This window comes from Amborella trichopoda, chromosome 7 (genome assembly GCF_054954075.1).
Source record: "Amborella trichopoda isolate Santa Cruz 75 chromosome 7, AtrichopodaSantaCruz75HAP2 v2.0, whole genome shotgun sequence".
Classification (NCBI taxonomy): Eukaryota; Viridiplantae; Streptophyta; class Magnoliopsida; order Amborellales; family Amborellaceae; genus Amborella; species Amborella trichopoda.
Window position 1 is genome coordinate 36322572 of NC_142342.1, and position 62581 is coordinate 36385152.

Consider the following 62581-nt stretch of genomic DNA (forward strand, 5'->3'; position numbering starts at 1 on the left):
AACCTCAGTAATGAAATTTAAAATTCCAAAAGTACTGACGAGCTAACAGATCTATAAACCCTTGAAAATCTTGAAAATGGACGATCCAGATAATGTATTAAAAAATAAATTACTTTTAGGATGAGAAATCCTTTTTTTTTTCATGTCCATAAATCTAAGATTGGGATGATCAATTTGAAAGTTTTCCAGCATAAGAACAACCTTCACTAGTGGGTTTTTTAGGTGCACCTTAACTGTACACTATACGGTTGAGACCTAAGATAAACTTTTTCCGTTGTTCAATGAACAGTTAAAATTAGCTCATTTCCAAAATTCCAGATTGAATCAAATGACGGACATTGCAGTCCGAAAAATCCAAACATGTTATCAAACGAGGGATTTGCCAACACCAGGTCTCTCAAAACCGAGGAAGACCCCAAGTGTTCCAACTCCTGTGGTTTTCCAATCTGCCTTAATTTTGTACTTTACAAAAATTCCCCAACTTGCCGATATGATGTTTTGAATGAAGCCTTCATTTTTTCTACAATTGATTTTCAATTCATTCTGTTTGTTTATCGTCGAGACAATAATTTACAGATCTTGCTTTTAAAATTTCTCAAATCATTGAGCTAAAGGAAGGGAAAAAGAAAACAAAAAGAAAAAAGAAAACCTCAGTCTTGAGCCTGTAGCATGAACCTATGGTTGCTTGGGCTTTTCCCTTTTCACCCTCTTTATCTAGTGCCGAGTCACGATTTATCGGTTCTTCAAGTGACAAAATATTGATTAGATGTGTTGCAGTCACAGCTTCCTTTTGGGTATCCTCCTAAAGAAAGAAAATATATATATATCAATATCAATATATTCTCCATGACTAAGTAAACAATATATATATATATATATATATATATATAGGGATTGTATACAATGAGACCATTTACCTTTGATACTAGGTGGTCACAATTCCTTACACCCATTTGATATGAAATTTGATAGCTTGGATGTGTCACAAAGTTCGAGAAAATTTCCTTTGAAGTTTGAGCTTGGTCAATGGAATACTTGCAGATACTCAATTTCACATCCAATGGTCATGATTATTGTGACCACCTTGTATCAAAGGCAAGTGTATAAAGATCAATCATCATCATCTCAAATGCATATCCCCAAGAAACACCATTAGATGGGCCTTAAAATAAGGCCCAAGCATGGTAAATGGTGTGCAAGGTGCAAGAGACCCTTTCTTCCAGGTTTCAGCTTTGGAATGGAAATTATGGAATATGGTAAAACGAATTTTATCTGATTCATATTGTTTCCAATTAACACAACCCACATGAGCTCAAAAGGGTCTCCTCTTCCAAATCTTCTCTGACTCCCAAAAGTTTTGCATTGTTCTTCAGTATTCAGATTCCAAACAATCACCTCCATAAGGTGGAATCAAAGAAATTATTTCAGGCACAAGAGAATTCTATAAACATGCAGCTCAAGGAAAGGTTCTATCTGAAGAAAAATGAATAATGAAAGGAAACACAGAAAATTAAACCAAATAGGGCCGACCAGTGCCAAGAAGAAAAGATAACAAAAGATGAGAGAGATTAGAAAGAGGCCAATCAAAGCTTCCAAGACAACAGAGGCAGAAGGGAGCAGGATAGGGTCCAAAAGGGTAACTGATATTTGGAAACATGAAAAGAAGAGCCTAAAATGGACAATCAGATAGATTTTCCATTGAAATCAGAATATCACTAGAAATATATATTCACTAAAAGAAATCCTAGAAATACATAGGAAGTTGGATAAAATAAGACTATATCTGTGGAGAATATTGAGTGAAGGACAGGAAGGCACACCGAACATGGTGAAAGGAAGAAAGGAGAATGGTTCACATCCACAAATAGAACCTGGAGATAACACAAAGCTCGAATCAATATGTGTTTCAAGATAGAAGATGATGCCCAAGATCCACCACAGACAGCATACTGATAGAAAATGCACTTGATATCTAATGCACGATATTTCTAGGTTTCACTCAACTGTAGTACCATGTAATTTAGAGACAAAAATGAAAGGCATACATGCTTCATGACCCATTTTGATGAGAGATCTCCACTATAAAAAAGGGAAAAAATTTATTTAGAGCCGAGGCACTAAACAATCAAATTAGAGCCCACCTCAAAAATTTCACTAGAAGAGGTTGTTTTGATGCCCAAATATCCTCAAATTGATCATGTCGATATCAAGATGCATGCACTTGAGAAAAAAATTGATTTCAAGTTTTGGAAATAGTGCATCTTGTAACACATTTTTGGACCGTCAATTTTCAAGATTTTTAAGTTTTCATAGATCTGCTCGATCTACAATATTTTTTAAGCTTTAAATTTCATAATTAAAGATGAAAATATATTTTGAGGCTATCACAAAGATTTCCAATATTGAAACCATATTTCTCGCACCATTTGAAGGTGGGCTTTACTTTGATTGTTTAGAGCCTCAGCTCTATACAAACCGCACCCATAAAAAAGTATACAAAATTGATAACTTTGACATAAAAGACAACAACGACTACAACAAGACCTTCGCCATGTTCAAATCCACGGTGGTTTTCTAGGTGTCCAGTCACCATTGATTCAAAGGGTTCTCTACCTCAGCCTTTGCCCAAAATTGGACTGCTGTTTCTTCCATACAGCCACAAGCGTTTACCTCAGGCAGCCTTGTGGAGACCTCCTACACTCGGACATCTTAAGCTCAACTTTGATGGTTGCTCCCTCGGAAATCCTGGGTCATCTGGAGTAGGTGCTATCGTCAAGGACCACCTTGGTACAACGGTGGCCTCTATCTCGAAACCTCTAGGTCATGCTGATTCTTTGGAAGCTGTAACAGTTGCACTGTTGGAAGGACTCAAGCTAGTTCAATCCCTAACCTTCCTCTCTATTAGTATTGAGGGGGATTCAAAGAACGTCATCTCATGGGTGCAGATGCCCTCTTCCACCCCACCTCCCTGGTTCCTGGCTCAGTATTTCGATGAGATCTGCATATCTCTTGGAGGCATATCTGGAGAGAAGGAAACCAGGAAACCAACACCTCACTAAAGCAGCGGCATCTTTGGCAGAAAACTAGCATGACTTTTTGGATCGGCGTCTTTTTTTGGGTTGCTCTTCGATTGTAACTCCCAAAAAGAAGGATTCTGTTTCTTTCTCTTTCTTTCTCCCTAGTGCATCAGCTTGTGGTTTGCCTAGCTTCTTGTACTCACATTCTTTAATTCAAGGTTAACTTTCTCAAAAGAATAACGCCCCAATATCAGGATCCCCAAAAAAATAGGTTGGAGTTGAATTTTAGAAAATGGTGAAAAGCGTTAACTTGTGGGTTAGCATTTTTCCGTGAAAATTCTGCACGTATTCAGTTTCTTCCCTCGCGCTAAGAAATTTCCCTCTCTTCCTTCATATTAATTTTTTCCTTCGTGTAACTGGAAGCATGTCTTCTGTTACTGGTGCCCGATGCTGGAGAACCTGCAATGGCCTAAGAGCCAATAATTTGTGATTGAAGAACTCCTCGAATGTTAATCACTCAACTGGATTACGATGTAAAAGGCTTTCTACACATATCAATGCAATCAGGATGTAGTTCCCTAATAACATCTGGTGGAAACTGAAATCAGTAGACTTCAATATGTTCTGAAAAAGCAGAAATTGATTATTTCCATCAAATGGTGGTTTCCTTGTCAACACTCGACAGCCATATATAGCGAAGAACCACACACTGTTTCTGCCAGTCCTTGAGGATGCAGATGCCTGGCGAAACCAAAATCTCCAATCTTTAGCATTGGGTTTTCATTATTTGATGACAACAAAAGATTCTGTGGTTTTAAATCTCTACGGATGAGATTGTTTGCACGAAGAACTTGTAATTCTAAAGCTAAATGCCTCATAAAGTGCCGAGCCTTGTCCTCTGCAACTCTTCCATGGCGTTGAATGTATGCAGCAAGATCACCCCCAATACAATACTCCATTACAAGGAATATTTTGTATTCAAGCACAATTGTTTCATGAAGTCGAATTATGTTAGGGTGATGGATTTGTCTGAGTATTGAAATCTCCTTAAGAAGGTTCTCGCTCAGTTTGTTAGCAAACGTTTTCCTGTCAATCTCCTTTACTGCCACCAACCATCCCTTGTATCTATGCCTCGCAAGCCACACCTCAGAGAACGACCCCTTACTTATCTTTGGCCCAAGTATATAATCCCCAATCAACCTGCACTTTCTCTCTTTTTGATCCATTGCCTCTCGCCCCAAAACTCCGAAAAACTTAATTTCAAAGAATTCAAGCTTTAAGGCCATTTTCTCTATGAGGAAAACAAAAAAAACCCAATTTCATGAAAGAGAAGAAAAAAAACAGATTATGACCCCACAGGAAGAACTCGAGTCAAGTTAAGATTGGTATTTACAGGAAGACTCAATTGCAGAGGTGGGAATGGGGGTGAAGAAAAGACCCATGCCACGACCCAATTCCTGAAAAGTGAAACAGAGACGCTTTGGAAGTGGACTTTGAGGAGAAGCATATCTTAGAGGAAAAGTGATTATAATGAGAGTTAGAGAGATAGAGAGAGAGAGAGAGGAAAGGAGTCCTTATACACATCAAACTCTCTGATACATATCAGGAAAAGTCTAAAATACAGGTAGATAGTCAAACATGCACACAAAAAAACATATCAAGATAATATATAATTTAGATATATAAAAAAATCCCATGCCTTTATTTGGATTTTCAAAAATTTGAATATTCTAATTCTGTTTTGTCAAACAGACCCTTAATGTTCCATTGTTATCGTTTAACCAGTCCCCAATATTTACTCTAGTTATATAGACTAGTAAGCAAACTTTTCAAATTTTTTTTCTTTTCTTTCAATTATCATCAGTTAATGTGAAGATGACACCGCGCTTCAAGATGCGTTTCGCCTAATAATCTTATGTATACTTTTGATAACCAAACCACATCGAACACACACACAATTTGCATGTCAAACTGCATGGAGTGAATGCAGACACAGTTAAAAATAGTCAGCTATGCTATACAAATTTTGACGCTCTAAAGGATTGATAATAGAGGAAACGTATAGTTTACCTCATGGATCACTCATCTTGATGTATAAATTATTGCCAAACAATGTCACCCATAAATCTCAGCGCTGGAACACCTCTGATCTCGACATCAACGAGCGGAGCTTGAATTAATTTCAAGCCCATGAGTTCAGGATCGCTTTGGATCATGTCAAGAGCACGCAACTGATCCTGCAATAAATACACGCCCAGAATAGGAAGCTCAGACTGTGATTTTGCTCATACTCAAAAGAAAATAGGATACTATTCACTGATCTAATATACCAAGAGAGAGCATACTATGACGGGAATCTGGGAAGAAAAAAGTCCCTTGGATCATCACCGTCGATTAAAATGACGATGATGGACAGAGAATGCAACCACCAGACCCAGACATGATCCCATTGATGTTCTCTCTCTCTCTCTCTCTCTCTCTCTCTCTCTCTCTCTCTCTCTCTCTCACACACATACACACACACAGTCTTCAACAGCTGATGATAACCAAAGGGACTATGGTTTCCTTATCACACTGGATTTCGGTAAATTTCCTCATGGGGAAACAGGTATTCGACAAGGAATCATCAACAATGAGCTTCAGCTAAAAGGTTGTCGCCAAAGCAAGCTCAGATGTAAGCGTCCATATTTCCAAAGCGCAGTCCAGATTTTATGTCAATGAACAAGTCAAATAGAATGAATAACACAACATAAAAGCACCAGCAGCTGTTCTATGGACAGTAACATTTGAGTCCCAAAAATAGATGTGCATGAAGTAGGGAAAGCAAAGAAGACACTGTCCCTCAATTTATAAGTTTGATCGACCTCATCTACCTTTCTTTTCATAGCACAAAATTTGCAGTCTGATGCAGATGGTGGTAAGACTTGATTAACAATAAGTCTCTTGACGGGAACATTTTCCTTTCGTAAGGAAGCTCTCAACCTCGATGATTCACTGACAGCCATGACCTTGTGTGCACAGAGGAAATGCCTGATATAAGTTTAGGAAACCAGCTAGTACAATCCATTATGCATTCATAGTATAAACGCATGCATCCATTGCTCAATGCTTGATTACAGTATATAATATAAAGGGTGCGGTTTGTACAGAGCCGAGGCTCCAAACAATCAAATTAGAGCCGCCCTTCAAATAGTGTCGAGAAATATGGTTTCAATACTGGAAAGTTTTGTGATAGCCTTAAATTATATTTTCATCTGTAGTTATAAAATTTAATGCTTCAAAAATACTATAGATCGAGCAGATCTATGAAAACTTAAAAATCTTGAAAATTAACGGTCCAAAAATGTGTTACAAGATGCACTATTTCCAAAACTTGAAATCCAATTTTTTCTCGTGTCCAAGCATCTCGATGTCGAGATGATCAATTTGATGATATTTGGGCATCTAAACAACCTCTTCTAGGGAAAGTTTTGAGGTAGGCTCTAATTTGATTGTTTAGAGCCTAGGCTCTATATAAACTTTTCCCTAATATAAAAGAATGTGGAAAATGTAAAACACTATGCATATCTGTTGTAAAACTTTAAATAATGATAAGGGCATATGGAAGTCAAGTGCGCAATTTCCTGTAAGCCAAATGATGTATCCATAAAAAGATAAATCAAATACAATCAGCGAGAAAAAATTAAATCACTCGACATTACTAAACTGCATAAACAAACTTTGGATCAAAGGAGGCCAGACTTAAAACTAAAATAAGTCTTATACCCTAATACAAAGTCTAGAAGACCGATAAAAATTCATAATAATAATCGAAGTCACTTTGTGAATTTCTTTGTTGTTAATAAATTCCTATATAGTGCTCTTATTTTTTGTCTCGTGAATCAATTATTTGGATTTAAGAATTATTGTAGCAACATATTTAGTTTCGTGCGATAGAGAATGATTTATTCTCTTCTGATTTATTTCTCTTTTATGTTTCTATTTCATCATGGCCAATGTTATTAACCCCGGACCTCACCAGCTGGTTCAGACTGGAGACCAGTGCCCTGACCAGTCAGTTCAGAGGTCCCGAACAGGTTGGGCATTCAGACTGGTTGAGCCAGTGTGTACCAGCCAGTCCAAAACGGTTTTGAGCAAGTTTTTTAGCATTTGTTATATTTTCTTGTTTATATTTTTCATGCGGTCTTATAGCTGGTTCCTAATATTTTTTTTTTTTTTTTTTTTTTTTTTTTCTAATTTTTCTAGATGTTCCAGATTTTTCTATTTTTATTTATTTTAAATTTAATTTATTTTTCTAAAATTTTTTCTTTCTTTTGACTAGTCCAACCAAATCAGTGCCCCAGCTGATTTTGACCTCTGATCTTGTCTTAAAAGCATTGATCTCGGCACCTTTGCAAGCTCACTTTTTACTTTGTACTAAATTACTGGATACGTTTTTCAATGCTTCGATCTTATCAGGTATACTTTTAGTATTCTCATTATGTGGTTTCATTCTTTTATGGAAGTCACCATTGAGCCTCAACCTTCTTGTTGACGTGAGTTCGTTACCCCCAGCCTGCTACCAACCACTAATGATACAGTATGGGATTCATGAGTTTTATATAGTATACTTTCAACTTTGATGTTGTTTCAATATTCTATGCGATAAAATCAAGTGGTCTGGAGGTTGGGGGATCATCTGGATTCTTGACCAATTTGTTTTGGCAGCGGCCATTATAATGAAAGTGAATCTAGCTTGAAGTTTTGGAAGAGCAATTCCTAAAATGCTGGAGCTCTTTTTTGCCTAAATTTCAGTGGAAGAGTTCTTAATATTCTGTCACTCATGGTGTTATGGAAAGCTTGTATTTTCTGTGTGATAAGTTAAATTGAAGATTGATGCTACTTCCTCGAATGGAAATTGTCAAGCAACATTTTGGGCCTATTTTCTAACGTAGTTTCAGGGGTTCCTTCACCTGTCAAGTTACTTTTAGGGAAAGCACAATTAGTGGCACGCCCATTGAGCATGGAAACACAACAGACAGCTGTTTACACTCACAAATGGTTTAATATGGCGAATACAGAGTATGATGGTCAGATTGAATCCAAATTTTAGGGCCACTCCTGACGGGCAGTCCAATTGAGATCTTTCTGTTGATTCCAGAAGAAAAAGGAAGGGTGAAGTTTACCGTTGGGATTGTTACAATAACAAACTCTGTTGAGTCTGTATCACGGAAAAGCTCTCGCACCTTCCCCATCCTCTCCCTTAGTTGCTCTAGCTTGTCAGACTGCAGATAGAAACCAATTTTTTGAACATCATGTTTATCATTTGACATCAGACCTAATAAAGGTCAATGGGCTAGACCCTTACCGAACTGTCTTGGACCTCTTCTTTCCCAAAAACAGATTTAATGGCAGATGTCGCTGAAGCAATCTTTTGCTTTAGCTGATAAGGATAAGAAAGATGAAAACATTAGAAATATGTAACATGCAAACATTAGTTGAGAAGTCCCATATCAAGACCTACGTAAATCAGAATTTAGCATTTCCAATGTGCAGAATAACGATTAGAAGAACATGCATATCATGGATATCACCAGTGTTTAAAAGATCGGACCTGTGGGTTGAATCAGTCACCCATCGTTCCTAGTCGAACCAGCCGGTTCATTGAAAAAACTGAAAGCCAAAAAAAAAAAGAAAAAAGACAAGAGAAAACGAAAAATTGCAAAATAATCATTTTCAGTTAATAGAATGAAACGTGATGTTGAAAAACAATGAAAGAACGGATTGGGTATTTCAATCAATAGAATATGTCGAGAAACGATTCAAAAAGATGATTCCTTTTCAACATACTGTAAAACAATGATGAGAAATATTGTTTCAAAAAAATGTTGAAAAATCGATTCTAGTTGTTGAAACCAACTTTGTTTAAATCAATTCAAACTGAAATGCTGAGTTTTTTTAATCCAAAAATGGCTTAGATCCAAAAATTTTGTTCCTAGATATGAAGGGAGCTAGGCGAATATCAATTTGTCAAAAGATAGATGAGAGAAGGTTCAAAAAATGGGGGAGAATCTATGGTTTTTAAGCTCTGTCTCAAAAAACATAAAAGAAAAAAGCTTCTTTGATGACTCCCGATTTCAGAGGGCAGTCAACTACGGCAGTTCCAAATCAAATCGTCAATGTTTTAATCACTGGATATCACTCATCATCAAAGCCTTTTCTCAACTATTTGGGGTCAGCTACACGAATCCTGATCCGCCATTCTGCCCTCTCAAGAGCCACACTAGATATTACCAGTGAACAAAAATTCGGCCGCCCGGCCGCCTAGGCAAGGCGTAGCCTAGGATGTGGGTCTCGGTGGGCATGCCTAAGGCGGGCGCCTAGACAATCTGGGCGCCCACATAGTGCCATCCCTTCAATAAAAATAAAAATCAAATCCATCCAAACAAAAATCAGGCTTGTTATTGCCCCCTTCTCTCTCTCTCTCTCTCTCTCTCTCTCTCTCTCTCTCTCTCTCTCTCTCTCTCTCTCTCTCTGGGGTCCATGTGCTCTCTCTACATATGACAAGAAGAAGAAGAAGAAGATGGACTCCAAGTGTTCGATGCGGCCTCTCTCTCCCTCACACACACACACAAAGATATAAAGGACCCATATGCTCCCTCTTTATGGGCGTGTTTGATAACAAGAAGTTAGGGGGAGGAAGAAGGAAGTTCCCCATTACTGTACAACTCCCGTGTTCGATGCACAAAACTTATACAATAAAGAAGCTCCCCTAGAATTTCCTTACTCCCTTGTCCTTAAGAAAAAAGGTCTCATATAAATCGATGGAACTTAAAATAGGAACTTGGCCCTCGAAGAGGGCTTCTTCTTCAAACCCTATTCTCAAAAGCCCACATAGCCTCGCTACTTATACTTATATTTATATTTATATGGTTAATTTATATTCGTATTATATTATATTATATTATATATTTATATATTTATATATTTATATTGTATTATATATAATGTATACATCAAAGATCAGCATTGAGCCCATACCTCTTTGTCTTAGTTATGGACAACTTAACTAGGCACCTACATGATGAAGTACCAAGTTGCATGTTGTTCGCAAATGACATACTTTTGATCGATAAAACCCAAAACGGCATCAAAACGAAGTTAGAACTTTGGCGGGATGCTCTATAATCCAAAGGTTTTAAAAGCAGTCGGACTAAGACAGAGTATATGGAATGCAAGTTTAGCGATTATAGGAGTAGAGACGATGAAGTAGTTAAAATTGACGGCCAGGAAGTACAAAAAAGGCTGCACTTTCGATATCTTGGTTTGATAATCCAAGAAAATGGAGAGATTGATGAATTTAACTGTGGCACAAATAGGCGATAAGATGAGAGAGAGTAGATTTAAGTGGGCTGACCATGTGTGGCGCCGACCAAGTACAACACCTATTAGGAGGTGCGAGTTAGTTCAAATGGAAGAACTTAAAAGGGCAAGGGATAGGCTCAAAAGGACGTGGTTGGTAGTAGTCCAAAAAGATATGGGAACTTATGGCCTCACTGAGGGTGTAGCCTTTAATAGAGCAAAATGGTCGACCACGATTCATGTAGTCGACCCCAATTATTTGGAAAAAGGCTATGATGATGATGATGATATATAATGTATATTATATATTATATTATGTTATTCATATATGTAATATATCTATTTATGTAGTATAATATATTTATATAATCTATATTTTATTGTATAATATATAATATATTCTATTATATAATACATTTTATTTATGAAATATATAAATAACACTATAGTATAAATATATATTAATAAAATAATTATTATATTGTATTATATATATTATATTTATATTTAAATTAGTAATATATATTTGCATTATATAATATATATATATGCAATATAATTATATAATATATTTTATTATATAATATATTTTATTTATGTAATATATATTTATAATACTATAGTATAAATATATATTAATAAAATAAGTATAAAATATATATTATATTATGTTATATATATTATATTTATATTTAAATTATTAATATGTATATTTGCATTTTATAAAATATATAACTATATATTTTTGAAAATTAATATTAAATAGTATTTATATAAATTACAACTATATATTTTTGGTTATAAAATTTAAATATTGCATCTATAGATTTAATCAAACACAATACCTAAAGTCTCCTAGTACTCCAATAGGTTGTCAAAGTAAGGTACCTAGAACTTCTTTAACATTCCAAAAGGTTATCAAACATAGAGACCCAGACCTTCCTTCCAGATCTTCTTTCTTCTCAGCAAAGAAGAACTTCCAATTTCCAAGGAGTGTTTACCTTCCAATTTTAGAACAGGCCCTACATGTAAGAAGAGGATGACCTCCAAATGTTCGATGCGAGATACCTCTCTCTCATAGACTTTCTCTCTCGCGACATATCCTCCAAGCATTCAAGACCTTTCTCTCACAAATATAGATCCAAAAGAAAAAAAGAGGATGATGTTTAAGAATTTCATGCAAGACCTCACATGCGCATACACACACTCTAAACACATGTACACACACAAACACATACTAAACACACACACACATTCACAAAACATAAACACAAAAAACAACACATGGCCTTCACCCCAACCCCTTCCCTTTGGGCCGCCTTTGTGTCTGGACGCACACCTTGGCGACTAGGCGGCCCAGAGCCTTGGCTGCCTAGGCGGCCGCCTCCACCTTTTTGAACATTGGATGTTACTAATATTTTATAAAAATTAGCACTATTCTGAGCTTCAACGAGCACTATTGTTCTTTGTATGGTCAACAACCAGAACCCCATCTGATGAAGCTCTGGTTAAGCACTCAAGTGTAACACATTGCACAGAACTTGTAAGATGTCATCATGACCTTCAATTCTAACTAAAAGAAAATATGAATTTGAGATGGGTATGGACATTGGAAGAAAAAAACAAAATTGATAATATGAAAGCTGCATCAGTATTGACACAAATATCACATATAGGCTGAAAATACCTTCATTATTTTGCCTATAGATTTATCCAAGAAGTCCGGGAGGGAGAGAAGCCTGAGGGTGTGACCCTAACAGAAAGTTCACAATGTCAATAAAATAAGAAATGTCAGAAACTTTCAAAGGAAAAAATGATATATGACCTTCACTTACTGTTGGTGCAGTATCAAATATGATACGTTTGAACATACTATATTCTGGTGCTTCCACGAACTGCATAACCTGCCAACCAATTTCCAGATGTTTAAGCACAGTATGATTGATCTCTTATATTGAATATAGCATGAAATTAGAAGAATTTAGGCAAACCTTTGAGATTGCAATGGCCTCATCAAGTCCAGGAGGAGGGGTATCTAGCAATTCTCCTAGCTTTAAGTCCCCTAGCTTGAGGCATAGCAGAGATATCACTGTCTTAGCACAAAATGGAGAAAATGCAATGCTGATTCACACACACAAAAATGCATTGGACATTGGTAATTATCACGTGTCAAATAAGGTAGCATGAGTACAATGATTTTGAAGTTCCCATACCCATACATGAGAATCAGATTCCTAAAACTTATAAATTAGTCAAGTAGTCCAAAGTCTTTAAATTTCTGATCAAAAAATTATGAAAACCAGAAGGAAGCTAGGTTGTGTATATATGGATTCATTGTTTTTTGTATATATGAATCATTGTTTACTTGTTTCCCAACCAAAATCATATTTGGCCATACTCTTGCAATGGGCTTTTGCAAAAATGAACATACTCTTGCAATGGGGTTTTGCAAAAATGGCCACATTTCCTTCTCAGATCCAACATTTCACTTCTCAGACAAGGGCTCATCGTTCCAAAGATGACCAGAAATCCACAAGGCCTCTCAGGAATATCACAAATGCATCATCAGCAGGAAAATTATGTTGATTTTCTACCTTTAGGGCCTCCACTCTACAAGTAGGAAACTTGACAAAAATACATGTGAACTTAGACTATCTACTTCCCATATCTCCACTTGTACAATAGAAATGGAAACTAAAGAAATTGGTCACATTCCTCTTACCACACTACTGTAACTTTGAGTTATCAACTGTACAATTCATGGAGCAGCTTAAGAGTAAAAGATCAAAGTATTAGAGTAAAAGATCAAAGTATTCTTTAAACTGGGGCATGATATATATTGTACCTGATCCGCAAGTGCTCCCAGGCCCATACCATCGATAAAATCTTTGACTCCACTCCCCCCGTTTTTCTGACTTGCACTGCGAAATTCTTCACGAGCTTTCTCGGGATTTATCTGTCAAGAAGCAAACTTTTACTTTCAGCAACAGAAATTTTTTGCAAAAAAGGCCACTATAAAGAATTTTAATAGATGTCTATTCTTGCATACCTCAAGAGCAAACAGTGGAGAATCCAGTCCCTCAACAGGAACAAGTGTCCCTCCAGTTAAATCCTAAAACAACAAAAGACTTCTTGAATCATTATCCAATCCAAGTTGAGTCCTTAAATTCTAGACACATAAGGAAAAAGAAAATTGTGGAGAAGAAGAAATTATAATGTGTACCTGGGCAAAAGAATCGCTTAGCGAATGTGCAGGGTCAGTTGATACCACAATGGTAGGAAACCCGTGATTTGCAAATTTAACAGCGAGAGATGCAGCACAACTAGTTTTACCGACACCTCCTTTCCCTCCAAGCATGTAGTATTTGCGCTCAGTCCCCGCTGCCATCTCATCAAATCCTGCCACAGCTTCTGCAGGAGTAGCTATTGATCGGACTGCAATAAGAGAATTGCAGTGTGGGATATATTGTTCCAAGCCAGTGTAACCACTTAACAAGACAAAATAGTGAGATAGACCTTTAGCCAAGAATGAAGATATATGATAGAGATAAGAAAGAATTTCTCTTTGAATTAGCTTAAATGCTTGTTTGTATATGTTCAGAAAATTTTCTTACATCGTAAAGATAAAGAATGACTTTAAAGGTTATTGAGAAGAACATTTTCCATGGATAAAAAAAGAGTAGATCTCCAAGATCCAACTTATGCTAGACACCATCAAGAAGCAGTATGGTACAATCCATTGGGTAATGGAAAACATTATACATTTGGGTCACTACTGTCAAAAGAAATGATGCATGGTGATGGAGAGACAGCTAGACATACCAGAACAGGAGATAATCCCAATGTTGGATCCACAGCCTCCACCACCATCTATTATTTCAACTGAAGATGATGATTTCAAGTGACAGTGCTTTTCCACAGTCCAGAGGATTATAATCAAGTACCCATTTCATTACCTCCCATATTATTTGCCAAGTTTTTTTTTTTTTTGAAGAGAAGGTCAACTGCATTAAAATAATAAAGTTACATTTTTTCTAATCCTAAAGAAGGCAAGCCCACAGATTGGGTGCTCAGACAACAAGAGTTAAAGATAGGGAGAGAGAAGAAGAGATGAAGAAAAAATAGAAAAACCTAAAGAAGAAAAATGGGCAGAGCCTACATATGTATAAAAGATGTTAGAGATAGGGAGAGAGAACAAGTGAAGAAGAAAAAAGAGAAAAACCAAAAGAAGAAAACATGGGCAAAGCTCTAGATATGTATAAAAGATGCGCCCTCGTATCGTGAAACAGAGGGCCTTGAGGTTAGAGACAAGGGCCGCCAGTAGTGGTAGCTGACCGTGATGAAAAGAAGACCTCTCCGAGCTGACAGTAGTGAGGTTTGGACCTCAGCAACCTGATCAAAGAAATTGTGAGAGCATCTGGCCACTGCAAGTTGGTAGAGAAACTGGTGGCTCTGTTTTCTGGTGAGAGAGCTGATGAGAGCACTAGGCAGTATAGTGCAGCGTACCCCACAGTAGTAAACATTGAGAACCATAATGCAAAAGAGAGGTTAATGTGGAGGAATCGAGGATAGGTATGAAAATGAGATTCCCAAGGAGGTTGCATGAGGAGGTGCCGTTGTAGTCGATGACGATGTCCAAGGGACACCAACCGCCCAAAGCGTAATGCCCCTCCCTAGATTGTCTATTCCCATATTTTGAACTTGTGTGTGGATGGGTGGAGGATGAAAAGAGGGAGTATGTGATCCTCCCTAGATTATTTATTCCCCTATCTTGGAGTTGTGTGTGGATGGGTGGAGAATGAAAAGAGAAAGGATGAGAGAGGGAGTATGTGATGTGCTTCTGCAGTGGATTTAGTGGCTGAAGGGGTTGGAGCCGGCTTGGTAATTGAGGTGGAGCTACAGTGAATTTAGTGGAAAAAAGGTTGGAGCTGGCATGGTCAAAGGGGAATTGGAGATAGAGAGATAGATAGAAGAGGGAAATGGGTGCGCGAGAGCACTGCAACTGTGATAGAGTTTTGATAGGAGGTTTAATGGGAGTAGAAATGGAAGAAGGGATTGAGGGGTATACCCAGCCCAATAAGTGGGACACACCCTAGCTTAGACATGAACTCATCGTGAGTATACCCAGCCCAATAAGTGGGACACACTTTCTGCTTTTCATGTTCATATAACCTTGCACTGTAAAAGTCATAAAACAATAGAAAGTACGTCATCCCCGCATTAAAACTAGGAGCAGAGGTCCCTATTTCTAAGTACGAATATTGGAAGTTTAATGCAGAACAATGTTCAAGAGGATGGGAGTGGCTGCCCAGTGACCTAAGCAGCCACTGCATTTTCATTTTGTTTTCTTTTTTTTTTGGGGGGGGGGGGGGGCTTTCAAATTTCCAGCCTATTTACCTATAAACTAAAATTTGTGTTTAAAAAACTAAAACTTCGAAATTGCCCAAAATTTTACATCCATTAGGCATGTAAGTCAAAAATAAAAAGTTGCATAACATAAATTTACATCCATAAGTACTTCAAACATTTCTTCAAAGTTCAGAAGTTAAAGTTCAATACATTTCAAAGTTCCAAAATCCAAACTTCCAAACATTCAAAACAATACATAAATTTTCATCCATTAGCATCATAAATTAGAAACAAAGCCAAACATAGCCAAGAATACGAAACTCTAAAAATAATGTAAAGCCAAACTTCAAAAATAAACACAAGAAAATGATAAAAAACGTAACACAATACTCACAAAAAAATATGAAACCCTGAAAACAAACAATTAAATTTAATAAACTTTTCGAAAACCAATTGAAGTAGGCTTGAAAAAACTCTCTTTTGTAACCTCTTTAGTCCCCCAAAAACCTCTTTAGTCCCCAAAAAACAGCTTTAGTTCCCAAAAAAGTTCTATGTCAAGTGCCTTTCAAGTTAACAAGAAATTGAAGACTTCAAATTCGAATCAATCATTAAAAAACAAAACTTGATTTTGAGCTAAAGATTTTGCTTTTAAGGTACAAGTAGAGTTTTCTAAGGTTTTAGGGTGCCAAAGTGCGTCTCAAATACTATTTCCTGCCTTTTTGAGGAAAAGGGGGGAGGTGGAATTGCCCTCGCCAAAAGGGTCCTGGATGACTAGTCGGCCTCCCAGAGTCAATGTCCCGCACTAGGCCGCATAGGCGCTGTGTGGTGCGGTGAGGCCCAACCAGGTGGCTGGGTGGCCGACTTTTTAAACATAGATGCAGACAGCTTTCGAAAGCATAACTTTCTACATGGATGTCCATTTGGGATGATCTAGAGTAAAATCAAATATCTCTTTGAGTTCCATGACTCTTATCTCTATATATTTTCATAATTCAGATGTTTCTTGAATCGTAGTTGAAATCCTGCTGGAAAAATTTGTAATGAAATTTATTTTCATTACTTGTTATGTTTCTTACTTTCAGTAGAAGTTCTACAAATTGTAGGGCAGAGAACCTAGGCAATCTTCTAGAAGATATTGGGGTCCATAGATTAGAAAGTTAAAGAGTCTCTAAAATTAAGTTTTTTTTTTTTTTTTATTGTTTTGCAAGTTAGTTTCCTTAACCTGATCAAGAGTTTAGAATGATTCTTTTCATGTATTGTAAGGGTCTAATTTCTTAAAACTTTTAAGGAACTAATTACCTAGTTTTGAAAGAATACATAAAATTAGGAAGTTCTAGAAAATGGAGATAGCTTGAGTCCTAAGTCAAATACCGAGGGAATCAAACCTCCATAAATACTAATACATGGCCATAGCCATGTCAATTCAATTTGAGTAACAAAATGTGGATTTCGATTGTGGTGATTTGGTGAAATGCCACCTTTACAAAAAATTCCTCTAACTCTTTTTGTAGAGTGATTGAATCTACAACTCTAGCTTAGAAATGGGAGAGCCTCTTCCTAAATGTTAGGGCGCCTCTTCTTTTGGTAGGGAGACTTCCCAAAACCTTAGCTTGTAGAGTAGAGGTTCTCCCCATGTAAGCTTTGGCCCCTTCTTTCCCCTCTTGTATGGTACATCCCATCTAAGATTCCCAACAAACGTATAGAAGGAGTTCTGTCACCATAGCACTAATGTTGGAATGTGTGAGTTTCACCAGAGTTAGCCACAGCTATCCGACTGAACCTTTCGATGATATCCATCATAGCGGAGGACTCAAAGGCTCGCTTATAGATTCTCTAACTGCCCATCTATATAGCATAGCCTGTCCCTTCTTTAGGATAAGAGTGAGAGTTCCTGACTCATTTGGTTGGCGGGTGCCATCCACCTTAGGTAGATTAGAATAGCTACCCTGACGATATACCTACCCTCTGTAACCTCAAACCTAAGTTCAAACCCTACATTTGTCCTAATTCAGTCCTATAATTTATCTCATCATCTTCCTACCTTACTGGAACTGCTGAATGCCAACAACTTTAACACCTGTCAAAATCCTAAAACTTTACCTTAACCCCATCAAAATCTCCCCCACATGCCAAACCTAAAGTCCTAGACCTTTACATCTCTTATAATCCACTCCTAAAACTTTACCTTAACCCCATCAAAATCTCCCCCACATGCCAAACCTAAAGTCCTAGACCTTTACATCTCTTATAATCCACTCCTATTCAATATAAGACATATACAAAATAATGTGGTACTAGAAAAACCTAAACCCTTTATAACTCATAAATAGCAACCCAGTTAAACTCCTAACATTCCTTTAAACCCTGTCTTTCTAAGCTCAACTCGCATATTACACTCATGTACAAACCAAGTACCACTGATCCTACAACTACATCAATTTTGGTATCAGAGCCAGTGTTCGAAAATTCAGCCGCCCGACTGCCTAGGCAGCCGCCTAGGCACTATCTGGGCGGTGGAATTATGCAGCTTGTCTCTGGGGGCCTGCCTAGGCGAGCAAGGTGCCGCTTAGGCACTACAGTCTGGGCGCCTAGGTGCCACCCAATGACAGTTTGTGAAAGGGTAAAAAAAACCCTCGGTGAGGGTTAAAACAAATGTCATTTTTCCCCCCAAAAAAAGGGGGGGGAGGTATTCTAAACTCCCAAAACAAAAACCGTGGCTTTTAGGATGAGAAAATACCCCCCAAAAACTTTTTTTTTGTAATTTATCAAAAGATCAATAAAGTTTTGATTTTTGCGATTTCTTCCCAAAACTAAGGCAATGGTTCGTGGGTGGATTTATAGCTTCTAGAAGTTGATTTTGAGGAGTTTTGGTGACCCAATAGACGAAGCTTGCACCAACATCGATTTGATTTTGATATTTTTAAAGTATTGTCATATTTGAAAGAGGGTTTTGATTAAATTTTACTACAACATATTATGTTGTGAATTATGCGTTTTTTCATTTACTTTTTTTTTTCTTTTATGATATACTTACATGTTTAGTTGATGACTTGATGTATTTGTTTTTTTCTTTTGCCTTGTTGACTTTGTGTATCGTTTCTAGTCTAGACTTCTAGTTTCCTACCATGATATTTAGGATTTCAAGCATTTTAATGTCTTACAAGTTACAATCTCTTTGAGACTTGTATCTGTAAATCTGTTATCTGATTGTTCTATTACACTTTCGTCTATTTCACGAGGAGTTTGGGGCTCTAAAATTGCCTTAAAAACTCTCAAAGAGTTAAAACCATGTCCTAAGAACTCCCCTAGTTTTTTGTTTGGGACAGGGGGGTTCAATTTTCGTGAGGGCACCCCATCTCTGGGCGAGCGCCTGGGCGACCAGGCACTCAAAACGCCTAGGCACCGGAATCCGCATTTTTTAACATTGATCAGAACAAACCTGGACCAGCCCCTTCACCATATAAAGAACTCTTCCTTCCCATTCTTACTTACATTGAAGTAAAAGTTCCCACCATTCTTAAGGACATAAAACTGAAGGAAGAGGCATTGTAAGGGACAATGCTAAAAAGGGCAGCAAACCAATCGAGTGCTTCATGTATGGAGGACCATGTGTATGTGTGTGTGTGTGTGTGCGTGCGCGTGTGTGACTGGTGGCAAAACGGTGGCATATGCACACCTGCCTTACAAAAAGGAAATGAATTATCCTCGAGGCTTTATTTGCTAAATCTAAACAAACTAAAATGACCTAAAAGAAAATTCTTTGCTTTGTCGTGGACACATCCTTTGATAACCAGACACTGCAAGCTATTTAAAATCAAAATAAAAAAAAACAATCGCATATAATGAAAATATCACTGCCAGCTACTAATCCCAATAACAACTCAAACATTTCAACTCCACAACTCTGATTTCTGAAAAATCAATACTCAGGAGAATACATCAAACTCACTGTTTTATTCACAAGAAGAATATGAAACTAAAACTCTTCCTTAAAGGATATTAAAAAACAAAAAAAAAAACAAAAGGCATCCGTTTACCTGATGCTTCGAGGCCCACATAATAATTTGGACATTAAAAAAAACCAAAAATCCCATATTTCTGTGACATCCAGCTAAAAGTTGCCAACATTTGAACCTAGTTCACCTGAAACTAAGTAATCCCACCAAGTTCAACCCATTCTAACTCCCGACGCATGAAAAAGAAAACAAAAAATAAATAAGGAAACTTGCAAACGAGGACTCCCAAACTATAAAAATGTCACATTAAATTTGAAATAAGAAAGCAAATAAGACTAATCGGGTTGCATAGTTCCTTCACAAACTTAATACTTTAGCCTTCAAACACTTACAAAACAACGGGTTCCCAGGTTCCAATTTTTCTCTCAATATAACTCGTGGAAACTGGCAGTTCATACATACAGTCCCATCCACGTGCTTGAATTAGCTTAGAATTTTCCATATGATTTATGCGATTGCAAAAATTGGGTTCTTCATAAACAATGATTCCTGATACATGGTTCATGAGATTTCCTCTCTACAAAGGAAAATCACAGAGAAGAAGGGGTTTGAGAGGGAGGGAAGGCGTACCTTGCAATGCAATTCTGGTCCTGAAAGGAAGGCAAACGACGCCAAAATAACGAGCATTTCTAGAGAAAGAAGGGTAAGAGACAGTGGACAAGTTGCGGAGAATAGCAGAGACGGCCATGGATTTTGTTGCAGAGGCGGAGACAGAATAGGGGATGGAGGATACCATTAAAGAAGAACCCATTTTCTCCACTCCTGCTACCCGCGCGAATTACGGGGTGCAGGCCAATATATACTTGGAAAAGGTTACTGCAAAATCGTTTCAGCATATAAAGATTTTTTATTTTATTTTTTTTTAAAGTATGCGATAAGACACTTATATTTGGTATAATGATCGAGTAATGATCCTATATATCCCTCTCCCACCCTAGGACGTAAAGTGTACCATTGAGTTAGGCCTTCCCCCCCACGAAGCAAAGCGTACTATTAAGTTAGGTTTTTTATCATAATGAATGTGGAATTTGACTTTTTTATAAAGCTGTATCAAATTTAATGGTGATCTTTTGTGGTCTTACATACGAAAAGATTTTATAAAATCATTTCTCATAATGATCACAATTAATCTTCATGATTAGATGTAAAATTAGATAGTTGTATTTATTATATGAGTAATGATCCTACGAGACCCTCCCACACCCATATGTGTACGACCCCAAAGGATTACCATTAAATTTGCCACATATGTGGCCTTTAAAGGCCTTATGAGTGATTGTAAAATAAAATGATATAGTAGAACATGACTTAGTAGGAGTATGGTCCCTCGTGGACCATACTAAGCAAACGATGGTTTGCTGATACCGATCTGTGCTTAACGATCTAGGCCAGTCGGTTGGAAAAAACCCATGTTACCTGGACATGAAGAACAAACCGATTGAGGTTTTATACGTTAGCCCTTGATAAGGTCGGAGAACATGCCCGAATGAGTGAGCCGAGAGACTGTGTGACCCTTGTGTATGATGATGACCTACTGAGACATGGGCCAGACATCCACCTTTGAGTGAAGCGTATGCATGTGCGAGAGATACCCTTATGTGTCATAGAGCTGTGGTCGCATATGTCGTGGTGACTTGACTCGTCTCTAGGAGAGCACCTGTAATCCACAGACTAGATTACGACCCCTTGATTCATCGACCTGACTTTGGTGACCTGCTAATGAGCTCATTCTTGAACTGTGGGTCATGGGAAATACTGGATCGGTTCGATAAAGCTAGTGTAGTCTATAGTCTACAGTTGAAGGTGGAGTACTCTGTTATTACAGATTGGATTTCTAAAACCATATAGATTATTTTCTCAGCATATTAATTTAATTGTGTTCATTTTTATTATTGAAATGATTTTAGTTTTATTATTTGAATTTTTATGAATCTCTCAATATTTTATTTGTGAGTTTTGGACTTATAAAAATACAGTTATTGTTCTTACAACGTTATAAAAATTCAAATATATATTTTAAATTGTTTTATTCGATTTTAAAAATAATATTTTTTTTCCATTGAGGCCTATAGTGCACATGGGCCCACCATGTGGCATGTGGGTGGGGGCCAAATGTGCCACAAAAGGGAGGCACACCCCACCCTCTTTGGATTCTCTTGTTTGCTTTTAAGATAAGGTTAGTTTGATTTGTGCATGTACTCGAATCTTGGAAGCGACATATTGACCATGGCTTTATCTATTTTGCAGCAAGTTTGTTTTAAAGAGATATGGTTCATTTGAATTGATATGGATCTTATCTTATCTATAGTTGGTAGTATTTATCTACTTGATATTATTTGACATATCCTTATGGAATATGTGACATGGATCGTGCAATTTTTTAGAATGCATGATATTTATTGTATTTAAATATATTGATGAAAAATGGTTTAGAAAAGGGGGATAATGGTTCATGCACCTTCTATAATGTTGATGGGTCATCTATAGAATGGATGGCTCAGATCTCTCACCCCACAAGTCACCATTGATTGACGGTCTATATTCAATCTCATAAGAAGAGACAAGCAAAAAAAACCCTAAGAAACCATAATCTTATTCAAATCCTATAAAAAGAGATTATTTCCGCCAAAAATCTTTACACCTTATCTCTTGAACCTAATTCTCATCTTTCTCTCTTATATCCCAAAAAGGGGCACACATCACTCTCTCATGTTTGATCTCTCTCACATTATGAAAGAACCTGAGGGTTTAGGTTATGGAGTTATTCTCTCATATCTCTCAAATATGGATTTACGGCTAAGCGATTTAGGGTTTAGCAAAAAGAGAATCCACCTCTCTCAAATTAGTTGCTAAAAGAATTCACCTAGGATTTGAGTTTGTGATCAAAAGGTTTCATGTTCCATTGGTGTGGCTTGATCGAAATTTACTTTCTCTGTTCGAGATTGAAGCTAGACCGTTGATCTCGCGTCATCGGATGGTGGTGACTCGGTGTGGGGTGTAATAATCCCGATTGAGGTAATCTCCGACACTCTTCCTTTTTGTTTCTTGTCTTTTATTCTCAAGTATAGTGCATAGTTGTTTCAATGGCATCAAGTTGTTAAGATCTTGGTTTTATTGTTATGTTGATTTTATTTTGAAATTTATCTTATTATAATAAAGACACCACATGTACGTGATCTTTTGCCAAAAGAAAGGGGAGAAAAAAAAAAAGAAATGTATTCCCCGATAAAATATCACATAGGTCTTTCTTTTATGTGGGAGGGTCTCATAAGATCATTACTCTTATTATATTCACCAAGTTCAAAGTTTAAAATAAAATTTTTCAAACTTTGTGACGCACCCAAGCTCTCATATCTTGCATCAAATGGTTGGAAGTAATTGTGACCTCTTTGTACCAATGATAAATAGTCTGATTGTATGGAATCCTTTTATTTTTAATAAGAGTAGGTCATGATTGTTCTTATCCGTCAATTTTTAAATCAGATAGTTGTGAATGTGTTGTTTACTAGTCTTAAAGTTCAAAAACTAAATTTATTGGATTTTGTGTTGTCCCCTAAGCCATACAATTAGATGTCTAATGACTAGTAACAATAATGATCACCTTGTATTAAATATAAAGGGTATACAATCCATATGTTAAAGCCTTACTATGAGAGAATATGTTAAAAGCTTAACCATGTGAGAATATAGAAGCAAAAAATTATATGGGGTTTCAGCTGGGCTGATTTGAGCCTGTGAGAATATGAGGTTCAAATATGCATAGAAGTAAAAAATTATATAAAGCCCAAGTCTTTCTCTCTTCCGAGCCATGTAAGACTAAGAAAAATTCTCATTTATAAAGCCAAAGAAAAGTTTGTCACTATACAATGAAGGACTAAAACTTTCTCTTAATTTATCAAAAAACAAAAACAAAAAACTAACCATGACTCCCCAGATTCGAGGATAGTTATCACTACGCAATTATCACGGTTGATTGAACCGGTGGTTCGACTAATAGGCTAGCGCCTTGGCAAGTTTAGTTGAAAACTTGTTAAAACTAATATGTGATCGATTCTAGATGGCTGGATCAGCCGGTTTTAATTAGTTCGACGAGCTAAATGAAATAAGGGCAAATGTTTAATACATATTTTATTTTTAATCTAATATATCTATTTGTTCTTTTATTTTCTAAAATTTAGTTTGACTAGTAATTGAAACGATTTTGACTGAACTAAACCCCTCACTGGTGTTATCAAATGGATTTTGAATGTAAATATTGAGTAATAATAGGTTCTTGCTGGTTTAGGAGGTAAATAATGAATTATTGAATTTATAGTTTGGCTATAGATTCATATTTATATGGCTTTAAAAATGGTGCAGATGATTATCTATGAAACAAATTAAATGAAGGGTCAAAAAAAAAAAAACCCCCAAGACCAAACTTATTATGCAATTTACCCCCAACTAATCTCTTCCTCTTACTTTTTTCCCCAAAACAATGTTTCCTAGCAAATACCCCCAATCAGCCCAAAAACTAAAACAAAAGGTAGAGCTACCCTTACTTTATCCTTTACTCATGCCTTCTCTCCTCGCATACTTTACCCTATACCCGCGCCTCTCTCTCTCTTTCCTCTTTTCCACGAGACATAATTTTTTACTGCAAGAGGACCCACAGTCCACAGACACACACACGGCCCAAGCTTCGTCCCTCTTTCTTGCGCTCTCTACCGGCCCGAGCTCTCTCCGTCTCCCTCTTCGAAGGATTTTTTGGCCCAAGTCCAACTCTCTCTCTCTCTCTCTTCTACTATCTCCTTGAATCCAGCGCCTGATCTCTCTATGAAATAACTATCAATTTCTTTGGCCCAGCCCAAGCTACTTAAAAACAATGTCACTACCACTTAAAAGCAACACGTAACTCCAGTTCTCCTTATTATTAGCTAACATGTAACACCACCCTAAAGAAAAATAAAAAATTAAAATTGATGGCTACAGCAGTGGATCAAGCCCTCCGACACTGTGTAAGTGTGCTCCGGCAGTGGAACACTCTAGAGTCACAGTGCTCCGCACTGTATATGTGCACTTCAGCAGTCGATCAGGAGCTCCGGCACTGCATAAGTGCGCTCCGGCAATGGAACACTCTGGAGTCACGACGCTCCGACACTGTGTATGTGCGCTCCAGCAGTGGATCAAACGCTCTAGCACTGCGTAAGTGGAACACTGTGAAGTCACAGTGCTTCGACACTATGTAAGTGCGGCCCAGCAGTGGAGCACTCTAGAATCATAGTGCTCCAGTACTGTGTAAGTGCAGTCTGGTAGTGGAGCACTCTAGAATCACGACACTCTGGCACTGTGTAAGTGCGGTCCGGCAGTGGAACACTCTAGAGTGCGCTCTGACAGTCGAACACTATGGAATCACAGCACTTCAGCACTATGTAAGTGCGGTCTGACAATGGAACACTCTGGAGTCCCAGGGCTACAGCAATGTGTAAGTGCAGTCCGGCAATGGATGATGCGCTCCGACATTGTGTATGTGCGCTCCAGCAGTGCATCAAGCTCTCCAACACTGTAATGGTTCGCTTCGGCAATGTGCTCTTAAAGTTAACGTGAAATCTGGCCAAATTGATTTTTGTGTACGGGAAGGGCATTTTCATATAAAAAAATGAACTTTTTCCCTTGGGCGGTATTTGCATAGAAACTTCGTTTTTGGGAAAAAAGTGAGAGAAAAAGTTAAGCTGAGGGTAAGTTGCATAGAAAGTGTAGTCTTGGGGTTATTTCTTAATTTTCTCTAAATGATTAATTGTAGACACCCCATTTTAGAATTGGGAAATTTCATGGTTTTCCTGAACTCATAGGACCACACTATTTCAGTAGACCCCTAAACCATATACCACAACAATCCATGGTCCCATCCTATGATCCACACCTAGTAAATCTTCTAGTTTTAGTAATTATCCATTCTACACCTAGCAAATCCCAGTAGTTATCCATTCTACACCTAACAAATCCCAGTAGTTATCCATTCTACACCTAGCAAATCTACAGCTTTTAGTACTTATACATTCCACACCTAGCAAATCCCCATGTTTTAGTAGCTATCGGTTCTACATCCCTATTAGGTCTCTAAGAAAAATAAAACTGACTATCCTCTTTTAGGAAGGAGTTGGGATGTGGGAGATTAGGGACACCTCTTAAAAAGGTGAGACTTGTAGACCAATGAAAGGGAGAAAGAAAGGTGGGACGTGAGAGGAAATCTAGAAAGAGAGAGATAGAGACATGAGACTAAGGAAAGGGAGAAAGAAAGGTGATACGTGAGAGGAAATCTAGAGAGAGAAAGGGAGAGAGATAGAGACCTAAGACTTGACTTAGACTTAGGAAAACCCTAGTTTCAGCCATCATTAGATAAAGAACTCCCATTCAACCAGGCCAAGGCCTGGTAAAAACCTAAAGAGAGAAAAACAAGAGAACATTGGTTTTGATACGGGCGAGCCCTTGAAGGCTCGGGAGTCCCGAGCCATCTTGCCCGGTTTGGTATGCTTCTCTACTCTTCATTGCTTCTTTTTCTGCTTTTATTTTATTTTAATTATATTAGATTAGTTTTATTTACTTTTATTTCGTGTTTTGTATTCGGATCAATGCTGGCGCTGCCACTGATCTAAGAACAGATCCGCTTGTTTCTGGGCGGATCTTGCCTCATATCAGAATTTGATTTTCCCCACATTCTCTATCACTTTTTTTACTTTTTTTTAAATCAGTTTGTGGTGTTCAGATCTGAAGGATATTTTCTGAAGATCTCTCCGATTTGCACTGTAAACAATTTGACGCCCACCGTGGGGCGTTTAGAGCTAGTTCCATAGCACGAAAAATAAAAAATAAAATAAAATAAAATAAAAATAAAATAAAATAAAACAGCTCTCGATCTCCTTTTAAGGGATGTTTTATATAAAAAGGAAAAAAAAATTTATTTTCCATAAGAAAACCTTGCTTCGATTCCTTCGTTTAATTTTGTATTTCTTTATTTAACTGCTCATAAGTTTGAATATCTCTTTGTGACCCAGTTGCTTTCTAAATAAGGCACGTTAATCTTTTGGTTTATCTTGAGCATCTAAGGGAGTTGGATAAAGGTTTGGGTCTCGTGTGTTTATCTTATGCTTTTGAAAAAGGTCACAAGGTCCACAGTCGTAAGGTGTCCAAGCACGTATGTGCGTAACTGTAGCCTACCATACTGATATTCGTCCGTCTTTGCAACGCATTCCCTATTCTATAAGTTACTGTTTAAGCGAAACTTTTACCTCAGCTAGAAACATTGGCTATTATTCATTATTTTCTTTTCTACTACCTTGTAATTTTCTGGACTTTTTATTGGTCTCTATAAAAAGAAAATGTTCTAAAGGCCTCTTCAGCTTCAAACAGGAAAAAAAAAAATTAGGCCATTTCAAATAAAAAAAAATTGTTTTGCTCTTTTATTTTTGTTATTATTTCAAACAAATAAGAACTTTTAGGGCTTCTTTGGTTCAAAAAAAAAAAGAAAAACAAAGATCCTTGTTGTGAAATTTTCGTTTTTGTAAAGCCATTCTAAACTTTTTTTGTTTAAAATAAAAATTAGGCCTCCTTATTTCAAAAAAAATTGTTTTATTTTCTTTTAAGGCCATTCTATCTCCCAAAAAAAAAAAAAAAAGTGTGTGTGAGGCCATCTTTCTTATAAAAAATAAAAAAATAAAAATAAAAATGCACATTTAGCCATTTTAAAAAAAAATCAGCACTTTTTTTTAGTGTCTATGTGTCAAAAAAAAAAAAATTCACTCTCTCTTGTTCATTTTCCCATCTTCCTTCTTTTTAAAAAAAAAAAAAAAAATCATATATGTTTTCTTTTTAAATAAAATAAAAATTTAAGGGATTTTTCATTTTCAAAAAGAAAATTTTTTTAAAGCTTATCTGGTTTCAAAAAAAAAAATCCCTTTTGTTACATAAGTTTATTTTTGTAAGTCATTTTATTTTCACAAAAAGAGAGAGAGAGAGAGAGAGAGAGAGAGAGAGAATCTTCACTTAAAAATAATAATAATAATTCACCGCTAATGCATATTCTTTTTAAAAAATAAAAATAAAAATATTGTGTCAAAAAAAAATTCTCTTTCATTTCTTTGCTTATGATTCAACTTTTGCCGCTTCTCTCTATTCATCAAAAAAAAAAATTCCAGGGTCACCTGCACTCTCTCTCTAATTGTGCCCTAATCGAGTCACCCTCGACTCGAGGCGCACTTATTTAGGCACAAGCACTTTCATTTGTTGTATACCTTCTTAGGGGTTGCTTACCCCCATATCTGAACTGTGCTTTTGATCAGTCAAAAACCGACCCGAAGCACAAGTGCTCACATTTTTCTTGCATTGTGTGCCTGCTTGCTTGCTATTTTATTTTTGTTTGACACACTCTTGCACACACCAGACTGCAATACTAGGGAAACCAACAAATATTTTCGAAAGCTCCCAAAATCCGTAATAACTGCGTGAGGGGAACCTAGTATTGAGAGCCGACGCGGTTGGGATTCGCGTAACTTTAACTGTGAGTGCCCCTCCGTAATCTTTTGCCTCAAAGCAACTCCACACACAGTAGGACCTGATGAAAATCCTATAACAAGAAGCCAGGACCTACGTGGGGACCTACTTAGCCTAGTCTCATTTCAATAGTTAGGAACCCACTCAGACCGAGCATACCCATAATTTTAGGCAAAAGTTTTAGAGTGTTGTGTTGCTTATCTGAGTTGTTCAATCTTAGCTCTCAATCCGGATCCACTTCTGGTCCAAGCTGAAACCCTCTTGGTCCAAGCCCAAGCTTGTACCCAGCTTAACCAAGTCCAAACCAGGTTCACACCTAGGTCCGAACCTAGGTCCCATTTTGGCTCGAGCCAGGGGCTCGTGCCTAAACCAACTTTGATCTAGTCCGGGTCCACACCCGGTCTGATTTTTAAAACCCTCTTGGTCCAAGCCCAGTCTTGTACCCTGCTTAGCCCAGGTCCAAACCAAGTTCACACCCAAGTTTGAACCTAGTCCCCCCTTTTAGTCCAAGCCAGGCCTCGCGCCTAACCCAACCTTGATCCAGTTCGCGTCCACACTTGATCTGATCTTCAAAACTCTCTTGGTCCAAGCCCAGGGATGTACCCAACTCAGTCTAGGTCCGAACTAGGTTCACACTCAGGTCCGAACCTAGACCCCCTCTTGGTCTGAGCCAAGACTTGTACCCATCTAGTCTAGATCTCAGTCTAAGTTATAGCATAGGTTTAAGCTTAGAGTCGCCTCTAGAGCTAGACTAGGCTTACCCTAGTTCAGGGTGTAAATAAAAGCCCATTGAGTCCAGCGAGTTTCATCCAATCTAATCCTAGCCTAGGTCTTAGTTAGGGTTTCGCCTTTAAGGTCAGACTGGGTCTTTCTTAAGCTGTCGAGTCTAGATCTCACCCTAAGTCTAGATTCTAAAACCTAGTCAAAAGCAGTCACCATATTGGTCACCCAAGGCGACTATGATGATTGCTCCACAGCTGACTCCAAACCTAACCTTCACAAACCTAACGACCAATATGCCGCAATCCCTTAGGATTACGGCTAGAACCCGGGTTCGTCCAGCTTTAGGCATCTGAGTCTTCAATTAGAGGTAGAGTCTCAAGGATCGGCTCCCAATCCTGAGATCTGTTTAACCCAAAAAGCTAGTTCTACCCGAAAAACTTTGAATAGTCAAGGGATTCGACTTGGGGTCATCCTACAAGGGGTCTTAGGCACCCAATGTAGAAATTGAGTGAGGGAAGACGTTCATACTGTATCAAACGCTCATTCCTATAACTCGAACCAAAATCAACCCCGAGGTACGACGACCTCGAAACCAAGACTCACTTAGGTCTAGGGAATTTGAACCAGCCTCAAGCCACCATAGTAGAACTCATGATAACCTGAACGTTGTATGAAACAGAGGTATCGACCTGAACCGACCCCTTAGGCGATGTAGGTATCCAAGCTGCCCTCCAAAGTTTAGTTGACCGAGGTTATACTGTTCATGCTCCAACACACAGGTCGATTTCGAACCAATTAGTGGTATAGGGCAACCCCTAGGAAAACCTAGTCAATCGGTTCTTTAATCGGTCCTTGTAATTCATCCAGTCCAACTGACTGTGCAATTTCCACAGCCGGTGGCGACACCTGTGGGACAATACATCCCTCAAGCACATGTATACCAAGCTCCCCCGATGACTGCAGCTCATCTACCTTAGGTCCATATAGGCCAATACATACCCCAAGCTTTGACTCATCATTCTATACTTGGGAACCCGCCAACCGGTGGGCTATCGTCATGCCGAAAGCCCAATACGAAAGCACCATGAAAATAATGCAATATATGCTTGTAAGAATGGGCATTCAAGAAGTTTACCCCCGAAGGCCTATGTTCATGAGACCCTCGGAGGAATGGAGGACCTTCCCTTCATATTCGTCATCCCTGAATTTTGAAACAAGTTCAACGGGAAGAGTGATCCAGATACCCATGTTAACGCATACCTCCTCTCCGTTTGACCTTGCGAGATAGTCCAAATCAACTGAAGGCCATATTTTCGCAAACGTTGTCCGACGAGGCTCTGAACTGGCATCGAAGAGTGATGAGTACTCAACCGTACATCACTCCAGATGAAATGTTCAACCTATTCGTCTCCCACTACCGTGGATCGATACCAAGGCCTCTATCCCTAGGCTAACTTAGCGCAACAAAGCAAAACTCGAGAGATTCCTAGGAGGATTTTATCAATTGATTCTGTGAGGTGGAAATGTGTGTCATCGAATGCCCACTCACAGATCCTACCAAGATATCCATGGCCCTAGAAAATGCTGCTCTCGAATACAGGACCTTCTTCAGCCAAGGTCTTATCCCCTACCCTTTCGAGTCCATGATTGAGCAGGTAGCACGTCACGAAATTTCCAGAGGAATACCCCTCAGCACCATGCTCAAGAATAAATTGATAACGACTCCCCAAAATGAAAACAAAAACAGTAATGGCAACAAGGGAAGTACTTCCGGTCAAGTTAATGAAATTGTTATTAACAAGTCGGCTTGAGGTTTAGCTACTCAGCGCAACTATTAGAACCAAAACCAAAAGGGTCGACCTAGAGTCAACATTCAAAGTAACAACCAAAGGTGAGAGGATAATTTCACTCCTCTCAAAGACTCGTTAGAAGAAATTACTCTTGTCTAGAAACATGGTTTACCTCCCACCGCCATCTGAGCCACCATTCCAAGTCACAGACAAGAGCCAGTAGTGCAAATGGCACCAAAATCATGCACATGACACTCAAATTTGCTATCATTTGAAACGGTTCATTCATGGGTTGATTGATAAGGGAGACATCACTATCATACCGAAAAATCAGCCTGTTGAAGAGCCTAATCAAAAGATAAGTATCTTTGCAAAGCCTCTCCCCGAAAACACAGTCACAACAGCTGGAATAACGGGAGCCCAAGACAACCCAAAAGTAAACATTGTCATTCACATGATCGAGAGTGGAGATGAAGAAGATGTCCCGGCTTAGTTCATATTTGCTTGTAGTCACTACCTCCAAAAGCCCGAAGAAGATCTATTGGATCTTTTAAAAGGAAAACCTTCACCAGACCTCCTCGTCAACCCAACTATATGGGAAGAGGAGTCAAGCATAGAAGATTTAATTGAGTCACCTTCTGAGATGAACCGGTTGTAGCTGGTGGAGAAGCAAAAAGCCCAGATGTAATTATTCTTAACGATTTGACACCTTTACTAGAGTCGTCAGAGCTCGAACCTTTAGAAATTCTAAGGGGGTCACCTGGGACACCTTCACAAGGCTTCCTAGATGATCCACCTATCTGGGACGAGGAATTAAAAGCTGAGGACCAAATTGGTTCACCTCCTCAACAGGAGAGATTTCCATACCATAACTGGGGCAGGAGCAAAACTCCAATAACTGGGGCCCTCACATATCAAGAAAGTTCAGCTCATGAAGAACAAGTTCCTAACGAAACAGAAAGCCTTGCAGGGCCAACCCCATCAAACTACTCAATAGGGGCAATCTCCTCTCATGAAGATGACACAACATGGGCAATTAATAAGATTCAACCCTCGTTTGTTCACTCCCAACATGCCATAAAGCCATCTGATACCAACTTAATCACTCTTCTGGTGCGAGAATCTCACCTAAGCTCGAGCACTGAGAAGGAGCCCACTACGGAGTTAACCTACGAAAAGCAACATAAAATTTGCAATGAAAAAGATAATCGAAAAGGAGTTGGGTGATCACTCACCCCTTGCAAATAACCAAATGAGGCATTCATGGCTCACACTTTAAAAGGCATTAACGCCTAATGTATAACATAAAGTACTCCATTAATAGGAAAACCTTGATAAGCTTATCCATCCATGCAAAAGATTGAGGGATTAAGAAACTAAGAGTGATTTTTTTTTTGTCCCAAAATCAAGGTTCAAGTAGAGCGATTCAAAAGAAAGGTTCAACATAAATTCAACAACCATTGTCAAAGACATATTGGATGCCAACCTAGGTCAAGAGAAATCAGAGGAAAAACCGATACTAGAACCTCCCTATAACTTGCAGTGGTGAAAGATAATCGAATTCCTACGTGATCTTAGGGCGAATTGCTGCAAAAAAACAAAAAAGACACATTGACTCTTCTTCTTCCTCCTCCTCCTCTTCTTTTTCATCATTTTTCTTCTTCAAAAAATAAAAATAAAAAATAGAAAATCCGCTGGGCTGAAAATCCGAAAGGAACTCCAAGTGTTGGAAAAAAGGCAACAGGACTGAACACCCAAAAGGGACCCTAGGGCGATGAATAAATAAATAAATAAATCTGTTGGGTTTTGAAATCCGAATGAAATCCTAAGCGTTGGAAAAAAAGGCTACCGGGCTGAACACCCGAAAGGGACCCAGAGCAATGAAAAATAAGTTCTCTCTTTTCCTTCTATTATCCAATGTATTTTCTCTCTAAACATATTTTCTTCCTTCTTCCTAAGTCGAAAGAAAAATCAATGAGCATTAACCTGATGAAATACTGTTAAGGACCTCGTTTATCTAGACTTCAAATGGTAGATGGTGGAAGAAGGAAATCGAAAATCCAAAGAGATTCTGAACACCTAATGGCAGTATCCTGTATTTTCAAAACTATGTTTTGCTCGAAAACTCTAAAGAACTCTCATTTGAATTGAAATACAAGAGCTAATGTTGGAAGATAAAGAAATATTTGATGATTCATCGTCTTGAAGATTCAAGCAAGGACCCAACACGTTCATATAGGTTCCACCTAAAGGGTCACAAGTGGTTAAACTGTAAGACCCACATTTAAAAAATATATATATATTAAAATTTTCATTTCAAAACTTAAAAAAAAAATTAAAAAAATTAAAAAACTTCGTGGTTTTATGAGTATAACTGTCAACTACTCTGCCCATCATTGTATGACGTTAAACTGCTTAGAGAGCTCTATGGTTGCAGGAGCTAAAACTGCTAACTAAAATTTGTTTTTCGAAATATCTTTCTCATTTCAAAATTTTCATTATGTCTTATGTTTTAAAAAACTTTAATTTCTTTGTTAAAATCGTGACCTGTCCAAGTTTTGGGTTCTATTTAAAACTCCCCCTTGTTTTCAAAATCTCTAAAAAGCTTTTTAAAAAGAAGGAGCTTGGACACCCGTATATGATGATTACCGCGTTGCCACCTTAACTCTCTCTTCAGAATTGACCAGGCAAATATTTTCCTAAAACAAGTAAAACCTATAGATGACTTTAGGAAACCCTAAGGAAATCAACGAAAATGTCAGGTTTTAAAACATGAAATTGTGAAAACCCCTGAAGTTAAGTGGCATGGCCACCAACTCAAGTTTCAAGCTTGTGTAACACACCGACATCTCACACCGAAAACCGTAGGTTGAAAATGTCCTAGGTGGGTGAGAGAGGAGCGCAATATCTTGGAGGGTTAGTTGGTGTGCCCTCTGACCACGAAATATCAGGATAAAAGTTAAAACGTCTGCCACTCACCTGCCCCTTGAAGGACAAGGAGTGCCAAAGAGTATCTATTTCTTTGCCACTCACATGTCCCTCGAAGGACAGGGAGTATCAAAGAGGGGCAACTATAGACACCCCATTTTAAAATTAGCAAATTCCATGGTTTTCTTAAACGCAGAGGACCACACTATTTAAGTAGACCCCTAAACCATAGACCACCACAATCCAGGGTCCCATCCTATGATCCACACCTAGCAAATCTTCTAGTTTTAGTAATTATCCATTCCACACCTAGCAAATCTTCTAGTTTTAGTAATTATTCATTCCACACCTAGCAAATCCCCAACTTTTAGTAGTTATCCATTCTACACCTAGCAAATCCTCAGCTTTTAGTAGTTATCCGTTCCACACCTAGCAAATCTCTATGTTTTAGTAGTTATCTATTCTACATCCCTATTAGGTCTCTAAGAAAAATAAAACTGACGACTCTCTTTTGGGAAGGAGGTGGGATGTGGGAGACTAGGGACACCTCTTAAAAAGGTGAGACGTGTAGGCCAAGGAAAGGGAGAGAACGATAGGACGTGAGAGGAAATCTAGAGAGAGAAAGGGATAGAGATAGAGACCTGAGACCTGACCTAGATCTAGGAAAGCCCTAGTTTCAGCCATCCTTAGATCAAGAAAATCTATTCAACCAGGCCAAGGCCTGGTCAAAAGCTAAAAAGAGAAAAACAAGAGAACACCGGTTCCGATACGAGCGAGCCTTCAAAGGCTCAGGAGCCCCGGGCCATCTGGCCCGATTTGGTATGCTTCTCTACTCTTCATTGCTTCCTTTTCTGCTTTTATTTCATTTTAATTAGATTAGATTAGTTTTATTTGCTTGTATTTCGTGTTTCGTATTTGGATCAATGCTGGCGCTGCTGCTGATCTGAAAATAGATCCACTTGTTTCTGGGCGGATATGGCCTCATATCAGAATTCGATTTCCCCCACATTCTCTATCACTTTTTTAAAAATCAATTTGTGGTGTTCAGATCTAAGGGATTTCTTCTAAAAATCTCTTCGATTTGCACTGTAAACAATAATATAAAGTTTAAAAATAGCATTTCAAATTTTAAAGTTTATATTTTTCTATAATTCATTGTCAAGATTATGAACCCATAAAATTTTGATTTTGGGGGCACATAAATAGGGACGATACGCCAAAATTCACAACTTTAGCATTGGTTCTAAGTCTCCTGTCAAAAGATTAACATAAGGCCTAGGCCCTACAAAAAAAAGTAAAGTTGTGCTTCAAATCACAATTAAATTTACAGCTCACACATTGGAAACCAAAATATCATCTTGACCTCCAAAATCACATGTATGAAAAGGACGATCAAGCCCCAAAAAATAATGTATCTTATAGCACATTATTTAGAATGTTTATTTTTAAGTACTCACAAATTTGTTCTAGATTTGGACTTTCAAATTCTATGATTGGGGCAACATAGATTTTTAGGTCATTGTAAGGGGGCGACAAACATTTTTTTTTTAAAATTGCTGCTTGAACTTTTTCTTCACAAACCCAGATTTATGTAAATCACATTTGATTTTTGTAGATAAGATTTGGAAATTTAAAAATTTAACTAGAAGCCTCTAAATTTTGCCAAATAAAACAATAGCCTTAGGATGTGTGCGCCAAAAAACACCACTTGCAAGACGTGGCGCAAACGATGTTTCAACATTCGAGGTAATTATTGTCTGGTTGAAATTGTGTAGCGTATTCAAAAAACCAACATTCGAAAAGGGGGGGGGGGGATTCTCTCCCCTCTGCCCCCTCCTCTTTAACTTCTTTTCATCTTGTCTCTTTACCTCTTTCCTCTTTCACCTTTCATCCTTTGTCTCTGCCCTTCTTCCACCTTTCATCCTGAGCAGCTCCTAAGCATTTGGCCATTCTTCCTCATCCTTGACTCTAAACTCTCCCATACAGGTAATTGCTTAAGACAATGCTTACCCTCCTTAGGGGGTCCAACACCCTATCGAGGGGCTTCTCGGGGCTTTGGGGTTCTCTTTAGGGCCTGGAAGTCCCTATATTTTGCCATGATGGGTTGATGCTTAAGATATCATCGACTCTCAACTCTCCAATACAGGTAATTGCCTAAGATAAGGCTTAACCTCCTTAGGGGATCCAACACCCTTTCGAGGGGCTTCTCGGACCTGAAAGTATCTTATATTTGGCCATGATAGGTTGATGCTTAAAATGGGGAGTGGTATGATAGAGAGCATTGTTGAGCCATGTCATGGATGCTTTCTTTTGGGGACTTAGATCTCCTGATACAGGAATTTGGTTAGTTACCTGAGTTTGTTTCCCCTTTCACCACTTCTTGGTTTCCTCTATAGTCACTCTTATTTCTTCAGTCTTCCTTCTTTTTTTGCCTTTCCTCTTTACCACCTCTCTCTCCAACCCATTTTTAAAAACCCTACATTGTGGTCGTTGGTTGTGCATCAATCGCCACCAGTATACCACCAAGCTTTTACCAATCTCCTTTAGTTTAGGTTGATGCATTGCTCCAACCTCACTTTGCGAGGATATCCTTGAGGGGATGGTGATTATTGAGGGTCATGGCGAGAGGTTCGGGTCCAGCGGAGGAGTTCAAAGTGTTTGATAACTGTGGAACCTGCTTTGAACGGCTTATTTGGGATCTTTGGTATTATGTAATCATGCACGGTGAATATATTTAATTTTTTTTTTTTCTTTTACCAACCGGTCCGTTTTAAAATTTCTGGAATTAAAATATTAATAGTGTTGATAGAAATAAACACAGAATAAATAAATAAAATTAAAATAAAATACTTTCAATAAAATAATAATTTTGAAGTGATAGTTCATTGTGTCAAAAACTAATAATTATTATTTTCCCATAATGATTAGTATTATACCCAACGTTAACTTCACATTTTCTTGAGGATGCCAAACAATTGGAGGAATATGATGACCCTAACTTTTCTGAAATTGTAAAATAATAACACTAATAATAAATAAAATAAAACAAAGTGCTTACAACTGGGTGGCTTAGATTACAACCTAACAAAATATTTCCAAACAATTGGTATTATTTTTGTTTAAATTGGTGCTAGTCTATTTTTATAGTGTAGACATTATGGTCTACACTTCCTTTGCACTATGTTTTACTTTAAAAGAGATGTTTAGGGCCTTACATGGTAACCCAACAACCACGTTCATTAATTAAGACACCTTTTATAAGAGGTGTTAAAATTTTAAAATATCTCTCTCTCTTGCAATACTCTCTCTACTAAAAAGGTATTTTAACTTGAGAAAGTCTTTCTCTTATGCCTCTAAATCACACTCTTGCTTTAGCTATACATGGAACTGAAAGCGATTTAACCGGCCTAACCGTAAATTGGTCGATTCTACTGCTCTAATAGGGCAAGTCTCGAGTGGTCAAAAAAATGTTAAAATAAATAAATAAATAAATAAAAAAAGTCTACTAAAAAATGAAAACATAAAAAGAATGAGTAAAACAAAACACATTAAAATAAAGTTGAAAATTAATTTTAAAAAAATAGATTTTAACCTATTTTATATTTTCCAAAAGCTATTTTTAATTTTTTTAAAAAAGATACGAAAATATAAAAGTGAGTATTAATGACCAAAATAAGTTTTAATCTTTCCCATAATGTAAAGAATATTTAAAAATGCATTACCAATCAAATTCTTTAATTTTAAGAATCTATATACAATTTATTTTTTTATTTTTTAAAAAATACCTGTTGATCATCCTAACTGCTCAAAACCAGAACCGGCCACTAGCTGGTCCGATCTAACTAAATAGTTAGTGGTTAGATTGGTGATTTTACAAACAATGGCTTACACTGCATCACCTCACACTCTCTCTTTAGACGTCTCACAATCCCCGCCCTTTCTCTCTCATAGCATTAAGCTTCATGGCCTTTCAGTTTGGAGCGAAAACAGTTGGGTCACAAAGAATAATGAAGGTAGCCATTGAATACACCACTCATAGCTGCCAGTGGGTTTCAGCCATGAAAACAATTTTGCTTCTCTTTTCAAGATTTCAAGAAGATTTATTATTGGATAGTCAGAGTAGCTTTAACAGTGTAGGTATCGTCTCTTGCGGTTCCATTAATGGCAAATCTATCATCTCGTCTTCTTCCTGGTTATGCATTGTGCCAAGTCCCATGTATTACCAAGGGGCCGCGAACTGTTACCTATGTTTAGCCAAGACTCTAAAATGAAAATGGTCTCCGCAATTCCTCTACTCAAGTAACACATAGGTAAGTGACCTCATTGTCTTGAAAAATAATCTTTTTAGTAAAATTGTGATATTTTATCTATTGTTAGGAATTTTGAATGCTGTAAATTATTAGAAATAAATTTATTTTTCCTGTCTATTGTTGAGAATTTTAGATACTGTAAATTATTAGAAATAAACGTGATATTTTTGCTTTTAGTAAAATTGTGAAATTTCCTTCTACTGTTTTGAATATTTATACATTGTAAAATTCATGTGCAAATAACTTCCTCATTATTTGAAAAACTGATATTTCTGCACTTGATTGTAGTATTGCCTATGAAATGATTATTTACGAATTGGCAATTCCATAAATTGTGATAATTCGGTATTTAATTTTGAATTTTCATAAAACTTCTTCTATTGATCCTAGACTGTTATCATGTTAGATTTCAAGAATGTCCTTCAGAGCTGCTACCTTTCAGAAATTATTGCCAAAATATTTGACTGGTTACTTATAGATATTTCAATGAAAGTGATTGTTTAAATTGCTTCAAGGGAATTCCTGTTAAGGATTTCAATGATCCTTTGCATATATGATATTGTTGTTTTCTGATGTTAAAAGAGTTTCAGAGATAATTTTAGTATAAGTGGACTCATCCGATACGCCGGTAAGATATGATCGGATCTGCAGGAATTGTTAGGACCTTTCAGGTTATATCGGTAGGGACTATTTGGACTCATCCGGGATACCGGTGAGGTATGATCAAACCTGCAGGGATTGTTAGGACCTATCCAGTTATACCGGTATGGACTATTTGGACACATCCAGGACACCGGTGAGGTATGTTTGGACCTGCAGGGATGGTTAGGACCTATCTGGTTATGCCGGTAGAGACTATTTGGATTCATCCGGTACGCCGGTGAGGTATGTTTGGATCCGCAGGGATTGTTTGGACCCATCCAGGACACTAGTGGGGTATATAGGTGACCTACTTGGGATGCCAGTAAGGTATTTTGTGAAATCCTTTGAGTTATGTATTTCTGTTAAAATGTTTATATGCATTTCAATGGTTTGTATTATGTTTAATTGTGTATTTCTGAAAGTGAAATTGTTATTCATAAATTCTTTTGCTCGCATTGTTTTTAATAGACCTCCCTTTGGAAAGTTTTTTATATCTTGCAACCATGATGATCACTTACTGAACAGCCAAACTCACCAAATTATGGTAAATTTTTCAGGGTAATTACAGTCTCATAGTTCGACTACTGCATGACAACACTTGAAGAAATTGTAGTCATGATTAAATTCCCTTTGTAGCTTTTGGCTCAAATTCGCGATTGTAATTTTTGTTATTTGTTGTGAGTAGATATATTATTTACTTTGAATATTTTAAATAATGAAATTTGATTTTTTTTTAATTTATAAATCCAAATGACATAATTAAAATATTAGAAGAATCACAAAAATTTAAATAAAATTAAGTAAATTAATTAATTAAATTAAATTAAATTATATTAAATTATATTAATTTTGATGGGAATCGGATCCGAGTAGGTCTAGGATTTAATCAACGCACAGGAGCACTCCACTTCAACTATGGACCACGATCCACACTAGCTTTCTCAAATTGACCTATCAGTTTTCATGACTAATAGTCTACTGCAGGGGTCATGATTGGACTACCAAAGTCAATCAATCGGCTAGGGGGCGTAATCCTAGTTAGTGGATTTCAAGTTCTCCTTTAGAGACAAACTATGATCCGTCAGACCATGATGCAACCATAACTCTATGGTACATAGGGATAATCTCTCGTACATATACATGTTTCACCCTCAATAGTGGATTACTATCTCAGTGCTGCTATCTATGTATATATCGTGTGATGATACAATAATGAGGTTTTAGTCCTGTCTCCATGGACTATTCATCATACACAAGGGTCACATTGCCCCTCGGCTCTCATCGGGCATACTCTGACCTCATCAAGGGCTAACTCACTAACCCTCTTCGATTGCATCTCTATGTTCAGGTACCTTGGGTTTTGCCAACTTGGTGGCCTCCCATTTCCTCTAGCCAATTCTCAAATAACTGAATGAAGGTTTCTATAATCTCATTGAAGATGAGAGCACATTCGAGGAAAATTGTGTTAGCATGATGATTAACTCTAAGAATTGGGTCAAAATGCATATTATATTATTCGTTTGGTATGTGGTATCAAAGGTTACCACGTCATTAAAAAATCGGTATGATAATATACATTTTGAAGCAACCCATAAAACACCAATCAACCTCCCTACCTTATGTTGTCGAACTTTATAAAAGAAGGTAGGGTCCGATTCCTTCTTCATGTGCAACCAATGCATAACAACATTACCCTCTTTCCTTTCAGTTGGTTTTTTTTTTTAGTTATGTGATTCTTAAGGTCTTTCTCATGAAAGCGACATTTTCTGCAACTATCAGCCTATTCGATAAAGTAATCCATCATAACCCTAGACTTAGCTATAAAAGACTCCAAAGTGTGGGGGGGGAGCATTTTCATTCTCATCATACATCTCAGTACAAAAACTTTGCCTATAATATTCTTAAGTCCGACTAATTCTTCTACCATGTTTCCATATGGTCCTTCCCTTTTTTATACCAAATCCTACCAATTTTGCATGCTTATTATAATAATCATAAGTTTCATCTTTATCAGTAAATGCCATTCCTATTGCAAGTTCGATACCTACACCTCTATTCAGGGCTGCCTTTGCATATATAAGTATAGGATCTCCTTCCATCTATTGCAACTATGTCCTCATCATATAAAGAATTATAGCAAGCTTCATCTACCATAGCTTCAACACCACACTCGTGCCCATTTTTTGAACTAGTCATGTCAAGGTGAGAGGAAGGACGCGTTGATGTTGAGGCGTCCATGACACATGTTATAGTTATATGGTCAAATTAAAAAAATAATGTATAGTCAAAATACACAAATTGGAGGAATCAACTATTATGGGACTTCTCATTATTACAATTATCTTTGTCGATATTGTTGTATGCTTTTGCCATAGTGTTATAGTTTAAAACTTATTAATTGAATTGCCGACAAATAAATTATTTTTACGAAATACTGTTCTTTTAACAAAAGAAGAAATAATGCTATCACAAGATTAATAAATAATTCCCATATAAAATTAATATAAATAAGATCAAATATGAATACTCCAACGGAAAAAAAAAATCAGAATATGGGAATCTTTTTTTTGGTTAATATTATCTTTGTCCATATTGGTATGTGATTTTAGCATAGTTTTTTATTTACAAATTTATTTATTGATTTATATAAAAAAATTACCTGAAAAAATATGTTGGGGTTTACATTATTTTATTTGTTTTACATAGAAACTTTCCTAGTAACAGGTTAAATAGAAAAAATTATTATTGGGGAAAATACTTTTTAAATAAATAATGAGATAAATATTATGACAAGAGTAATAGAGAATTTTCCATTGAAAAATACCCATTGTGAAAAGAATTTCACGAATTTGATGCATAGCATTGTAAACCATAGGGTTTTATTCATAAATCTCATCATGTAATCTCGTTTTGGAAAAAAATTGGATTTGCTTCTTTATTTAAGTGGGAGCATATTCAAAGATTGTAGGTTTGGTTCGAGTAAAAAAATCGAGATCTGTTGCAGCAAGCTTCTCTGAGGAAGGGGGTGGCGTTTATTGCAGGAAGCTTCACAGAGAGAGGAAAGGGCCGGTAGGATTCTTATGGGCTTCGCAGAGAGGGGAGGGGCGAACGAGAGTGAGGGGAGCTTGGTAGAGTAGAGAAGAGAAGAGGGCAAGCAAGAAAGAGTGGAGGCTCATAGAGCAGAGGAGAGGATGCGAGAGGAGGGGTAAAAACAAATTTTTTTGGGTTTGAAGCATTTGAGCGAATCACAACCTTTCACACGCAGGGGTTTTTTAGCCAATCTCAGCCTTTCATTGCGTTTTATTTGAACAAACGATGCGATAGCGGGTGGTGAAATTAATGTTCATTATTGCCTATAGGCATTTGGGAGAGTTTCCACACACACACATATATATGGAAAAAGCTTTTGTGAGCCAATGGATTGAATATGGGACGATCTAACGATCACAGATGCTTGATAGTGTTTGAATTTTAATTTTTTTTCTACGAATCCAAATCACTTGAAATTTAAGACATATGTTGCTAAAAAATAGATAAATATTCAAACAATATTAAAAAAATATTTTACATGAAACAAAATGATCAAAATACCCCCGTAAATTTTTTAGGGTATTTTTGGTCATTTTTCATTTTGCGGATTATTTTTTTTATATTTTTATTAGGTGCGGCTTGATGAGAATAACATTATCTAAAATTTAAAGTGATTTGGATTTATATAAAAAAAACTAAAGTTCAAATACTCTTGACCGTCAAATCAGCCCAGATTCAATCTCGGCCATTGGGCTTATACTATTCTGTTAGAGCTCACCCTAGCATCTTCCTATATATATATATATATATATATATATATATATATATATATATATATATATATATATATATATATATATATATATATATATATATATATGAACAGTGATTTCGCCTACCCTCATCACCATCCAAACTTTATCGCATAGTCACAATTGTCCAATAGTGTTTTATTTTCATTTTTTTTCTACAAATCCAAATTACTTGAAATTTGGATAGTGTGTATATTTTAGTAAGACGCACCTAATAAAAATATGAAAACAATAATTCGTAAAATATAAATTGACCAAAATACCTCCAAACATTTATGGAGGTATTTTGGTAAATTTATATTTTGTGAATTATTTTTTCGTATTTTTATTAAGTGTGCCTCACTAATATATACACGCGCTCCAAATTTCATATCATTCCGATTAGTAAAATAAAAATGAAATTGAAATACTACCGGACAACTGTGACCCTACGATGAAGTTTGGATAGTGATGAGTGTAGGCGAAATCACGCTTCATTTTCACCTATAGGCATGTGTGTGTGTGCGTATATATATATATATATATATATATATATATATATATATATATATATATATATATATATATATATATATATATATATATATATATATATATATATATATATATATATATAGGGTTTTGTTAGGCTACACCACTTGTAGTGTAGAACCCTTAAAATGCTCAATATTTTTAGACATTTAGATACCCTTATCCTATAGTATAGTAACCTTTTGTTTAAGGGTATTTTAAGTATTTAGTCAAGGGTAAACTAGAAATTTTTAATAGAAACAAAATCATTTATTAACAATAGTGGACAATGATATTACCAATATTGATACATTAATTGTTTTTAACTACTAATAAAATGCCACTATTTTTTTTATAAAAATATCTATTTTACCCTTCTAAATGACAAAAAATGCCCCTATTTGAAAAATTTTGTATTATAATTCAAAGGTATTTTATACACGACCAAGTGGGATTACCCCACTAACTCATATGTAGAAAAGCCAAGGGTATTAAAAAAGCTGGGATTATCCCACTAGCTCATATGAACATATGAGCCCAACGACCCAGATTGAATCTAGGCCGATCTTACGATGACAGATGTTCGCTAGTGTTTGGATTTTATTCATTTTTTTACAAATCCAATTATTGCTTAAAATTTTAGGTATGTGTTCTTCATCAAGGCGCACCTAATAAAAATATAAAAAAATTTATTCGCAAAAACAAAATGACCAAAATACCTCCCAAAGCTTTTGGGGGTATTTTGGTCAATTTATTTCATTTAAAATATTTTTTTGATATTTTTCAAAGATTCATCTATTTTTTATAAACATACACCTAAAATTTTAAGTGATTTGGATTTGTAGAAAATAAAATAAAATTTAAACACTACCAAACATCTGTGACCGTCAGATCGACCTAAATTCAATATGGGCCGTTGGCCTCATATATTCATATGACCTAGTGGGCTAATCCCAGCTTTTTCCTATATATATATATAAACCTTCCAACAGTTGGGCAGCTATAATGAATAGTAATATAGGTGGAATCCCAGCCATCAAATCATCATCATGTGGTTCAGAATCTATATCCCTATATGAATTTTAATTTTTTTTTCTATAAATCATTAAGATGAAATTTTGGGTATATATACCTAATACTATTTCACACTATATAAAAATATAAAAACATTATTTTCAATAATTTAAAATAACCAAATTATTCTCATTATTTTTCAGGGGTATTTCAGTCATTTTATATTTTAAGAAATATTTTTTATATATTTTTTAATTGTGCACGCTATCTTTTAGTACACACATTTAAAGTTTCATTATGATCCGATTTCTAAAAAAATATTAAAATTCATATAGTGATATGTATTTCGAACCACATGATGAAGATCTGACGGTTGGGATTCCACCTATATTACTATCAATTAGATTCTACCTAAAAATTTCACTAGAAGAGATCATTTTGATTTCCAAATATCTTCAAATTGATTATCTCGACATCAAGATGCATGGATATGAGAAAAAAATGGATTTCAAGGTTTGGAAATAGTATATTTTGTAATGCATTTTTTAGCCGTCAATTTTCAAGTTTTCATAGATCTATCGATTTACACTATTTTTGAAGCTTTAAACTTTATAAATAAAGATGAAAAATACATTTTAAGGCTATCACAAAGATTTTTAGTATTGAAACCACATTTCTCGATACTATTTGACGGTAGGCTCTAATTTGATTGTTTAAGCCTAGGCGCTCTCTCTCTCTCTCTCTCTCTCTCTCTCTCTCTTTATATATATATATATATATATATATATATATATATATATATATATATATATGAAAAAATCTTCCTAACGCTTATAGGAAAAAATAAATAGTGATTTCACCTACCCTCATCACCATCCAAATTTCATGTTACGGTCACAATTGTCAAGTAGTGTTTTAAATTTCATTTGCTTTCTACAGATCCAATTTATTTGAAATTTGGAACATGTGTACTTCTTAGTGAGGCACACCTAATAAAAATATGAAAAAAATAATTCGTAAAATATAAATTTACCAAAATACCACCGTAAATTTATAGGGGTATTTTGGTAAATTTATATTTTACAAATTTTTTTTTCCATATTTTTATTAGGTGCGCCTCATTAAAATGTACACACGCTCCAAATTTCAGATCATTCCGATTAGTAAATAAAAAATAAAAATTAAAATACTACTAGACAACTGTGATCGTACGATAAAGTTTAGATGATAATGAGATTAGATAAAATTACTGTTCATTTTGACCTATAGACGTATTGTAATACCTTTATATATATATATATATATATATATATATATATATATATATATATATATATATATATATATATATATATATATATATATATATATATATATATATATATATATATATATATATATATATCAACAAATTGGCAGAGTTTGGGCCATAAATGGGGATACAAATAGAGAGGCGTTATTTGGCCCATTGGACGTTATTTGATGACAACTTGTGAGCCCCGAGTTCCTCACTTAACGAGATGGATCGCCAACAGGAGGCTTCCTGCAATTCCAAGCACTTCAGCTGCCCATCCAACATCTTATACTCTACTTTGCCATAATTTTAGAGACAGAGCCTATGTTCCAAAAGCTAAAAAGTAGGAGAAGAGCCTATGTTCCAAAAGCTAAAAAGTAGGAAAATACAAGCCGATAACGGAACCCTGCCATGGGCCGGGTCCGGGTAACACGAAACCGGGTAATTGGCCTGGGTCAAGGAGGTACTGACTAGACAAAAAAGTGTATAAAACATTTAAAAAACTCCAAAAAATATGAAAGATATGTTTAAAGTAAAATTAAATAAAACACATCTAAATTAGGTAGAAAAATATATAATAAAAACATAGATTTTGAAAAATCAATTCGTGACTAGGGATATTTAAAGAAAAAATTAAAAAAAATAAAAAAATAAGTATTCATAGTCAAAATATATTCCAATCTTTGCTAAAATATAAAAAACATATAAAAATATATTTTAAATAGATTTCTTTTTTCATGAATTTTTAAATAATTTTTCATAATTCAAACTCAAGAACTTGACCATCAAAGCGGGGATTATACGGACCCGCCTATTTCTGGGTAGCCCGGGGGCTGGTCCGGTTCAACCCAGCCGGTTTGTCTAACACTGGAAAGAAGATCTACCTAAATAAGCGAGAGGGGCATCTAATCCAAGAGAGAGAGATTGATTGGCATGAAGTCCTTTCTTCTACTCTAATCATGAATACAATCTCTCCAGACGAAGGACGAAAACTCCTTTTCATCTGTTGATTGTGAAGCTCCACTTGACTTTCAGTTGCTTTGTCGTGGGTTCAAAGCCATTAACTTCCTCCTAACAACCTCAACGCACACTTTCTCTCTCTATATCATAAATACTCACATTCTCTTTCTCTCTCTAACCAGTAGATTAATGTTTGTTCACCATGACAATAATATTATGATTCATGGCCTTGATGTCTCTCTTGGAGGGTCGCCGCTCTTTTGCTGGACCTCGTCGCAGTGTAGATGCTGATTCTTATGCAAATGGAAGAATTTTACCACGTCCTCCATCCTCTCCACTGGTATATTAGCTTTATTTCTTCATACTATTTCTCATCAATATCTTCACTGTTTTTTTCCTTTTTCTTTCCTTTTTTTTCTAAATCATTTTTCTTTTAATGCTTCTTCGTCTTCTTTTAATGCTTCTTCGTCTTCTTCCCATATTATTATTTTTCTTCTTGTTGTTGTTATTATTGTTGTTTTATTTTTGTTCTTCTTATCTAATCATCATAATTATCATCATGATGATTTTTATGGTTATATTAATGCTGCTGTTGGTATTTTGGATGGGTTAAATGTGTTGGTATTTGCGTTAAAAAATACTTTGTTATTTCAAAATTATATCTTTCAAAACCATGTTTTACTCACAATCGTGGATAGCACCACTTGAAAGCCTCAGCTATCGATCTAGGATTTCATTTCAACTTACGTATTAAAAAACGACTAACTATTTTTAACTTGTATTCCCCACTGATCTACCAAAAAAAAATTTCAATTGTGAAACATGAGACCTCCATTTTGAGATTGTTTGAGCTTCAAAAATAACAAAAAAAGCGTTCCGATAAAACTAGGTCATTTGCCTAAACATGCAATGGTCACCATTTTTGCCACTGGTATTCATGAAAGTAATGTTATCATAGACAGGAAATGAAATATTAGGGGGCTCTTAGCTGTAAAATTGACTACTATTTGGCATTTCTTGGTAAACCAACTGGTTGTTTTCTCCCTCTAGGCCGGAAATTGAGGGCATTTTGTCATGCATGAAACAATAGCATTTGGTATTAGACAACAATTAGCATAGTTCGTGTTCATATATTAAACATCATAAAACAAAAGAGAGGCATTAAATTTTGCCTTCATTATTTGAGTAGAAGGTTTATGGAAATGCATGTTAACTATTTCTTAAACGACCAACATATATTCACAAACAATGAAAAAGAAAACCCAAACCAAAATACTCCAACGAACCAACCCGGACTCGCCCAAGTACCTCGGGTTTGCCCGAGTATCCCCAGTTTGGTGGTCAAGTATAAAAAATCAAAAAGTAACAATTTATTTTCTAATATGTTTCTTTAACGGTCCAAAAATGTGTTACAAGATGTACTATTTTCGAAACTTGAAATCTATTTTTTTCTCATATCCATGCATCTTGATGTCGAGATGATTAATTTGAGGATATTTAGGCATCAAAACAACCTCTTCTAGTGAAATTTTTGCGGTAAGCTCTAATTTAATTGTTTAGAGCCTCTGCTCTATATAAACTTTCCCCTTTTTCAAAATCCATTTTTTTACTACTTTTTTAACCTCAGATGTGTTCTATTTAGAATTAATTCAATCATAGTTTTATATTTTTTGGTATTTTTATTGTATTTCTTTAATTTTTTAACACTTTTTGGCTTGGCTAGCCCTTGCCCGACTCGAAACGAGACTCGGAACTCGATCCAAGTTACTCGGCTATTCAAGTTCGGCCCTTGGCCAAGTTCCGTCCCTGAGTCGTGGTTTCCAAGACTGAGAACACATTCAAATACACGACTTGATTTTTCATAATTATATTTGGAAGCCTCAGTATCCTTTATTTCTCACTGCATCTAAGAAAAGAAAGATTGAGTGGTACCCTTGTGGGCCATATCAATAATAGATGAATAGTAAGTTCATGCCCTATGATACTATCTTCACAAGGAGAAGGGCATACCCATCTTTAATATTGTGAGTTGTTAGGCTCTTACAAATATTTGATATTCAACTAAATTCATTCTAGTTTCATGCTTGTTAATTGAAAACTGAAGCTTGAAGATGGCTTTGTTGCAGGGAAATAGGAAACAAGAAGGGCAACAGAAGAGAGTGGAACTAGATCAAGAGGTAAGATCCTAAATCAAGCAAGCTATCCATCTATATATGGATTCCTGGTTTTTGAAGTTTCGAATTTTATATAGTTTTTCATGGTTATATTAAAACTCTTGTATCATTTTCAAGAGCTATTCCTTACCTTCTTTAATTTTCAAAGTATTCTTGAAAGGACAGAGACATCAATTACTTAAAAATATTTTTAACTATAACTAAGTTTGAATGTGTTATAGGTAAGTGTCCTTTTCTTCTGGTCTTTGGCTTAGTTTTCAGGCCATTATAGAATTAGTTTAATTGTTTTGGTAAAAATTCTATATTTTTCTCTTTAAGTCCTCACATGAAAACTTCATTTTCAGATAATTTAAAGTTATTACCTTGCATTTGAGTAAAGGATGATTATTTGGTCTTTGAATATGCTAGTTAATTCATTAGCACATGGGGGTTTCAGGTGGAAAAATTGCGCAAAATATTAGATCATGAAGAGAAGGTGCACAAGGTTTTGCAGGATGCCTTTAGACATGAGCCTGGGAACCATTTTCCCCTTCCAAGGTTTCTTCCACCACAGGTAAAATCCTTTCTAGAAGTATTTTTAAACTTAGTGAACAATCTCAAAAGAAAAAAAAAAGGAGAAAGAAGAAGAAGAAAAGTTCAAATGCACCCTATATGAAAAAAATAATGTCCTAGGGTTGAAAAAAGACCATCCAATTATTGAACTATCAGATCTAAGTGTTTAAAGACTCGAAATTTTTTTTTTTTTTTTTTTGTAAAATACTCATCAAGTGATTCTAAAATGGATCCCAAAATTTTAAATTTAAAAAATCCTCCTAATTTGCTATTTACACAAAGACTTAAGTGTATAGTGTTCCCCCATGGAGTATGTTATACAATAAAAAGAAAGAAAAAAGAAGCATCAATGTCCGTAAATATATGAAATAGAAGAACCACGAAGAAGAGAGTGCTTTTCTGAAAACCGTAACAGGCTCCACTTCTTTTTTCAATCATCTCTAAAGATTTACAAAGCAAATATTTGCAAAAAGGAAGAAAAAGAAGCTTGAAATATATTTAATTTCCCAAAAGTATCCAATTGGAACTCTTTGATGGCCACATTTTCAAAGGTTCAAATGCCACCAGTAACATACAGAAGAATGTTGATTTTTACCAATTATCTATATTCATAAATAACCCATAAAAATAAAAATGTATTAAAAGTAATAAAAAAAACCAAACAGTCTAAATAAGGTTAAAATAGTATTAAAAAATGAATTAAGAAAAAACAGATTTATAGTTGGGGGCATTTTAAAAATCCAAAAAAGGAAGAGAAAAATATAAAAATGGGGATTTATGGTAGAAACAGTTACCAATCTTTGCCAAAAGCATAAAATTAATAGATCCATCTCATTTTTTTTAATATCTTTTTAATATCCCCGAGCTATACACATAACTCGGGGCTGAGTTACTTGGCAGTGGACTCAGCCAAATCCTAGCACACCGACCCATAAGTTCCTAATATGATATAATTGGCATTACATGTTCTACACGTTCATATAATCCATTCTTTGTGGCTACATAGGTAAAGCAACTCTTGGATGAACTCACAATGGTGGAGGAGGAAATTATTCGACTAGAGACCGAGCTAAACACACTTCGCCAAGATCTGCATCAAGGAAATAGAAATCTCACCAAGTTTAAGTCCCAAGAATTTCAACCTCAACATCAACAACAAGAACAACAAAGACCCAAAAGTCAAGGTGGGCATAGCAGGCATGGCTCACTAGATTGTAGCACAGAGATAAGGACTATGCTTTTTATAAGTAGAGCCATAAATGGCAGTTGTGTGATCCCTGCAAGGAATTCAAAAACCGAGGTTCCTAAAAAAACGCAGACTCTAAGGGACACTAAGAAGGCCAATGTCCGCAAGAGCCTTCAATCTAAGTTACCTCCAAGATACCCCAAGATATAGAATGTCCTGAATTCCCTGGTTCCTAAACATTTTTGTGAATTATTGTTTATTAGTTTGGGTAAAACTTTTGTAACAAATTTTCGGCTATGTGGAAATATGTCTTAAATTTTTTGAAGGCATAGCATCCCACCCCCTCCTCCTTCTAATCATTAGAGATTGTAACATGTGACATTTGAATTCTTCTTTTTATTGAGCGGTTGGGATAGAGATTTGCTGCCTAACAAGGTATAGATACAAATAATGAGTATATTATTGTTGGTAGTATAAGATCAATGGGCTAAAAATGCAATTTTTTTATAAAATATCCATTGTATAAAAACTCAAGGGTTTAAATGCATGAGCAGCTCAATACAAAATCGTAATACATATATTCCAACCTACAAACATGGTTTATATACATTTGAATAATAAAATTCAAACCTAATAGGTCTCTTACAATCTCTTACCCAAAAATACAATTAACTCAATATAATATTCAAATATTCACAATGTACATCTCTACAACATATTGCATGGCTTGCACTCGCAATTCTTCATTATATCAAAATTATACGATAATTTGATCTTAATTCTTCATCCTCATCATATATCAAAATATTTTATACACATCATACACTTGATCACAATAATTCAATAATATTTCAATTCGCATAAACAATAATGCATAGTATTAAAGCTCATACCGCAAGATTAAAAAACAATCTCAATATTCACACAATATACTCAATTTAACCAATCATGAATTCATTTAATAATTGTAAATACATCAAATTAACATGCAAACATATATGGAGAAATCATGGTTTGAACCCCTTGTGCCCGGGCCACGAAAGGGCATTTTGAGGACTTAATTTTGTCTCATTGTCTAAGGCACGGGTGATAATAATAACTTAAGAAGATCAATCCAATGGGAAGCAAATGATCACTTAATGGAGATCAAATCATAATGTATCAAAATAGCCCTTCAAAGTTTGAGAGATATACTACACAAACTAAGGAAGTTAAGGTGAAACTACACTATGTGGTCCATAAGGGACCACACGAACGTTTCAATATTAAAAAAGGAACTCAGCGAACTATTTCATATGCTCAAATATGATGAAATAAACTTCTCATCAGTTGTATATTCTCAGTAAAAATTTCAGAAAAATAAGATCAAAAAAATCAAGTTGAAACTACTAAAGATCATAGAGTATGTAAGCTAGTATACACATACCATGTGTATGGACTACACTATTGATTTATGACTCTTCAAATATCAAGTTTTAATGACCAAAAATGAAGAAAGCTACTATAAATTAAGAATTACAGCAAGCTTTGATAATGAAAATGAGGTAGGAATTAAAAATATGAGAAGAAAAGACAATACCTTAATGAAGCAATAATATGGGCTTGATCACATAAATAAATGACTACTCCATAGAAGTGTTTTAAATGAAAGCTCAAAGAAAAAAATAGTCTCATGGGTGATCACATTTTTGTCAAGGGTTCTCACTCTCTCTCTCTTTGAAGTGAATACTCAAGTTAGGGTTATAATTGATCTCATAAGTTACGTTTATACTTAGATCATAAAGATGGATTTGATCTTGATCATTGATGCCTTAGATCAACTGCACATGATATGCTTTTATCCAAGCCACTCATTTATATCTTATCATCAAGATCAATGGATGAGCTTTTGATACCCTTCACTCCTCAAAACCTAGGTTTATAGTCATTTTACCTTGAACCCTTAGCTCCATGTTTTATTTCTCATTAAGTCCCAATTCATGTTTACACTTATGCCCATAGTTTTGGAATAATTTGTGAGTGTCAATAAAATACAAGGATATGGACATAAAGGTAATATGAGACATCCATACATGTGAATAAAATATCTTATGACACCACTAATAGAATCTTAACAACACTAAAGTTTCACATGGGTCAAGCCCATAAGGTGATGCTACATAAGATATATCCACATGCTACAAAATCATATGTGGATAATATTATAAATTAAATTAATTCTCAAAATCCCATGACTTCACACATGCAAAAAGAAATGATACACATGAGATAAAAATAAAACATGTGACTTAAATCAAACTTAAGTCATAACAATATATAACACCTTAAATAACAAGATAACATGTTATAACATAATACCAACAAAAGAATTAATGACAAATAGGTCCCTACATGGATATGACGTCAGCATGATATCATCCACGAGTAGGGAGGTAGGAGTACCACGTGGCATCCCTATGGCCACTTGGGATCCATGTGGCATCCCCATATGATGTCTTTGTTTGGTATTTATGTCGAACAAATTTGTCACATTTTTTATTATTTAAAAAAATTGAAAATTTCTTAAAAAATCCCAAAAATTCTCTAAATAATTTCTCAATATTATTATACAATTTATCATCAATATAAAATCTTTTCTTATCAATTTTATATTAATTTTGGCCAAAGTTAAATGAGATCTCTATACTTAACACTAGTTGGAGTTTTCCATTGAGCAAACCCGAATTACGTTCCATCGGTGTCTCAAGCCGACCCAATGGACATATGCTCCACAGTCTATGGCAATGACACATAATTGATCACATCAAAATCGCTGAGCTAGAGCTTCCCGTCACCGAGGGTTCAATGGATTATTGGTGCACCCCTGTGAGGCATATTCTTACTCAAATACAAGGGTCATCTCAAAGCACATGTGCACTAGCTCTTATAAGTGGAATAATACTATATAAGAGTGGCTTCCCCATACGACTTTGGCTGTATATACCATGGAATGGTCTCGTGTCAGGATACGGGCTAATGTCCCATGAGCCGACCATTCCATACAGGGCGAATACTCTTTTAAATAGTCGAGTTCTATTATTCTCGATTGGATTCTCCAAGCCCTAGCTTATCACGCCAACTATGAGGCATTCTAGTCAATATAGTCTTGACTAGGAGGTGACCCTTACACCTCCTCGAGAGTTCACACTCTCAAAACGTATACTCTCAATGTCTCAAATACTCGGGGTATATGAATCAAGGCCCTAGTGCGCCAAGCACCCAGATTCAATCTTTCTCTAACTCCTACTGAGAGTATGACTCTTGGCTTTAAGGTCTTGAAAGGCTACATCACCAACATTCTCTCACTTAGCCTTTTGAGGCCTTACAAATGATTTTCTCTCTCATTCTTATGTACAAGATATAATTTAAAACATTCATTCTCTACCATAAAAGCAATACTCATATCAAGCAATGAAGAAAGTATCAACAACGAAGTTACCTTTCTCAATCTCATATCATGCACAAGCATAAATCACTATATGATCCATAAGCGTAGTCAATCAACATGGTCCATTAACATAATCAATAGGCATGAACTAATAAAAGCAAGGGTGGTCAAACATATGTAATCGCCAGAGCAAAATTGTCATGAACTATTTCTATGTCTGGTGTATGTCACATAAACCATAAATCACAATTTAAATGTCATGTTCGATCTCCTTCATCCACATTCAAATATCATGTAGTTTATGTGTCAACATTTCACATCATACTCATGTCAATGCTTGACATAATAATCTACTAGGTGCTAATTGTGGATCATCATCTTCAACAATCACATATTCTAATAATGCAATAGGTATCTGTAAAGAAAAAGAAATATGGGAACATATGGCATGACAAAGAGTACAGTACTTGCGTGGGCAGAATGGTCAATAAGATATATGTTATGTGTTATAGTCTTCCCATCATCAATTTTATGTATCTCCTATGTATTCTCAGGTTTTCTAATCACTTTTATACAAACTTTTATATGCATGTTCATGACAATTTATGCTCATAAAGATTGACATATATGTTCATATCTATCTTTTTGCTCTCTCAACTTTTATTCATGTGCTCAAAAGTTCACAACTCTATGTTCATATCAGTTCTCAAGTAACACAGATTTTTACTAGAACAAAAGTTCATTAAAATCATTCTTCAATCTCATGCATTGTTCTCAAAGTTTCCTTAGTCACGAACTGGTACCTTATCCATTGAAAACCAAGGTTTGGGAGTAGTGCTTAGACTTTCAAGCATTTCACCATTCAATTATCTTATTGATATTTTACACTCGGATTAGATGGCTAGCAGGTGTCATCATGTACCTATTAATTAGATCCAATCCCAAGATCAAGAGAGATTCAATTATACATGTCTGAGTGACCAAGCACATTATAAGTTCGAATCACTTAGAACAATATCTCATGCAATGTGGGACTTATCAAAGTTTATAGGATTTCTCTCACATTTAATCTCACAAATTATCTCATGATAAACAACCAATTGCATTAAGTCATAGGCATAGATAGTCACTATCAGAGTGACTAACCCACAAAATGAGGTGTCCTTATCATCATATGATCTTATCATAATGCACATATAAATATACAGCTCTACATAAGGTCTCACATGCTATTAAAAACATTTTCAAGTGGCTTATGCATACTCCATTAAAAGGCTAGGCCTACTAGCCTTTTAGAGACCATTAGAAGCTATCTAATGAATCATCTATATGAAAGTGAATGCATATGATCACCATGGCATGAAATGCATATATAGAAAAGTGATGATCTATTATCATAATGTCACACAATTAATCATTGAAAACTCAAAAGTCTAACGAAAAGAGACCTCACAACCCTAACAAGTGACATGTCTCTAAGTGACTTAAAACTTCTCACTATGGTACTAAATGAAAATAATAATACCTATAATGCAATGGAAAAAGCCCGCCCATGGGTTCATAAAATGATCAATTTTCAAATAAGAGGTCAAACACTCTTTTTGCTTTTATTTACAAATCATTCTTATTCAATGCATCTTCCAATTTTCTCATAAGTGAAATTAAATTGCGATATAAGTATTTCCAAAATCATTACCAAGGTTCTCTTTTTGAGGATGGTTTTACTACTTAGACTTATTAAATATGCTCCCACTGAAACCGACAAGGTTGTCTTTCAAAATAACTTGAATTTATGTCTTGGGAAGTAGTTTACTTTTAAGTAAAAATTCAAATGTATCAAAAAGAACTTTATTCAAATATTGATGACTGTGAGGTACTCCAAAATATTATGATACACATTTATGTGGTCATACGATAAGGTTAAATGAACATCTTTAAGGGTGATCTTCCAAAATGAAAGAAGCATGGAGTTTAGTATAGTCATAACTCTTTAATAGAAAGACAATACAAAGTAGTAATACACAAAATGGGGTGGAATCCCTTTTATGGTTTCTAACATCATCTTGTGCTAAAAAAATTTAAGTATATAAATCCTCGTTCAGAAGAACAATTGTTTAAGATAAAATCTCTTTCATCATATTTCCTTAATAATTACAATCCATATTCAAGATATATTTTGGTTCGATTGATCTCAATTTTCAAAATAGTGAAAAACATGTTACTATAAAGGAAAATGTTATCTCATACATGAAAATGTTTTTTTCATGACCATTGAGCCTAACGTGCCATGTAACAATCCTCATATGTCAATCATAACATAATACCATATTCACTTATTCATATAATAATTATGGCGGGAATATGCATCACTAAGTACTCACAATGTGATAATAAAATACATCACATTATCTCGTCATTTAGAAAACCTCAAAATAATGAAGAATGTAGCTTGAGGCACCATAAAGACTAGTCAATGTCATATTCATGATACATCTCATGGGTTCTCAAATCATAAAGCAACTCACAAATAATAAACATTTCACATATCTCATGATTCTCAAACAATCACAAGTATAATCCTTACACATGTCATATATCTTGAATTAGCCACATTCATATGATCGGTAATTATAATCATAGATCTAGAATCAAATTACATAAACATATGCCATATGTCTTAAGCTTATATAAGAGTGGACACAAATATTCAAAATCTCAATATGCAAGTATTGGCCTAATTCAAGTTTATAGCTTATGTGACGAGTCCAAGCCTTCCAATTATTAAACTCATATAATACACCAAGATATTCTACTAATAATTGCTAACATGATATCATAAAACCAAAATTGTTGTTCTCTAAGAAATGAATTCTCAATATATTAAAATCATGGTCATAAGTAGAAAGAAGTCGTACCTCATGGTTTTAAAGTGACCAAGTCATAATGTGTCAATACCTTTTGTCTTCGATCCGTGATTTGGTTTCACCATTTATTTCTTTTTTTTGTAACTATGATCATTGACTCATTCATCTACATGTGCCTTTAGTCTTTTTGTCAATTTCATCACACACTATTCCGGACTAGCTCGGATCTAGACCAAGACTTGGGTATCGAGTATTAAAACTAACACTCATAATTCGGTGGGGTTTATATAACCCTCTCACTGATCTAAAACACCCTAAGAACTCATAAAAACTTTCAACAATTTATACTTCATAGTGGGATTACAAAAATATAAAGTAGTCATGCCCTTCTCACACATTGGATATAGGAAATAATGTTTTTCTGGTTTTTCAGGATGAGCACGGTTTAATTCAATGGACGTAACTTTAAATTTACGTATCATTTAATCATGAGACTTATTCTCAAATAAAATAAACTCAAAATAAGACAACTTTTATTCAATAAGTAGTATTGAACAATGGTCCGAATTGGATCAAACAATATGATTCTCATTGGTCAAAATTTGCTTTGTGTAGCAAAAATTACAGTATGACACCCCTCAAGTAAAATGACCATAACTTTCCAAATATGGGGAATTTTCCTATAAGCCCAAAAGCATATTTAAACGAGACTTTAGTCCTCTCGATTTCTCAAAAGTATAAAGTGGTCCTAACTCATTCCCATAAGTTTAATTGATCAAAACCCCCATTGAAAAAGGAATAAAGTTCCTGGAAATGTCTTTCTCAGATCTAGCACACTTTAATAAACATTCAATAACTTTCAAAATATCTATAATATGGTCATGAGATTTTTTTCATATGAAAATACATTCAATAACACAAAACACTACCAAATACTATTCTCTGATATAAAGTATTGAATGCCCTATCATTCTCTCACAAATATACAATAGTTCTGAAAAATATTCATTCACAGTTATCATGTCAATGACACTATCAATTCTCAAATTCAAAGCACATACATCAGGGCAATCATGATCAAGTGTTAATACAATTTGAAAATTAAATTATAGACAATATAAGAGGACTAAAGGACTATATAAACTATAATACATATATTCCAACCTACAAATATGGTTTAAACACATTTGAATAATAAAATTCAACCATAATAGATCCCTTACAAATCCCTTACTCAAACATACAATTAGCTCAATACAATATTCCAATATTCACAATGTACATCTCTACAACATATTGCATGACTTGCATTCGTAATTCCTCATTATATCAAAATTATACAATAATTTCATTTTCATTCTTCATCATCATCATATATCATAATATCTCATACACATCATACACTTGATCATAATAATTCAATAAGATTTCAATTCGCATAAACAATAATGCATAGTATTAAAGCTCATATCGCAAGATTAAAAAACAATCTCAATATTCACACAACATACTCAATTTAACCAATCATGAATCCATTTAATAACTGTAAATATATCAAATTAATATGTAAACATATACGCGGAAACCATGGTTCGAACCCCTTGTGCCTGGGCCACGAAAGGGTCTTTTGAAGATTTAATTTTGTCTTATTGTCTAAGGCACGGGTAATCATAATAACTTAAAAAGATCAATCTAATAGGAAGCAAATGATCAGTTTTATTTCACTTAATGGGGATCAAATCATGAGAGAGACATGTATTAAAAAACCCCTTCAAAGTTTGAGAGAGATACTACACAAAATAAGGAATTATGGTGAAACTACACCATGTGGTCTATAAGGGACCACATGAACTTCTCAACATTCAAAAAGGAACTCAGTGGATCATTTCATATGCTCAAATATGATGAAATAAACATCTCATCAGTTGTATATTCTCAATAAAAATTCAAGAAAATCAAGTTGACACTACTAAAGATCATGGAATAAACAAGCTAGTCTGCACATACCATGTGTATGGACTACATTATTGCTTTAGTATTCTTCAAATATCAAGTTTTCATTACAAAAAATGATGAAAGCTACTGTAAATTAAGAATTACATCAAGCTTTGATAATAGAAATGAGATAAGAATTAAAAATATGAGAAGAAAAGTCAATACCTTAATAAAGCAATAGTATGAGCTTGATCACATAAATAAGGGAATACTCTTTGAAAGGGTTTCAAATGAAAGCTCAAGGAAGAAGATAGTCTCATGGGTGACCACATTTTTATCAATGGCTCTCTCTCTCTCTCTCTCTTTGAAATGAATACTCAAGTTATGGTTATAATTGATCTCATAAGTTACTGTTATACTTAGATCATAAAGATGGATTTGATCTTGATCATTGATGCCTTAGATCAATGGCACATGAGAGGCTTTTATCCAAACCACTCATCCATATCTTATCACCAAGATTAATGGATGAGCTTTTGACACCTTTCACTCCTCAAAACCTAGGTTATACTCATTTTACTTTGAAGTCCTTAGCTCTATATTTTATTTCTTATTAAGTCCAAATTCATGTTTACACTTATGCCTATGGTTTTTGAATAATTTGTAAGAGTCAATAAAATTCAAAGATATGAACATAAAGGTAATATTGGACATCCACAAATGTGAATAAAATATCTTATGATACCATCAATAGGATTTTAACAACATTAAAGTTTCACATGGGTCCAGCCTATAAGGTGGTGCCACATAAGATATACACACATGCTACAAAATCATATGTGGATAATATTATAAATTAAATTAATTCTCAAAATTCCATGACTTCACACATGCAAAAAAAAGTACAAATGAACAAAAAACAAAACATGTGACTTAAATCAAACTTACGTCATAACAATATATAACACTTTAAATAACAAGATAACATGTTATAACATAATACCAACAAAATAATTGATGACAAATAGGTCCCCACATGGATATGACGTCAGCATGATATCATCCACGAGTAGGGAGGTAGGAGTGTCACGTGGCATCCCCATGGCCACTTAGGATCTATGTGGCATCCCCATATGATGTCTTTATTTGGTATTTATATCGAACAAATTTGAAAATCACATTTTTTATTGTTTAAATAATCAGAAAATTCTTCAAAAATCTCAAAAATTCTCTAAATGATTTTTCAACATTATTGCACAATTTATCATCAATATAAATTATTTTCTTATCAATTTTAGATTAATTTTGGCCAAAGGTAAATAAGATCTAGACTTATAACACTAGTTGGAGTTTTCCATTAGGCTAACCCGAATGACGTTCCACCATTGTCTCAAGCCGACCCAATGGACCTATGCTCCACAGTCTATGGCAAGGACACATAATTGGTTAAATCAAAGTCATTGAGCCAGAGCTTCCCGTAACCAGGGGTTCAATGAATTACTGGTTCACCCCTGTGAGGCATATTCCTACTCAAATACAGGAGTCCTCTCAAAGCACATGTGCACTAGCTCTTCTAAGTTAAATGATACTATATAAGAGTGGCTTCCCCATGCGACTGTGAATGCACATACTATGAAATGGTCTCGTGTCAGGATACGGGCTCATGTCTTATGAGCCGACCATTCCATACAGGGTGAATACTTTTTTAAATACTCGGGTTATATTATTCTCGATTGGATTCTCCACGCCCTGGCTTATCATATCAACTTTGAGGTATTCTAATCAATATAGTCCTGACTGGGAGGTGACTATCACACCTTGCCGAGAGTTCACATTCTCAAAACGTATATTCTCAATGCTTCAATTATTCGGGGTATATGAATCTGGGGCCCCAGTGCCCCAAGCTCCTAGATTCAGTCTCTCTTTAACTCCCACTAAGCGTAAGGCTCTTAGACTCTTGGCTTTAAGGTCTTGAAAGGCCACATAGCCAACAATTATATAAGTGTATGTATCCCCAACCATGTCATTAACACAAATTACCTCAAATTCAATACACATATTTTATCACTATATGGAATGTACTCATAAGCCTACTATTATGGATAATTTTGAAAATAGGTAAATTTATTTTGTTCTATTTATCTTCACTAAACTATAAATTTGACAGAGATCATCCCTGGCAAAGAACTTATGCATTTTCTTAATACAAAAACAACCAAATATTTGAAAAATAAAAAGTAACCATTTTTTTCGATCAAAAGAAAAACACATGCGAGTAAAAGCGTAATATGCAACATAAGATTTAGGCTTGGGCCTGAGTTTTCAAGGTATTGATGCTTGCAACACCATGTCCTAAGCTCGAATGTTGCTGCTAAACAACTCAGAAAATAATGTGCAACATAATCCTTGAAATGAAAGAGTAATGTGCAATATGATTTGAAGAATCAGTGCACTTGCTTGGTTGTTGCAAATGTTTGTGTCGATTGTTGTTTCGAGCTCAGAAATGCAACTGACACAGATGTGGGATTAGCGTCCAACCATACCCTCATCAGGGGTATTATTTTCACATCCATAGTGAAACCTTCGGAAAATGAAGTAGGAACCTAGTCGATTGAACTCCACCTAACCAAAATAAGGGAAGTAAACCATTGACATGGTTGAATTCAACCTAACCTTTGGTATAAGGCTATAAAACCTTGCGACAGTTTTAAACACTTATTGAACAATGAGCTCGCATTTTTAGGATGTGTACACATTAGTTATATTTCCTATGTTATATTATTAAAATGCAATTAACTGGCAGATACATGTCAACAAATATCAACAGGGACCTCTCCTTAGAGAGGGTATAGGGAAGTGTCATTCGAAAGGAAAGATTGTGGATACTATGGTATATCTTTCTTTGCCCTCAATATTTTAGGAGGTTTCAAACCAAAAAAAAAAAAGGACATACATTTTTTTTTAAGGGAGGAATTACCTTCAATATTTTAGTAGGTTTCAAACCAAAAAAAAAAAAGGACATACATTTTTTAAGGGAGGAATTGTAAGCACTTATTATAGGAATGGCAAAAGAAATCAATCACACGGTCACGAATGTCTTGTAGTATTTTATTTTTATATAAGATTACAACTTTAAAATGTAGAATTACATATGTGCTTCAAAAATCTATCGACAAAGGTGGTTTTAATGTTGATAACCCTCTAATTGATCATCTCAACATCGAGCTGTATGATATGAAAGAAAAAAAGATTTTGAGTCCCAAAAATAGTGCATCTTGCATTACATTATCTAGACCGTTCATTTTCGATATTTTCATATGTTTATAGATTTACTTGATTTTAGCCATTTTTGGAGTTTAAAATTTTATATTTGGATATGAAAATAGATTTTGAAATAATACTAAATATTTTTTACACCAAAATCACAAATTAATATAAAATTTGGAGGTGCCCCTTAATTGAATTGTCTAAGTATATATATATATATATATATATATATATATATATGCAATGATTTCATGCAACTGTTGTATAGTTATATGATGCAACACCCTTAAAAAATCATCTTATAGCCATTTGTTTGATCCAAAATTTGAAATATGCACTCTTTTCATTCTAATGAACAATCACAAAAAAAAAAAAAAAAAAATTGAAAACATAACCTAGAATGTATTTTTTTAGCCCAATTAACATAGGCCGTTCATTTCGGTGAGATGCTTAGATCTAAGCCTTAAAAGGATTTTTTCATTTTCAAATTTTGTGAATGGATTTATTATCATTAGATGAGCAATATTAAAAAAGAAAAAAATGATTTTGAGTTTATAAAGGCTAAGATCTTGAAATTCACAAAATGAATGGTCTAGATTCGTTGTTAGAAAGAACTCATTTTGACCATATCTAGGGTTCAAATTGAACATTTTTTCTTTGGGTGATTGATTATTGAGATGAAGAGAGTGTGTGCGCAAAATTTGAGGTCATACAAATACCACAAACATGATTTTTTAGAAGTGTCGTTGTATTATAATATGGTACAACCGTTGCATTCGATCATTGCTATATATATATATATATATATGAAAAAGTCTTCTCAACGCCTATAGGCGAAAATGAACAGTAATTTCACTTACCATCATCACTGCCCAAAGTTCATTGCATGATCACAATTGGCCGGTAGTGTT

At 35.4% G+C, this 62581-nt stretch overlaps 2 protein-coding genes across 8 annotated transcripts; one reads left to right on the plus strand and one right to left on the minus strand.

Moving 5' to 3' along the window:
- Positions 1 to 496: 496 nt before the first annotated feature.
- On the minus strand, positions 497 to 20494 carry LOC18422769 (ATPase GET3B). Of its 7 annotated transcripts, none has more exons than XR_016059208.1 (13): positions 20294 to 20494; positions 13582 to 13793; positions 13408 to 13470; positions 13204 to 13314; positions 12350 to 12424; positions 12194 to 12262; positions 12046 to 12111; positions 8365 to 8439; positions 8183 to 8281; positions 5891 to 6025; positions 5088 to 5254; positions 1307 to 1871; positions 497 to 802 (listed from the first exon to the last, which is right to left on the minus strand). XR_016059208.1 is itself a non-coding variant. In XM_006827377.4 (12 exons), the coding sequence occupies exons 1-11, from the start codon at positions 20472 to 20474 to the stop codon at positions 5117 to 5119; spliced, it is 1224 nt and encodes a 407-aa protein (XP_006827440.1). In that variant the 5' UTR covers positions 20475 to 20494; the 3' UTR covers positions 497 to 802; positions 5088 to 5116. The 7 variants fall into 7 exon arrangements, 4 of the variants coding, with proteins under 4 accessions (XP_006827440.1, XP_020526122.2, XP_088727997.1 ...); XR_016059209.1 differs by having other exon boundaries at positions 918 to 1871; XR_016059210.1 differs by lacking the exons at positions 497 to 802; positions 1307 to 1871 and adding exons at positions 3640 to 4308; positions 4411 to 4474.
- A 25987-nt stretch (positions 20495 to 46481) lies between these two features.
- LOC18422772 (uncharacterized) lies at positions 46482 to 50605 on the plus strand. Its single transcript, XM_006827379.4, has 4 exons — positions 46482 to 46605; positions 48392 to 48442; positions 48876 to 48992; positions 49998 to 50605. The coding sequence occupies exons 1-4, from the start codon at positions 46489 to 46491 to the stop codon at positions 50385 to 50387; spliced, it is 675 nt and encodes a 224-aa protein (XP_006827442.1). The 5' UTR covers positions 46482 to 46488; the 3' UTR covers positions 50388 to 50605.
- The last annotated feature ends 11976 nt before the right edge of the window (positions 50606 to 62581 follow it).

Bases quoted from the DNA above. Each gene is read 5' to 3' on its own strand.
- LOC18422769 (XM_006827377.4), bottom strand. From the start codon at position 20,474: ATGGGTTCTTCTTTAATGGTATCCTCCATCCCCTATTCTGTCTCCGCC. The intron at 8,282-8,364 runs GTAAGGGTCTAG...TTCTATCTGCAG, and splicing joins AAGAGGTCCAAGACAGTTCG to TCTGACAAGCTAGAGCAACT. The intron at 5,255-5,890 runs GTAGATGAGGTC...TATTTATTGCAG, and splicing joins TTTGTGCTATGAAAAGAAAG to GATCAGTTGCGTGCTCTTGA.
- LOC18422772 (XM_006827379.4), top strand. From the start codon at position 46,489: ATGGCCTTGATGTCTCTCTTGGAGGGTCGCCGCTCTTTTGCTGGACCT. The intron at 46,606-48,391 runs GTATATTAGCTT...GCTTTGTTGCAG, and splicing joins GTCCTCCATCCTCTCCACTG to GGAAATAGGAAACAAGAAGG. The intron at 48,443-48,875 runs GTAAGATCCTAA...TGGGGGTTTCAG, and splicing joins GAGTGGAACTAGATCAAGAG to GTGGAAAAATTGCGCAAAAT.